General features: G+C 60.7%; 1 protein-coding gene across 3 annotated transcripts; it reads right to left on the bottom strand.

The window, feature by feature from the left end:
* Positions 1 to 1,776: 1,776 nt before the first annotated feature.
* Positions 1,777 to 53,083, bottom strand: ITGA2B (integrin subunit alpha 2b). 3 transcript variants are annotated; one of them, XM_030541013.1, is made up of 30 exons: positions 52,783 to 53,083; positions 50,489 to 50,619; positions 46,944 to 47,041; positions 46,139 to 46,304; positions 39,287 to 39,336; positions 38,510 to 38,555; positions 37,897 to 38,022; positions 37,235 to 37,282; positions 36,457 to 36,500; positions 36,039 to 36,098; positions 32,722 to 32,774; positions 31,609 to 31,820; positions 30,731 to 30,904; positions 30,149 to 30,194; positions 29,523 to 29,621; positions 29,330 to 29,385; positions 27,279 to 27,430; positions 26,324 to 26,449; positions 23,949 to 24,016; positions 23,489 to 23,636; positions 22,918 to 23,010; positions 22,584 to 22,663; positions 22,013 to 22,093; positions 21,587 to 21,692; positions 19,746 to 19,898; positions 18,643 to 18,771; positions 16,949 to 17,062; positions 15,212 to 15,313; positions 14,452 to 14,574; positions 1,777 to 2,830 (listed from the first exon to the last, which is right to left on the bottom strand). In XM_030541013.1, exons 1-30 carry the CDS (start codon positions 52,977 to 52,979, stop codon positions 2,735 to 2,737), a joined length of 3,177 nt encoding a protein of 1,058 aa, XP_030396873.1. In that variant the 5' UTR covers positions 52,980 to 53,083; the 3' UTR covers positions 1,777 to 2,734. The 3 variants fall into 3 exon arrangements, with proteins under 3 accessions (XP_030396873.1, XP_030396874.1, XP_030396875.1); XM_030541014.1 differs by lacking the exon at positions 36,039 to 36,098; XM_030541015.1 differs by lacking the exon at positions 30,731 to 30,904 and having other exon boundaries at positions 52,783 to 53,082.
* Positions 53,084 to 55,345: the final 2,262 nt, after the last annotated feature.

The following is a 55,345-nucleotide window of genomic DNA, read 5'->3' as shown; positions in this document are numbered from 1 at the left end:
TACAACACCGTCGGAGCCAGATTTTCATGTAACATGGGTGACCAGGGCGTGTGCAAGTGTGCAAGCAGCTCAGGTTAAGTGCAGCTGAAGCCTAGGCAGGCTGCAGCACCCCAGAGATCTTTGTTCTCCCACTGAATGACAGCTGATGCACCAGTAACTTTACTAGGTAGAAGTTTAGTGATCACATTAGGGCCATATCAGCCCCACTCCCAGCATTGGGCCAGCCACCCTCATCAGTCTCCTGATTGCTTGTATTGTTACTGACGAGTGTGCATGGACCTGCCTTTGCAGGCTCAGTCCTGGCCCAGCATTTGAAATAAATTGCCCTGAGTTTCAGAAGTACTGAGAACCCTGGAGTTCCCAGAGACATCGGGGGAACTGCAGGTGCTCAGCAGCTCTGAAAATCAGGCCCAGAATGACACTGACTCCTCTGCCCGGGGCTAGAGCTCTCTGAGGAAGGGGCGTCAGCAGCCACTGGCGTGGGGCAGAGTAAAGCCACTAGGAGGGTCATGACGGAGGCTGGAACTCTGACTCAGCTCACACCTGTGGGGAAGACAGGCCTTCACCCCCCCCCCCCCACCTGCATTGCACTGGCCAGCCCAGGAGCAAGCGCTGGGGGGAGCTGAAGCCCAGAACAGGGAAGTAACTTGCCTGACCTCATCCAGTGACTGGTGCCAGGGTGGAGAATAGAAGCCAGACCCTGACTCCCAGCTCTGTGCTCTGATCCCCAAAGCAGGCCTTTCCAGATCCGGGGGGAGGACTCTAGCCACGTGCAGGACACTCAAGGCCATTTATTTTCATTACAGATGTAGACTAAATAATGAAATTAAAAGCAGCAAAGAGTCCTGGGGCACCTTAGAGACTAACAGACGCATCGGAGCATGAGCTTTCGTGGGTGCATCCAACGAAGTGGGTATTCACCCATGAAAGCTCATGCTCCAATACGTCTGTTAGTCTCTAAGGTGCCACAGGACTCTGCTGCTTTTACAGATCCAGACTAACACGGACCCCCTCTGATAATGAAATTAATAAATTTTCAAGCCGAATGTGTATTAATTCTAATAACCAAGGCCACATTATGCAGTATTCATTTTTGAAAGTTTATAATAAGCGGTGCTCCGGGGGAGGGAGGGGAGCGCAACGTAGAAGTTTCACCTGGGCGCAAAATATCTTTGAACCAGCCCTGCCCCCTCCCCGATTTCTGGAGGGGCTGAGCACCGGGAGCTGTGACACCCCTCCCTAGGACACCTTTACACAAAGGCCAATGGTGAGTGTGCTGGCAGCAGTTGCCCCTTGGGCTAATGGCCCCTTGTGCCAGCTGTCTGGACTGGCGACGGGTTTACAGAGAAAGGAGACAAGTGCCCAGCCCCGTGGCAGCCCAGACCAGGCCTAGGGCTAATCCCCTCTCCTGCCACCAAATCCTCCCATGCCCCCCCCATCGCTAAGGGGCAGACCCAGCTGAGCTGACATGCAGCCCCCCCCCCATTTGAGCTCTTGCACATCCCGATTCAATCCCAGCATGCAGTGAGGCTGGAAAGCAATGCCTCCATCCCAGCATGCAATGGGAGGCAGCCTTCTTATTGCCTCTGTGTCAAAGGGCTGAGGAAAAGCTGCTGCTCCCCAGGGACACTGGCGCCACTGCCCTGCACGTGAGGGTCCTACCGCCGCCCCCCCCACTCCCCCACTCCCATCCAGGAGTAGCCCCCACTACTCCCACACCCCATGCACCACGATCACCTGCTCCCCCCGCATGTGGCCAGGAAAGGACACCCTGCACAGGCTTCTGGAAGCTCGTTTATTGCACAGCAGGAAGCAGCAGGAGGGAGGCTACAATTCCCTGCTCCCCTGGCCAGGAGCGGGGCCCATGATGCAGGAGCAGTGGGTGGCGAATGGGAGAGGCCCCCCCTCCGTCTCCCCAAAGGGTGCAGCTGGGGGCTTGGTGCTCTGCCCTGCACGGGTGGGGCCTCGGCAGCTGTTTGACCCCCACCCAGGGCTGATCAGCCTCTGCAAGGAGTGGAAATGGACGTGGTGCTAAGGAGAGGCAGCGCCAGCTGCCAGGGCACCCGGCTGCGTGGGGCTGGGCAGCAGGCTCTGGGGCCAACTGCTCTGCCACGGCTGGGGTGTTTCCCCCAGGGCAGATGGGCAGGGACCTCAGGGGGTTTCCAACTTCCTCTGAAGCCTTGGGGGTGGATCTGTCTCCTCATCAATTCCCTGCTCGGTCTCTCCTGGTCTCTGCCAGCTCTGGGCTCAGCACTGGGGGCCTGGGCTGCACTGGGGGCAGATGAGCTGATCCAACGGCCCCTTCTGTGCTGCTGTCTCAGCTCCCTCTTGAGTGCCAGGGGCAGGACTGAGATCCCAGCCAGGTGCAGCATTCCTGGGGCTGAGCTGTTGGGGTGGCGGGGGCGGAGGGGGAACTTTCCTCTCGCCAGCCCTGCCCGTGTCTGCTCTGGTACCAGGACACAGCCTGCCACAGGGTACGGCCCGGGCTCCTTGGCTGCCTGCTGCCCTCGGCTGGGAGGGGAGACTGCTGTGGGCTGGGGAGCTCCAGCTGGCGCGGGGCAGGGTGTGCACACTGCAGGCAGAGCAGGGGGGCAGGAGCTGCCTGTCCGTCTGGCTGGCATAGGCATCAGCTTTGTTTCTCCTTGCTGCTGAGGCACAGGCCCCAGGCATGGGCTGCACTTGCAGGAGGCAGGGACAGGAGCACAAAGAGGGGAGCAGTTTGGGAGGCGCCCCCCTACTGGCCCCTCCCTGTGCATGGCTCCCCCGTCTCTTCACTCATTAGCTCCTCCTGGTTGTCTATGGGCGGCCGGGTTCTCTTGAAAAACCCCATCTGTGAAAGAGGGAAACAGTTACCCCAGACCCCTGCCTAGGCCCCAGATCCCCCAACAACCCCAAACAGCCCAGCCCCCCAACATGACCCACTGTCCCTGAACAGCACCCCCCAACAACATCCCCCAAAAGGCCCTTCCAAATGACATGCCTCCCCCAACAAGCCCATCAGTCACGTCCCCCCCAACTCCCCCAAACACATCTCCAACAATGGCCCCCTGGCAGCAGCAGGCTCAGTGTGCATGAGATCAGGGACCCGGGAAATACGTTTCTCCAACTGCAGCCCGACAGCTGGAGGCCACATTTCCACTCTCCCAGAGGATGAAACGTCCTCTGATTGGCTGCCTTCACCACTGCCCTGCCTCCTGGGGAAGAGCAGCCAATCAGGGCTGTGGCAGGCAGAGCTCTCCTTCCCCTGTCCTGTGAGCATTGGGGACAGCAGGGTGCCTCTGCCCCTCCCCACACCCACCTGCAGCACCCGCCTGGAAAGGGGGGCCCACTGCAGCCCGCTGGCTGGGGCAGGGGATGTGGAGCCCCTGGGGCTGGGGGGCAGGCAGATGGGCCACTGCTTTCATTTCTGCAGTGACAGACCCTCCCCAATATGTCATCCAGACCCTTCTGAGCACCAAGCCAAACCCCCAGGGCCCCCTCCCCCGGCTGGGCCAGTCTCCCTGGGCCTAAGACCTGCAGGGCTAGAACCTAGGCTGGAAGCACTGCCAGGCAGCTGTACCAGCGTGGGCTCCATGGCCAACAACTTGCTGTCAATGAGGATTATGGGAAGTCCCGCCTCAAGAGCTTGACAGGCAGCAGCCTCATGGCTCCTGATTGGCTCCCCACCCTATATAAACCCAAGGGGCATTCCAGGAAGTGTCCAGGCAGCAGCACAGATCTTCTGTAGCTGCTCCAACACCCACCCCTGATCTTGAACTCTGGGCTTGGGCTTGGGCTTGGGCTTGGGCTTGGGCTTGGGCTTGGGCTTGGGCTTGGGCTTGGGCTTGGGCTTGGGCTTGGGCTTGGGCTTTGCCTCCTGACCCTGAAACCTGACTTGGACCCTGACCCTCAGTATCGACCCTGGCCTGGAACCCAACTATAAGCTGCTCTGCCCCTGGGGTCTGACTGCCCTCGTCGGGATCCTGACAGATTGCCTGGACCACCCTGGCCTGGGGTGAGGTGAACACATTGTGACCAGGGGCTGCTAACAGGGAGTTTCGCAAGGGAGTTTGGAAGGGGAGTGGGAAGGGGGCAAGGGCCCCTTGCTGTTTTATAAAACTATAAACTAAACTACATTCAAAACTTCTTGATTTAAACAAAACCCTCCATTAACTAGGAGACAATGCAGGGAGAAGCCCAGCTGCAGAGTGGGGGCTATCCAGTCTATTGCACTGAGTGTAGCATGTATGATTACCTGCCCTGTGGGCGGGTGGCGTATGTGTGCAGTCGGTGCAAGGAGCTCCTGGCCCTCAGAGACCACGTACGGACTTTGGAGGCCAGGGTGGCGGAACTGGAGGAGCTAAGAGAGGCAGAGAGGTATGCTGATGAGGCTTTCCGGGACACTGTAGAATTGTCCCACCTCCAGTCAGACAGCCCCTGCGCTGTTGAGGAGGATGAAAGACCCAGGGAAGCAGAACAGTCAATGGGAGCAGAGAGAAACCTTCCCATAGTGGGGACCCTCCTTCCAGATGGAGCTGGGATTGCCTCTCGCACTGTTACTTCTCCGGGGGAGGGAACTCCAGTTGCTAGGAAAAGGCAGGTGTTAGTAATGGGAGATTCGATCATTAGAAACATAGATAGCTGGGTTTGTGATGACAGGGAGAACCGTATGGTGACTTGCCTGCCTGGTGCGAAGGTTGCGGATCTCTCGAGGCATCTAGACAGACTTATGTGTAGTGCTGGGGAGGAGCCAGTGGTCGTGGTACATGTAGGTACCAATGACATAGGGAAGGGTAGGAGAGATGTCCTGGAGGCCAAATTTAATCTGCTAGGAAAGAGACTGAAATCCAGGACCTCTATGGTGGCATTTTCAGAAATGCTCCCAGTTCCACGCACAGGGCCAGGTAGGCAGGCAGAGCTTCAGAGTCTCAAAGTGTGAATGAGACGATGGGGTAGAGAGGAGGGGTTTAATTAGGGATGGGGGGAGCCTATACAGGAGAGATGGGCTTGTAGAATTGATAAATTGTTTTGAATTGTTCACTTTATTGATGTAAGCAGAGTCAAGATGAGCCCTACCCTGACATCTGGTGGTGAATTATGGGAAGTGTGGAAAGAATGTCAAGAAGTGTGAGATCTCAGATATTTGGATGGGCATACCCAGCAAGGCAGCCTGGGATGGTTATTTTGACAGCTCTGGGATCCCCAATTTCTTTGTTATTGGGGCAGGATAAATAAAGTGTTGCCACCTGATTATGTGAATGAGGAACTATGAGACTGCTTTATGACAGAGATGTCTCAATATAAATTAAATGACACTTGCTAGACAAGGGACATGGGTTCCAAAACCCAGTGACATGAGAGAGGTTGGGGATTGGTGTGTGTACTGGATGGTAGAAGCCCCTTTTGAGACCCTGGAACACCAATTGCACAGCCTCCTCTCTCCACTGTAAAATAATAGAGCTAATTTTGATTCCATTAGGAGTCCATCTAGAGATTGCTGAGCTGAATTCATGTTGGGCCAATGGTGCACCAACACCAGGGCTCCCCTACTAAGAGCTGAGATCACTGAGTGCTGTGTTAACCTGTGGGGGAGCCTGAAGACCTATCGTTAAGTGGCTGGCAGAGCGGAGCGGTTTGCAGCATGTTGGAGCAGCCCATGGAACAGGGAGTGGAGTGGAGCGGTTTGCGGGGACGGCTGGAGTGGCTGGCAGGTTGGCTGGAGGAGCGGCACAGCTAGTGTGGTGGAGCTGGTCGTGGTGAAGGCTGCAGCAGAACTCCATGGAGAGGCAAAGCAGTTGGCCCTGGCCCACGTAAGGTGCCCCTTAACACCCTCTGTGGACTCCCCCGCATTTCCACCCAGGCTGGGTGGGTAAAACTCTGCAGATAAACTCTTTAATTCTGGGGTAGCACTGACCAGGGACTTTTGGGTTGTTGGACTTTGGGGTGATTAGACTTAAGACCCTGAGGGGGAAAGGATATTGCCAAATGTACTTGGAGGTGGGTTTTTGTTTATGGTTTGTGTTATAATCCTGTTCGTGGTGTTTCTCCAATGGGATGCCGCATTGTTTCCTTTCTTTATTAAAAGGATTTTGCTACACTCAGACTCCGTGCTTGCGAGAGGGGAAGTATTGCCTCCTAGAGGCGCCCAGGAGGGTGTGGTATGTAAGTGTCCCAGGTCACTGGGTGGGGGCTCAAGCCGGTTATGCATTGTGTTATTGAAACGGAACCCCTGGATACTGAACCCGGCCCTTGTTGCTGCCAACTCAGAGGGGCAGAAGGGTTACATTAATGTAACTTCTGTTCACCATTCACTACACTTGCCTACATTGTAACTTCTGTTCACTGTTTGCCATATTGTAATTCAAACTCCATTTTAAAACACTCACTCCATTTTGTAAAAGCTTCCTCCAACCTTCATTTTTGCAAACCCTGCTGTAATCTTATTAGTTTAGTTTAGATGTGTGAATGAGGCATGTATGGATGATGGAATCAACCTCCAGCCCCAGCCTGTCCTGATGAAATAAAGTTCAAACACCAATGGCTGAAGATGCAGACAAGAGCCCTAACAAAGTAAGAAGTGTCCACCCTAAACAGAAAAGGTGCAATAGAAGGAAGATCCAAGCCAGATCCCAGGCTGAAATCACACCTGCAATTGACGGGTGATCAATCACCAAACCCAGAGGCAGCGTGACACAGCAAGATCTATAGACTCTGGATTCAGACTGAAGCCTACAAAAAGGATGGGTGAGATGGGAGACTTTGGAGGGTAACATTCTGCTGCCAACATGGAAGGACATTGGTGCAGGCCCAACAGAGACCCAGCTTGTCCTTGTGCCTGACTTTCCTGGCCAGTTACCGCCACAAGCTACGAACCCAAACTGCAAACTCAAGCCACGAACTCAAGCTATGTCCAGGACTGGTAACTATGCAGCAGCTGCAGAACATCTGGTGTGTGTGTGTGTGTGTGTGTGTGTATAGGTATAATGTGTGTGTATAAGGATTAAGATATTAGTTATTGGTCATAAATCAGATTATCATAATAAATGTGGCATCTTTGTCTTGCCCCCTGAAAAGATCCTATGTAGTTTTGTCTGTACAACAGGCTCCACCTAAACCAAAGTGGAACCAGACTGCTGGCATTAAACATTAAAAAGGTTGCAGAGCAGTTTTTAAACTAAGAGATGGGGGGTGAGGGGAGCCAACTGCTGCAGAGAAGCATGTGGATCAGACAGAGACTTCTCTTAGGGGAGAGTCTAATGATAGGGAATCTCCAGGTTATAGTCAGGAACAGAGGACGGAAGAGGATAATGTAAGGGCCAGATCAGATGAGAAACACTCACATAAAGAATCAGACACATCAGAAAATGGCAGACAAACAGTGACACGTTTTTAAAGTGCTTGTACACAAATGCTGAAGTCTAAATAATAAGCTGGGTGAACTAGAGTGCCTTGTGATAAAGGAGGATATTGATATAATAGGAATCACAGAAACCTGGTGGACTGAGAGCAATCATTCCGGGGTACAAAATATTTCAAAAGGACAGAACAGGTCGTGCAGTGGGGTGGGGAGTGGCACTATATGTGAAAGAAAATGTAGATTCAAATGAAGTAAAAATCTTAAGCGAATCCACATGTTCCATAGAATCTCTATGGATAGAAATTTCATGTTCTAATAAGAATATAACATTAGGTATCGATCATCTGACCAGGACAGCGATAGTGACAATGAAATGCTAAGGGAGATTAGAGAGACTATCATAAGAATGGCCGTACCGGGTCAGACCAAAGATCCATCTACCAACAGTGGCCAATGCCAGGTGCCACAGAGGGAGTGAACCTAACAGGCAATGATCAAGTGATCTCTCTCTCCTCCCATCCATCTCCATCCTCTGATGAACACAGGCTACGGACACCATTCTTTACCCATCCTGGCTAATAGCCATTAATGGACTAAGCCACCATGAATTTATCTGGTTCTCTTTTAAACGCTGTTATAGTCCTAGCCTTCACAACCTCCTCAGGCAAGGAGTTCCACAAGTTGACTGTGCACTGCGTGAAGAACTTCCTTTTATTTGTTTTAAACCTGATGCCCATTAATTTCATTTGGTGACCCCTAGTTCTTGTATTATGGGAATAAGTAAATAACTTTTCCTTATCCACTTTCTCCACATCATTCATGATTTTATCTACCTCTATCATATCCCCCCTCAGTCTCCTCTTTTCCAAGCTGAAGAGTCCTAGCCTCTTTAATCTTTCCTCATATGGGACCCTCTCCAAACTCTTAATCATTTTAGTTGCCCTTTTCTGAACCTTTTCTAGTGCCTGTATATCTTTTTTGAGATGAGGCGACCACATCTGTACACAGTATTCAAGATGTGGGCGTACCATCAATTTATATAAGGGCAATAAGATATGCTCTGTCTTATTCTCTATCCCATTTTTAATGATTCCTAACATCCTGTTTGCTTTTTTGACCACCTCTGCACACTGTGTGGATGTCTTCAGAGAACTATCCATGATGACTCCAAGATCTTTTTCCTGATTCGTTGTAACTAAATTAGCCCCCATCATATTGTATGTATAGTTGGGGTTATTTTTTCCAATGTGCATTACTTTACATCTATCCACATTAAATTTCATTTGCCATTTTGTTGCCCAATCACTTAGTTTTGTGAGATCTTTTTGAAGTTCTTCACAATCTGCTTTGGTCTTAACTATCTTGAGCAGTTTAGTATCATCTGCAAACTTTGCCACCTCACTGTTTACCCCTTTCGCCAGATCATTTATGAATAAATTGAATAGGATTGGTCCCAGGACTGACTCTTGGGGAACACCACTAGTTACCCCTCTCCATTCTGAGAATTTACCATTAATTCCTACCCTTTGTTCCCTGTCTTTTAACAGTTCTCAACCCATGAAAGGACCTTCCCTTTTATCCCATGACAGCTTAATTTACATAACTGCCTTTGGTGAGGGACCTTGTCAAAGGCTGTCTGGAAATCTAAGTACACTATGTCCACTGGATCCCCCTTGTCCACATGTTTGTTGACCCCTTCATAGAACTCTAATAGATTAGTAAGACACGATTTCCCTTTACAGAAACCATGTTGACTTTTGCCCAACAATTTATATTCTTTGTGTCTGACAATTTTATTCTTTACTATTGTTTCGACTAATTTGCATCATACAGTATGATGGGGGCTAATTTAGCTACAACTAATCAGGAAAAGGATCTTGGAGTCATCGTGGATAGTTCTCTGAAGACATCCTCACAGTGTGCAGAGGTAGTCAAAAAAGCAAACAGGATGTTAGGAATCATTAAAAAGGGGATAGAGAATAAGAAGGAGAATACATTATTGCCCTTTGTGACAGGGTCAGTCCAGATGGCTACAGGAGAGTGATCCTGTTGGTATCCAGGAAGTGGGCGGGCGTAGGCCCCACAGTCGCAGGAAATCCTGTCGGCCAACCTCCTCTCCCTGGTTTTGTAGATGGCTAGTTTGGCCAGGGCCAAGAGGAGGTTGATAAGCAGATCCCGCATCTTTGTGGGGCCACGGATGGGGAGTGCATAGATAAACAGGTGAGGGGAAAAGTGCAACCAAAAATGCAAAAAGAGATTCAAGAGGAGCCGGAACAGGGGCTGCAATCTGGCATACTCTAAATAAATGTGTGCTAGGGTCTCTGTCACGCCACAAAAAGGACAGGTGTTGGGAACAGGGGTAAACAGCACCAAGTACACGCCCGTGCTCATGGCCCCATGAAGGAGCTGCCAACTGACATCCCTGGCGGGCCTTGAGTATAAGCTGGAGTATAAGCTGCAGGAGAGTGATGGAAGGCAGATATATTAGCCCCAGGTTAAGTAGGTCCCCTTTCTCTGGGTAAGGTTCAGGGAAGGTTCCAGAACAATCAGGAACTTTCTGGAAACAATTAAGGCAGACAGGCTGATTAGAACACCTGCAGCCAATCAAGAAGCTGCTAGAATCAATTAAGGTAGGCTAATCAGGGCACCCGGGTTTAAAAAGGAGCTCACTTCAGTTTGTGGTGCGCATGCGAGGAGCTGGGAACAAGAGGCACAAGGAGCTGGGAGTGAGAGGCTGTGCTGCTGGAGGACTAAGGAGTACAAGCGTTATCAGACACCAGGAGGAAGGTCCTGTGGTGAGGAGAAAGAAGGTGTTTGGAGGAGGCCATGGGGAAGTAGCCCAGGGAGGTGTAGCTGTCACACAGCTGTTACAAGAGGCACTATAGACAGCTGCAAATCCATAGGGCCCTGGGCTGGAACCTGGAGTAGAAGGTGGGCCCAGACTCCCCCCCAAACCTCCCAACTTCTGATCCAATACAGGAAGAAATCTGAGGTTAGCAAAATCCACCAATAAGCGTAGGACCCACCAAGGTAGAGGAGGAACTTTGTCACACCTTATCTAAATCGATGGTACGCCCACATTTTGAATACTGCGTACAGATGTGGTCTCCTCATCTCAGGAAAGATATACTGGCATTAGAAAAGGTTCAGAGAAGGGCAACTAAAATGATTAGGGGTTTGGAACGGGTCCCATATGAGAAGAGATTAAAGAGGCTAGGACTTTTCAGCTTGGAAAAGCCCTGGAGATGCCCAAATGGGCTGATATCTTCCAGGAGCTCCCCACCCTTCAAGACAGAGTGTTGTAGCTCACGACAGAGAACCAGGCTCTGCACAGGCAGTGGGACAATGTGTTCAGTGGGGGGCTGAGAGCCATAGACCCAAACTGTAAACCCTGCATATGATGGAAACCACGTCCCAGGCACAGCAAGCATTCCCCACACCCTGAGCTCCAGGTCCACCTCTGTGTTGCAGAGAAGCTCACCGAATCCCACCACAGTGGGAACTGGTGGATTCCGAGGCAGTGGACAAAGCAGCCCATCCAGTTCAATCAAAGATGGTCCTCGACCTAGTGGGAACTATAGATGGCTCCCGTCATCAGGCCAGTGACACAGGTGACAGTACCTCTGGAAGTTGCCATTTGGGATCATCGGCCCTCCTCCAGTTTGGGACGATCTGCTCACCACACTTCCCATAATCCTTGGCATTTCATGGCTGTTGGCTCATGACCTGCACATTCTTTGGCGATTGCACCAAGTTAGCCTCTGCTCCTAGTTCTTCCAGCATGTCTGCCTGCATGTGTCATCTGACAAGCCCCAGAAACCAGACACACCCCGGCCTGGCCACAGGTCAGGTGGGACCAACACCAGAGTTGGCTTTGGCACTGTCCCCCAAGCACAGCGACTGCTGTGACATCTTCAAGAAGAACATCTCTGACACCGCACCGCAGCCTGGGATTATAACTGCTCCATTGAGCTGCACCCAGGGGCCAAGATGCCATTTGGCCATATCTACGTGATGTAGTAGCGCAGGTCAGCCAGCCCAGGTTCTGAACTCCAGGAGAACCCAGCCAAGGGTTTCATATGACCATCTACCTCTCCTGCCAGCGCCGTATTCTGTTTGTTAAAAAGAAAGGAACCGTGTGCCTATGTGTGGATTACCGGCCCTCAATCAGGTTACTCCTTCCACTCATCCCAGAACTACCGTCCTGTGTACAATCAACCCAAGTATTCAAGAAACTCAACCTACAGGTGGCTACAACCTGGTTCGGATCCACTGGGATGAGTGAAAGACTGCTTTTTGAACCCAGTACAGACACTACGAATAGCTGGTCATACCACTTGGCCTCACAAATGCCTCTGCAACATTGCAGCTCTTAGTGAACGAGGTCTTCCATGGCATTCGAGACTAGTACATCACAGTCCACCTAAATGAGATCCCCATCTTCTCTGAGGATCCTGGGCAACATACCCAGCATGTCCGGTTGGTCCTGGAACAGCTCTGCCAACACAGCCTGTATCCAAAGCTGGAAATCAGCAGCTTTGATCAGTGCTCTGTGAAGTTTCTGGGCTACATCTTGTCCCCCAAGGGCCTCCAAATGGACCCCAAGAAGGTGGGGCAGTATGAACCTGGGCACTCCCTCAAAACATCGAGGTGCCGCAACGCTTCCTGGATTTCACTAACTTTTATAGATGCTTCATCTCTGGGTTTTCAGGCGACATTGCACCAATGACAGTGCTTCTCTGCAAAAATACCACCTTCACCTGGGCTTTGGCGGCCGCACACAAGCATTCGACCGGCTCAAGATGACCTTTGCCAGTTCCCCAACACTGGTCCATCCCGACTAATCCTGACTGACGCCTCCAATATGGCAATTGGGGCCCTACTCTCTCAAAGACATGGTCCCCAGCAGCATCTCCACTCTTGTGCCTGCCATTCACGGATGCTCACTCTAGTCAAACAAAATTACAAAACTCCACATAAGTTGCTTCTAGCCATCCAAGCGACCTTCATAGAGTGGTGCCACTATCTGGAGGGTGCGCGGTACCCAGTACAGGGCTACACGGAACCTAAAAACTTGGAGTATCTCCACTGAGCCAAAGCATTGAACCAGAGGCAGCTTTGCTGGGCCCTGTTCTTCCCACACTTCAATTTCACCATCACGTACACCTGAAGACCCAGACCAAGACTGCCAATGCTTTGTCTCAAAGAGGGGATTATCTCACCATCCAGGAGTCCCCCATGTGGAGTCCCCACATGATTTCAAGCCCTGGAACTTCCTGGATGCCACAGTTCCCCAAGACCTCATGTCACTGATCCACTCAGCCACAGGGAAGGTGCCCCCTCACAAGGAACTCAAGACAGAAGACCAAGGCCAATACTAGGTCCAGGATGGCTTGCTCTCTGTCAAGGGCTGCTTGTATGTTCCACCCAGCCCCTCCAGTTTGAGGTACTGCAGCTCTGTCTTGACTCACCACTAGCAGGCCACCTGGAGCACCTCAAGACTCTCCGCTTGGCCGCCCATTCCTCTGGTGGTCCCAAGCGCGCACTACAGTTCACTTGACTCTTGATTGCTGTGAGACATGCACCCACACCAAGACGCTGCGCTTGAAACCCCTCGGCACCCTACTGCCTTCTGAGACCCCATCTGGACCCTGGTGGCCATTGCCCTGAACTTCACAGTTGAGCTCCTCATGTCTAAGGGGCACACTGTAGTTCTCACTCTGGTTGACCAGTTGACAAAAATGGCCCATGGCAACCCCATTGTGCACCTGCCCTCTGCAGAACAGACAGCCCAGCTGTCCTTTGCTGACTCATATCCTTTGCCTTCATGGGCTCCTGGAGAGCGGCACAAGTGATCGGGGTCCACAGTTTGTGTCGCGGTTTTGCTTGGGGTCTGCATTTGCACATCCACTGCCTCTCCCCACAAACCGACAGTCAGGCCACGTGAGGGAATCAACTGTTAGAACAATGTCTGTGCTGTTTCATGAATTTCCACAAGGACAAATGGTCGAGCCTCCTGTCCTGAGCAGTTTGCTTACTGCAATGCTGGCCACGTCTCCGCTGGGCAGAGTCCATTCTGTGCCAACTGTGGCTTCCACCCCCATTTCCACTCAGCCATACCCAACAACTCCATCAATCCAGCAGCCACTATCAGGGTGCAGTAGATCCAATGTGTCCCACCTGGACAAGGCCGAGGAGAACTAAAAGTGGTATGCTGATAGCTGGCGTCAGGAAGGCCCGGCATTCATCGCCGGGCAAAAAGTGTCACTCTCAGCCCTAAACCTCCACACCAGCATGTTGCAACTGGACCCTCGATCCCTCAAGCCACATTCCATCAGCTGGCCAATCAACCCAGCACATGGGATGCCCAGATCCCTCACAGGGCACCCAGGGTTTCATGTATCCTCACAGAAACCCTTTCGCTCACCAGGCTCTCCGGTGTGGGTCCAAGGACATGAAGACGATGCGGTCCATGAGATACTGGACTTCAAAAACAGACACATTTCTCTCTGGTGCCTCAAAGCCGGGTTGGGCTGTGACCCAGAAAAGCACTTCTGGGAGCTCACAGCCCAAGTCCATGCCCGCAACCTGCCTTCGCTGCTGCCACTCCCAGAAAATCCCGGCCAGCAGGGGGCACCCCATAAGGGGGGAGGGTACGTAAGACCCTGCAGATCTAGTACTGAGGGCTGCAGAGCTACCAGGCAGCCAGCATCTCCGGAGAACCAGCCTGCGTGCCACTGCCCACGACCTGCTGTGGACACTGACCATGGGCAGTCTTGCCTCAAGGGGTCTGAAAGGCAGCAGCCTCATGGCTCCTGATTGGCTCCCCGCCCTGTAGGAACCCAGCCTGGATCTCCTGTAGCTGCCACACCCCTCTCTGCTCCCGAACTCCTGGCTCTGGCCTTGCCTCCTGACACTTGACTCAGCCCCTGACACTTGGTATTGACCCTGGCCTGGAACCTGACTACGGACTTCTTGGCTACCCCCAGGTTCAGGTTTGGCCCTGATCCGCCCGTGTGGGGATCCTGATGCTGGGAGCCCCCCGGCCTTGGCTGGACTAATCTGCCCGGGAATGGCTCTGTTCTGGCAGCTAGCATGAGCCCTGGCAGCCTCACCTTCCACAGGGCGCAGATGAAGAGGGCCAGGAGCAGGAGCCCGGCCAGCACAGCCAGCACCACCCACCAGGTGGGGATCTCCTTCTCAGCATCCGGGCTCACCCGCACCACCTCCGTGTGTGCCTGGGGAGGGACAGCTGGGTCAGTGCCCCACCAAGGGGGGAGAGAGACGGGGTCTGGGGGAAGGGCTGACCCCTCACCTCAGGGTGGGAGCTGCAAGGGTGGTGCCCCACCAGCCCAAATGACCCCCGTTACCATGACAATAGGCTGCCCCCCACCCCCGGCCAGCTCAGCAGGGGGCTCAAGGTGTCTGTTCCCCACCTCAGACCTCACGCGCGGTCTGGTACCAGGCACCCCATGGTGCCGCCCTCTGGCCCAGGAAGCTGCAGCTGGTGCTGGACGTGGTGCTCTCGCCCACACCCTCTGTGCCAATCCGAGGTGCTGGCTGCACGCTCTGCCAGGGCACTGTGCCCTGGGTCTGCTCGGCTTGGCTCTCCCTACCCCATCACTGCCAGCACCCCCCAGGCAGCAGATTGTGCCCTGGCCAAGCTCCGGGGGGCTGTGACTCTCAGTCCCTGCTTCGGTCTCTTCCTGCCAGAAGCCAGGTCCTGAGCCAGGGCCACCATGCCAATCGGTATCGGGGGGCAGAGTATGGGGGCACCAGCAAGGCGCTGCAGGGCCAACAGAACCAGCCCCCCACAGAGCAAGGGGGCCACAGGTGGCTCCTCCCACTGGCCGTGGCCTCTCCCCAAGGACGTACCGTGGTGTGTCCGCTGGGCAGCACTTCGGGCTGGATGCGGTAGGGCATGGCGGAGACGTTGAACCAGGCCTGCGACTGGATGATGAACTGGTCATGGGGCCGCTGTGCGGGAGAGAGCCCCAGGGGGCAGCAGGAGTGGCTCAGCACTCACTGGCAGGGCAGTCGTGCTGGGGCCGTGCCCGGACCTGCAGTGACTGGCCGTGCCGGTGAGGGGCTGAATGCCCTGCATGGGCACTTTGGGCACTGGCAGGCAGGATCTGGGATGGGCTGATCCCAATGAGGGAGATGTGATGACACACTGGACTCCACCACCCCCCGGCCGGGCCCCACTGCCCTCTGCTCTTCTGTGGGGCCATGAGACCTCGAGGGAAGCAGGGCAGCTGGGCCTCTGCCCATCCAAAGGGAGATGACGGGGCATCTCCAAGCTCCGTCCCCTGGAGCTGCAGCCCAGTGTGTCCTGCTGTGCAGGGAGCCCGGACTCTTGGGTTCTATCCCCAGCTCAGTGACGGACTTGCTGTGTGAGCTTGGGCCAGTCACCCAATTCTGGTCCCTGGGGCCTGCAGTTGGAATGATGGGTGCTAGCGCTCCTGAAAATCCGGCCTGTCACTGCTCGATGACCCCGAGCCTCCAGCCTCCGCCCTAGGGCACCTGACAAAGCAGGTGTGTGCAGCACATCTGGCCCTGTGATGACCAGGAGACCAGAGCTCAGGATGCTGCACTGCCGGGGCGGGGCTCACGTTGTCAGCAGGCACCCTTCCCAAAGGGGTGGGAGGGATCCCAGATCACCCGCTCCCTGGGACAAACCACTCGGGGGTTGGAGCCCCACTCTGCTCACCTCCTCCATCTGGGGAGACCCCAGCACAGTTCAAGGGCTGCCCAAACCCACTCAAGTGGAACGCCACAGCCCGTACACACAGGGCCAAAGTCGATGTGCACTAATGCCCTGTGCAGTGCAGTGCAGCCCTGCTGTGCTCAGACAGCCTGCGCAGCCCTAGGGGGGATGGATGGGTGGGCAGGCGGGAGGGCAGGGGGACCTCACTCACCCCCATGGCAGGGGACAGATGGGCAGGCAGGGGGACTCCACTTGACCTGGGGAGGGGATGGGGAATGGATGAACGGACAAGGAGACCCCATTCACCCAGAGGGGACACATGGGTGGGCGGGGGGGGACCCCACTTGCCCCTAGGGGGAGGATGGATGGGTGGGCAGGGGGAACCCCAACACACCTCTGGGGGGGTGGCTGGGTGAGCAAGGGGACCCTGCTCACATCAGGGCTCTGAGCTCAGCACTAATTGAATTTTTGGGTTGGGAGCCAAACTGGAAAAAAAAAGGGGGGGAAGGAGGCTTTGCGTTGAAGGGAAGCTGAAGATTTGGGGGTTTCTGACCAAAATGAAAACCCCACATTTCATATGGGAAACACCAGCCCCAGGGGTTTCCAATCCCAAATCTCCTCCAGAGCTCCAGGCTCCCTGCTGCAGAGCCAGGGGCTGTCCAGCCTCCTGGGCTTTCCCTAGAGCTCCCCAGAGCAGGGAGCCTGCCAGCCCTGAGAGGTCTGGCCCCCGCCAGTGCTCCGGGGGCTGGAGGGCTCCCTGCACAGAGGTGTGGACCTGGGAATACCAGCAGGTTTCCAAGGGACTCTTGCCTTGGCCAGGTCAAATCTGTACCAGGGTCAACAAAACCTGTCAAGTCAGCAAACAGGTGAGTGGCTGGGAAAATTCTGACCGGCCGCGTCCCCACCTTCCAGACGCTCTGCATCCACAGGACGGAGTAGACAGTCACCATGGCCCGCTGGTCCCTCTCCAGCATCTCCACCTTGCACAGCACGGCCACACAGGACTGGCTGCTGCAGTTCTGCCACAAGACAGAGTGAGTCAGCCCTGCGCCCCCAGCCCCCTATGGCACCTGCAGGGTTTAGATCCAGAGACTGGGGGTGGGGGTTAATTTGTCCCCATGTGATGTAACTGACATAATCTGGGACCGTAGAAATTATTGTTGCAACCACTGTTATATATTTGCACCATATATGGTATTGTCATGTCAGGTGTCTGTGGAAAGGTTATGGTTTGCTGGTTGTGATGATGCTGTCTGGATGCATCATTTGTGTAGCTGAAGTTATGACTATTGGCTCTGTACTTGTACCTCAGTGTGTTTTGATTCTGAAGTAGCCTTAGTAAAGCATTTGGTCAACTTTGTGAGAAAGGAATTTGCAAGTTAAGTGCCCAATCAAGAAACACTTAACTGACAATAGACCTTGGGGGACTCAATCCACATAAGAAGTCTTCCTGGGGACTTTCAAGATAGCGTGTGGGCAATGGCTGCCGCCTGTAAAGCACTGAGTCATGCATGGACATGTGACTTGCCCATGTGACTCCAAACTCCATTTTGCTGTAATTTTCCGCAGTAAGAACAAAGAGATGTTCTTACTATAAAAGGCCTCATTGCCATCTCATCTTCAATCCTGCTTCTAACCTCTGGAGGGACTTTGCTATAAACTGAAGCTTTGAACAAAGGACTGAATGACCCATCCCAGCTGGGGATGTTCCAGAGACTTGATTTGAACCTGCAGTTTATTCTATCACTGCTACAAGCCTGAACCAAGATCTTTGCCATCACTGTACGTAATTAATTCCATTTAACCAATTCTAGCTCTCATCTATATCTTTTTCTTTTTATGAATAAACCTTTAGACTTTAGATCCTAAAGGACTGGCACCAGCGTGATTTGTGGGTAAGATCTGATTTGTAGATTGACCTGGGTCTGGGGCTTGGTCCTTTGGGATCGGGAGAACCTTTTTCTTTCACTGGGGTGTTGGTTTTCATAACCATTTGTCCCCATAACGAGTGGCACTGGTGGTGATACTGGGAAACTGGAGTGTCTAAGGGAATTGCTTGTGTGACTTGTGGTGTGTAGCCAGTGGGGTAAAATCACAGTCCTCTCTGGCTGGCTGGTTTGGTTTGCCTTGGGTTGTAAGTGCCCTGCTTGAAGCAATTTGTCCTGAATTGGCACTCACAGTTGGGTCCCACCAGAACTACCCAGCTCCAGAGCAGATGGGGGGCAGGGTGGGAGGGATGGAAGATGCCGGCCCAGCGGGTGTGTGGCCGCTCGGGGAGCAAACACGGAGCTGTCTCCCTTGACAGCGCAGTCCATACTGCCCACAGAGTCTGCCTGGTCTCCCAGCCATGCTCTGGCTGCAGGCCCTAAACTACTATCTGACCTAGAGCCCCCCCAGTAGGGGATCGCTCCCCACCCCCACTTTGCAGCCACCCTGTGTGTATAACAGGGAGGCTAAAGCCCACGAAGCCACACCCTGGGGACACTGCCTTCCCCTCACCAGGGGCTCTCTGCTCCCCAGATTGTCTCTGCACAGTGCTGGGCCTGGCCAGCACCTGCTGGGGCAGGGTCTCCCGGCAGACACCCCCCCTTCTCCTTACCACCAGGGTGGGCTCCCTGAGAGTGCCTGGGCCTGCCTCGGCCTTATCCGCCTCCCGTCGCTCCCGCCTGTGGACCAGCTGGTAGCTCATGTTGTGGCCAGGGGAGGCCGTTGGTTTCTGGCCCTCCAGCTGCAACAAGAGGGGACACGGCCTCATCTGCACATCCCAGTGCCATAGGGATGGGCCCTATGGACCAGCCTCCGTACCAAACCAGCTCCAAGATTTCTCAGTCCCCCTCGGCCTCTCCACACCAGCCCAGCACTCCCGGCAGCCTGGGCAGACCCCCCAGACGCTGCCCAGTGGAACCCATTCTTGGGGAGCTTTGATATTTGGAAATTTCCTTCAAACTGGAAATTGCAAACGAGTTCGCTTAGGAAACACCAGCCCTGGGTTTCCAGGCCAGACCCTGCTCCCAGGGCCCTGCAGCTCGGGACTGAAACTGATGGGAAAGGATCACAGCTGCTGGTCAGTGGTGAGCAGCAGGGAAAGTAACAAGACTCATGGCCATCTATTTCTGTCAGCAGCTGGCACGCGGACTGCCCCAGGGCTGGGGACCCCACGGCTTCCCCAAAGCTGCAGACCTTGCAAGCCTGGACTCCCAACTGACCCACCGGGAAACCGCCTACTTTCTGTGGAAATGCAACCTCCAACAAATCAGCATTTTCCAACTAAACTCTGCTTCCTCGGAAACCTCCGACTGGCTCCACTCAGGGCTCCCACCCTGCAGCTTGGTGGAGCTGGGCCGGCTCTGCTCCCAGTACAACTGCACATGGACAGTGCAGCCCCACAGGCTGGCAGCTGGCTGGGACAGCAGGACTGGAGCTGGTTTGCCTGCCGGCACCTGGGAAGATCCCACATCAGAGCCTGGCACTTCGACCACATGCTCCATCTCACCCTTCGCCCCCTCCCTTTGGGCCCCATGCAGCCTGCGCTGCCCCCAGCTCCCGTCCACTCTGGCTCAAGGAGGGACAGGTGCCTGGCAGCAGAGCTGGGATGGTGATGAGGGGCCTTTCTGCTAGGGCTGGAGCTGGCAGAGCCAGGGGCTCACGGCCTGGTAGCAGCTGCCCCACCCCCCTGCCGGTGCCGCAGATCCCCGCTCCTACCCCCAGAGGGTTGAGCCCCGTGGAGCTGGAGCAGTTGATCCTCCCCTCCGTGCTAAACTCCATCATGTACAGCAAGAAGTCGCCCTGGAACTGGTTCGGGAACTCCACTCGCAGCTCCGCTTGGCTCACGGTGCCAGGGCCCTGGTTGTGCAGCTTGGAGAGGAGAGGAGAGTAATGCTGGGGGGGGGGGTGCCGCGCCAGAGGGAGGCAGCGGGAGGAAGTGAGGAGACAGGAGTTGCGGGGTTGCCTCCTGGTTCTCTAACAGCTCGGTCCCTAACTATGGTGGGGACGTCTACACTGTAAACCAGCCCTGGCAGCGAGTCTCAGGCTCCCACTTGGGGGGGCTGCATGTAATCGCGCCTCATACAGACGCTGTCCCAGACCCCTAATCGTTTCCGTTGCCCTCTTCTGAACCGTGTCCAATTTCAGTATTTTTTTCAAGATGGGGCGACCACATCTGCATGCCGTGTTCCAGGTGTGGGCGTCCCATGGATTTCTATCGAGGCAATAGGACATAGATACCTAATAAGAGAATGGTGCAGGGTGGGGTCATTAACTTGTTAGCAAGGGGAACCAGCTTATCAGCTGGGGGCTGTTAACCGGGAGGAGGAAAAGCCCAGAGTCCCAGCGAGGTGACTCCTCCCTCCCCCCCTCACCTGAGCCTAGGAGGACGCTGACGCTTGGGAAAAGCCTGATGGGGCTGGGACATGACACTGGAAATAAAGTGCTGGGGTGGGGTGATGGGACTGGACATACAGGTGATGGGAGGAGGGCGGCTTGCAACAAGGCAGCCAGGGAGAGGGGGCGCACCTGGGCCAGCTCCCCAGCACTGGCAGTGCCAAATGGAGCGTGTGAGGGCAGTATGGAACAGAGTGCGTGTGGTGAGGTGTACCTGCGTGTGTACATACCAGTGCGGGTGCATGCACATGTGTGGGTGGACACGTGTTTGTGTGCCAGCATGTCTGGGTGTGGGTGTACCGGTGAATGTGTGGGTTCACTAGCATGTGTAGATGTACCAGCATGTGTGCATGCAGGGAGGGGAAGTGTACCAGCATCCACAGGGGTGTGTGTATACCAGTGCACATGTGTGGGGATCCACATGTGTCAGTGTAGAGTTGGTGGGCATGGGGTTACATGTGTGTGTGGATGTGTACCTGTGTGTGTCGGTGACTGTACCAGCACGTGTGCAGAGGGTGCCCAGGTGGGAGTGTACCAGCGTGTGTGTGTGGGGGGGTGCCCAGGTGGGAGCGTACCAGCACGTGTGTGTGTGGGGGGGTGCCCAGCTGGGAGCGTACAAGCACGTGTGCAGGGGGTGCCCAGGTGGGAGTGTACCAGCGCATGTGTGTATGGGGGGTGTGTGCAGAAGGCTGACATGTGGTCTCTGGGAGCTGTGCTGACCCCTGGTTGATCAGCCCCATTCTGAGCTGGCGCGGTGGGGCACAGGGGTGCCAGGGCCACCCTGCACAGGCCCAGCCTTGCCGTCAGCTCACCCGGGCCATGCATGTGCCTCCCCAGTGCTCGCTGCCTGGTGCAGCCCCCAGGCTCCCTGTGCCAACTGCAGCTCAGCCCCACCGCCCCCCGGCCCATGCATTCCCCCCAGGACAGGTGCTTGGAGAGCCTCCCAGCCAGAGGAGCCCGGCGCAGGGCCCTCCACCCCACGGTGCTCCCAAGCGACACCAGGCACCAGCTGGGGAGGGACAGAATTCACCCCGAGTCATGGCGGGGGGCTTTACTGTGAAACATCTGGCAGGAGGGGCAGGACTAGGGGGCCCATTGCCCGGCTCTGGGTGAGGGAAGGAGGCCAAGCCCGCCCTGTGGCCCCGTGCACTGTGGGGCTGTACCTGATAGACATGCTCCACCTTAGGCCCGTGGTCCTCCAGCCGGCGGCTGCCCTCCACCAGTTCCCAGCCTGCCACTGGCAGCACCACGGTGGCTGGCAGCGAATTCCTGTGGGAGCCAAGGCGAGCAGGCTGAGAGCTCCCACTTTCGAGTGCAGGATCAGCTGTGGGGTCCGGCTGGCCCCAGGCTCTGCAGGGCTCGCAGAGCACAGAGGGAGGCCACATGGTGCTAATCTCAGCCCTGCCAGAGGTGCAGTTGGAGGGCGCTAGGTGGCATTGAGCGGTGTGACTGAGCCAGTACCAGCCCAGGCAATCTCAGCCACGGCCACTGCCTGACCCCACCCCGCTCTGGATCCCAGCCGTGCCAGGGAACCCCCCCAAGGGCACCAGGCCTACTCTGCCCATCCCCCATGCCCACGGCCCCCTCACCCTCGCAGGTCCAGCAGTGCGGCGGCCTTGATGGGGATCTGCACCCGCTCCGTGTTGCTGTGGGGGCTGTGGCTATTCTTGCTGCAGCCAAAGGGGAAAAGCCAGGTCAGCCGCAGCGCCCGGCGGGGCCCTGCTGGGACAGAGCCGGGCAGAGGCAACTGGAATGAGGGGCTACAGCAGGAGATGGGGACTCCTGGATCCTATTCCTGGCCTGGGAGGGAACACAGGCTAGTGGCTAGAGCAGGGAACTGGGCCCCAGGACTCCTGGGTCCCATTCCTGCTTCCACTTCTGTGCAACCTGGGGCTGCCAGTTCCCAGAAAGGCTAATTTGGTAACATTCCCAAAGTGCTTTGAGATCCAAAGACAGGGCCAGCCGCGCCCTGGGCCTTCCCCACTGCTCTGGGCTGGGGCAGGCCGGCAGTGGGGCAGGAGCTGGGGGCCTGGGCTCTACCCCAGAGTGACTGATGGGTGGGGTGAAAGGAGCATCGCAGGCCGGCCAGCAGGGCCCGTGGGTGGCTCAGGAAGCCAGGCACTTGAGGCTGCTATGGTGGGGAGGGGGCATCTCCATCACCTCCACAGCTGCAGCTGGAACTCGATGGTGTCGCCGGCGTCCTCCAGGTTACTGATGCTCAGCGCCACATCCACAGCGATCTGCAGGGAGAGGGGAGCTGGTGTCTGCCCGGCCAGAGGGCATGGGCAGGGCTCCTCAGCCGGGGGGCATAGGCAAAACCCCATCCCAGCCCCGGGCACCACCATGCTGGGGTACCTCCATCACCAACGGACAGTGAGAAGCGCCCAGGAGCTGGCGAGCGTGGGCGTGTCCTGCAGGGGCCTATAACCCACGGGAAGGGCAGCTCAGAGGCACCAGTGATGGGTGGTGCATGGCGGGGAGGAAAGGCCCCTACCTTGGTCCCACTCTTCATGGGGTTCCCCAGCTCGCAGATCACCACACGTGTCTCGTTCTCCTTCTTGAGGTTACAGATCAGCTTCTCCAGCCCCTACGGCCAGGGTACAGAGGCAGGGGGTTACCACGGGGGCAGCAGGGAGTGGCTGGGAGCAGGAGGCTGAGGACTTTCACCGAGGGGGGAGGTGGGGGCTGGATGGGGCCCAGACACACCCGCATGGGAGCTCCCCATCCCAGACCCGCTCTGAACCAAAGTGAGTGCAGCATTCACTGCAGGATAACAACCTCCCACTGCAGCCAGCTAAGGGAGTGACCCCGTGGCAGAGGGCAAGGCTGTAGGTCCAGAGTTCAAACCCCGTTGACAGCGCAGGGCAGACGATGCAATGTCAGAGCCATGGAGACCACAGAGGGACTGTGACTGCAACTGCAGCAGGGTGTCACCTGGCACCCCTTGGAGAGCTCTGGGGTGGTCCTCTTCCACCTGCTGGGGGAGGGGACCCCTTTACCCAGTGATTCCCTGCAGTGGGGGAAAGGTGCCAGCACCGCAGTGCCCTCTGGGAGCCCACCCGTACCTGGACGTTGCTGGTGGCTTTCTGATAGTGGGCGTCGCGTGGCAGCTGCAGACGCAGCTCGGCCTCGAAGGCGCCTTCACCCGCGTTGGTGGCGTCAGCCAGGATATGAACCACGTTCTCAGCCCCAATGAACAGCTGGGCCACAGGCCTGAGAGATGGAAGGAAGGAGCCTGAGCCCTGGCCTGACCAGAGGAATCCAGGGCTTGGCCAATAGGAGCCACCTACACTGTGTGTCGGCCAGTGGAAGCTGACTGAAAGTGGACCACAGCCAATGGGGAACAAGCCCTTGCAAGCCCTAGGGATCAGCAGGTCAGCTCGGTCCATCAGTCCTGTGTCTTGCCACCACCAGCCGAATCCCCCATGCACTAAATGCTGCAGCACGGCAGGGAAGGAAATTCCTTCCTGACCCCTAGCCCAGCAGCCTGAGGATGGACCTGGCTTCAGCTCAGCTGGTGCTTACGTGTGGGCGGCAAGCCGCAGCTCTGGGACGCAGACATTGTCCTCACCGCAGTCCAGCACGATTCTTGTCTGGGGGCAAGCAGAACACAAAGCAAGAGCAGTTCTTCAGCCTCACAGCCAGTGACGCCACGGGGACCAGCCCTGGCACCGCTCTGCCCCAGAGAGCCCAGCGGGAAGAGGAAAGGCTGAGGCCAGGGCAGGACTGAGGGGCACCAGCAGAGCTGGGGGAAAGTCTAGGACTGGAATAGCAGGGGCCTGTGGGTCATGGTTATGGGGCACTGGCAGAGCTGCGGGGTGGGGGGAGAGCCCACGACTGGGCTGGCAGAAGCTGCAGGCTGGGATTGAGGGGCACTGGCAGATCTGTGGGGCAGGGGAAGCCCAGGGCTGGGATATATGGGGGCTGCGGGTAAAGGTTGAGGGGCACCAGCAGAGCTGTGGCGAGAGTCCCAGGCGGGGACAGCAGGGGCTGCGGGTTGGGATCATGGGGGGAGCCGAGGGCTGGGATAGTCAGGGGCTACGGCTCGGGGTTGAGGGGGGAGCCGAGGGCTGGGATAGTCAGGGGCTGCGGGTCGGGATCATGGGGGGAGCCAAGGGCTGGGATAGTCAGGGGCTGCGGGTCAGGATCATGGGGGGAGCCGAGGGCTGGGATAGTCAGGGGCTGCAGGTCGGGATCCTGGGGGGAGCCAAGGGCTGGGATAGTCAGGGGCTGCGGGTCGGGGTTGAGGGGGAAGCCGAGGGCTGGGATAGTCAGGGGCTGCGGGTCGGGGTTGAGGGGGGTGCCGAGGGCTGGGATAGTTAGAGGCTGCGGGTCGGGATCATGGGGGGAGCCAAGGGCTGGGATAGTCAGGGGCTGCGGGTCGGGGTTGAGGGGGAAGCCGAGGGCTGGGATAGTCAGGGGCTGCGGGTGGGGTTGAGGGGGAGCTGAGGGCTGGGATAGTCAGGGGCTGCGGGTCGGGATCATGGGGGGAGCCGAGGGCTGGGATAGTCAGGGGCTGCGGGTCGGGATCATGGGGGGAGCCGAGGGCTGGGATAGTCAGGGGCTGCGGGTCGGGGTCATGGGGGGAGCCGAGGGCTGGGATAGTCAGGGGCTGCGGCTCGGGGTTGAGGGGGGAGCCAAGGGCTGGGATAGTCAGGGGCTGTGGGTCGGGATCATGGGGGGAGCCGAGGGCTGGGATAGTCAGGGGCTGCGGCTCGGGGTTGAGGGGGGAGCCGAGGGCTGGGATAGTCAGGGGCTGCGGGTCGGGATCATGGGGGGAGCCGAGGGCTGGGATAGTCAGGGGCTGCGGGTCGGGGTTGAAGGGGAAGCCGAGGGCTGGGATAGTCAGGGGCTGCGGGTCGGGGTTGAGGGGGGAGCCGAGGGCTGGGATAGTCAGGGGCTGCGGGTCGGGATCATGGGGGGAGCCGAGGGCTGGGATAGTCAGGGGTTGCGGCTCGGGGTTGAGGGGGGAGCCGAGGGCTGGGATAGTCAGGGGCTGCGGGTCGGGATCATGGGGGGAGCCGAGGGCTGGGATAGTCAGGGGCTGCGGGTCGGGATCATGGGGGGAGCCGAGGGCTGGGATAGTCAGGGGCTGCGGGTCGGGGTCATGGGGGGAGCCGAGGGCTGGGATAGTCAGGGGCTGCGGCTCGGGGTTGAGGGGGGAGCCGAGGGCTGGGATAGTCAGGGGCTGTGGGTCGGGATCATGGGGGGAGCCGAGGGCTGGGATAGTCAGGGGCTGCGGGTCGGGGTTGAGGGGGAAGCCGAGGGCTGGGATAGTCAGGGGCTGCGGCTCGGGATCATGGGGGGAGCCGAGGGCTGGGATAGTCAGGGGCTGCGGGTCGGGATCATGGGGGGAGCCAACGGCTGGGATAGTCAGGGGTTGCGGGTTGGGATCATTGGGGGGAGCCAAGGGCTGGGATAGTCAGGGGCTGCGGGTCGGGATCATGGGGGGAGCCGAGGGCTGGGATAGTCAGGGGCTGCGGCTCGGGGTTGAGGGGGGAGCCGAGGGCTGGGATAGTCAGGGGCTGCAGGTCGGGATCATGGGGGGAGCCGAGGGCTGGGATAGTCAGGGGCTGCGGGTCGGGATCATGGGGGGAGCCGAGGGCTGGGATAGTCAGGGGCTGCGGGTCGGGGTTGAGGGGGAAGCCGAGGGCTGGGATAGTCAGGGGTTGCGGGTCGGGATCATGGGGGGAGCTGAGGGCTGGGATAGTCAGGGGCTGCGGGTCGGGATCATGGGGGGAGCCAACGGCTGGGATAGTCAGGGGTTGCGGGTTGGGATCATTGGGGGGAGCCGAGGGCTGGGATAGTCAGGGGCTGCGGCTCGGGATCATGGGGGGAGCCGAGGGCTGGGATAGTCAGGGGCTGCGGGTCGGGGTTGAGGGGGCATTGGTCTGGCACACCTGCTCCTGAACCACCGTCTGTCCATAGAGCACCGGTCCCAGCTCCTCGGTGCCTGGCCCAGCTGCCAGGGTCAGCGCTAGGCTCACAACGATGGGGCTCAGCTTGTCCTTAAAATCAGCCTCGTCCTGGGGTGGAGGGCAGAGGAGATTGATGAGGCAGGGCTGGGTGCCCCCCACCCCCTGCAGGTCTCAACCCAGGCACACTGTGAACCCTTCCTGCTAGGACCAAGGGTGGCTGACCTGGCCCAGCCTGAGCCCTGGCCCCCTGACCCCATGGGACAGAGACGTGACCAAAGGGGAATTTTTGGTAATATTTCTGTCCCCCCATGTGCCTCGGTTTCACCTGTAGGCTTGGAGTGCCTGGGGGGAGCAGGTGTATGATGCTGTCAGAGCAGACAGACGTAGGGGGTGTCACCCCACCCAGCTGGAGCAAAGAGTCGCTAAGGAGCTGGTTGAAACTGACCCGGATCTGCACGGGGGTCAGAGCGCCAGTGCCTGTGGCCGTGGGGCAGAGCCCAGGCTGGGGCTGGAGCTGAAGGGGCCAGGTGTGCAGGTGACAGCTGGAGCCCACCAAGTGGTCACTGCTGGTGCCATGCTCTGGGACAACCCACCCAGCCAAGGCTTTAACCCCGGCTCTGTGCTTGGCCCTGGGGTGTCCCAGGCGGGGCCTAGGCGACCAATCAGCCTGATGGGCCTGTAACCCCCAGCTGGGGCGCGCTGGCCACGTCGCTGCCAGAAGCCCGGCTCAGCCAGACCCGCAGGCACAACTCAGGGCTGCAGGAGGATGGGCCCAGGGGCTCAGTGGCCAAGGCCGAGCGGGACCAGGGGCTGACACCTAAAGGGGGGTTGTGTGAGCACTGGGGTGCGGCCCTGAGAGGTGGCTTGGCCAGGAGCCACCCTGGGGTGCCCGCAGGGACCTGACTATGGAGCAGCCCCTGCCCTGAGCCCCCCATACCCGCAGGTAGGCTGTGACATTCTGGCAATATTGTGGCACCTCCCTTGATAGCTGCAGCTCCAGGCTCCAGCCTGCCTGGTGCGTCTGCAGCTCCCAGACCCTTCGCCCCGACTTGGGCTTCAGCCGGTCCAGCTGCAGGTCGGCGGCCAGCCCTGGGGAGCAGAGGGTCAGCTGGGGAGGGGAAGCCGCAGTGCCCCTCATCACCAAACTGCCAGTCCCCATGCTGCCCTCTAGATCACATCCCTGGCACCCACGCCACCGCCCCTGGCTCTGGCCCCCTGGCGATGCCCATGCCAACCCATGGCCCCAGCTCCCATGCCACCATCCCCGGTGCACATGCTGCCCCTCGGACCCCAGCCCTGCCGCCCTCCTGGCTATACTGCAGTGACGCTGCACTCCACGGTTTATGGAAATATGCTTCATGCAAAGGGCCCCTTGTACGGCCTCATGACAAAGGTTATAACCTCCTGAGCGTGCTCAGCCCATTTCTGTGAATGGATCACTTCATATTTCTAGCTTCAGATACAAGAATGTTACTCTGAGGCTGTAGTGTAACTATGCAAAGTGAGGTCGTTGATGGTGGTTTGGAATCTCGATGGCTCCCATTGACTCGGACAACTGGCTGTAAATGGTTTCGTTACCTTCACATCTTCCCGTGGGCCAGCCCAGGGGGAACGGAGACTCGGGGGCTCACAGGACATGTGACCATGTCACTGGATAATAAAATCCATCTTAAATCTGGTACTTTTTCATTGGGAGGCGGGGGGACCCAGGGAGGCCAAAGATTCCTGCCTTGTGCCAAAGCTATAAAAGGGGGTCGAACAGAACAAGGAGGCTGCCAGTCATGAGAAAACCCCTAGTTACCACCTGAGCTGGAACTAACAAGGACTGTCCCAGGGGAAAGGATCGGGCCCAGACCAAGGAGGAGTCTTGTCTGTGAAAGAAGCTCATTGGCACATCTCTGAGGGGGAGATTTACCTGTACTCAGTTTCTTAATGTATTAGGCTGAGACTTGGGTGTTTGGTTTTATTTTGCTTGGTGACTTACTTTGTTCTGTCTGTTATTACTTGGAACCACTTAAATCCTCCTGTCTGTATTTAATAAAATTACATTTGCTTATTAATAAACCCAGAGTAAGTGATTCATACTTGGGGAGCAAACAGCTGGGCATCTCTCTTGCTCAGTGTTAGAGGGGGGACAATTGATGAGTTTACCCTGTACAGAGTACAATGGATTTATTCAGGGAACTGGGTGTCTGGGTGCTGGAGACAAGTAACTGCAGAGCAGTTGTTGGTTACAGGCTGCAGCTTTGGGGGCGTGGATCAGACCCTGGGTCTGGCTTGCAGCACGCTGGCATGTCTGGCTCAATGAGACAAGGCACTGGAGGCCCAGGCTGGCAGGGAAAACGGGCTCTGGTAATTTCAGCACGTCAGGTGACAGTCCCAAGGGGATCTCTGTGACCGAACCCGTCACAATGGCCCCCTGGCTATACCGCCCCCGGCCTCCATCCCCACCCTGGCCTCCATCCCCACCACCCCCCTGGCTCCTGGCCATGCTGCCCCTGGCCTCCATCCCCACCACTCCCCTGGCTCCTGGCTATACCGCCCCCAGCCTCCATCCCCACCACCCCCCTGGCTCCTGGCCATGCTGCCCCTGGCCTCCATCCCCACCACCCCCTGGCTCCTGGCCATGCTGCCCCTGGCCTCCATCCCCACCACTCCCCTGGCTCAAGGCCATGCTGCCCCTGGCCCGCAGCCACGCTGCCCCCTGGCTCCTGGCCATGCTCTCCCCCAGCCTCCAGCCCCGCCACCCCATGGCTCCTGGTCACACTGACCCCCAGCCCCACTGCTCTCCTGGCTATGCCACCCCCTGCCTCCCAGCCCTGCCGCCACCTCACTCCTGGCCACGCTTCCCCCCCCCCTGGCCCTAGCCCCGCCTCCCCCCTGGTTTCTGGCCATGCCACTCCCTGGCCCCTGGCCTCCCTGCCCTCACAGCCCCAGTCCCATCGCTCCCTGGCTCCTGGCCACACTGGCCCTCACACTGGCACTCACTTATTCTCTCCGGGAGGCTCTTTCCCTTGATGCCCGTGCACAGCTGGATGGGGAAGCTGCGGGGGGACGACACAGGCTGGTGAGGGCTTTGCCTGGCATTTGTGAGGGGAAGGAGCCAGCAGCTCCTGGTCCCCTAGACGCCCCCCTCCAGCCCTGCACCCACCCAGAACACCCCCCTGTCCCCTTTGCTCACCAGCTGACAGGGGTCCTGTCGACAGTGCAGGTCTTCTCCTCAGGGTTCAGCACATCTGGCACTAACAGCTGGCTACTGGCCACCACCACAGGCTGGGCCCTGTGGGCACCATCACCCCAGTTAAACCCAGGGGAGTGGCACTGGCTCTGTAATATCAGGGCTGGCAGGCAGGGAGGGGGCAACGCCATCCCTGGGGCAAGCAAGAGGGACGCCTGGGATCAGAGCTGGGCCCAGCCCAGCCGCGAGGAGCAACCACCCCAGGGCCAGAAGTCTGACCAGCCGGAGAAGCTCTGTGGGCCGGCAGCAGCAGCAGGCTGTTATCCCCAGGGCAAGAGCGGCTGGCAGGGAGGAGGGGCTGGGTCTGTACCAGCCGCCTCCCCCACAGCTGGGAACCCAGGCACTGGGGGAGGTGTTATGCAATGGGGTGCTGCTGCTTGGTGCCAGGGCAGGGTCTGTGCTGGGCACCACGCTACTGACCCCTCCCAGACCCAACCAGGGCTCCAGGCCCTGATCCTGGGGGCAGCAGCCCCTACTGACTTCAGTTCTGCTGGCTCTGGGTGCAGCTCGTGTGCACAGGGCCCCTGGGTACTCATCCACCCCCTGCCCAGCCAGCCCCAGGCACTCACCTGTACACGGCCACCTTGCTGGCGCCGAACGCCCCAACCAGCACATCTGGGGACACAAGCCAAGGGTCACAGCGGACTTCACGGGGCAGACACAGGATCCTGCTAGCTCAGCTGTGTGGCAAAGCTGCCAGCAGGAGCCGGGGTGGGGAGTCCAGGGCTCCAGCCAGCCAGGGGGGCACCTGCCTACAGGGCCCAGAGAGCCGCACCCTGCTAGGAAGCGGTGTTCAGCATTTCTCAGGGGACAGCACCCAACACGGGGTGACCCAGGAGGAGCAGGCAGTGGCCGACACGGGACGGGAGCCCAGTGGGCAGCACCAGGCATGGGAGGGGAGTCCAGGGGGCAGTGCCAGCCATGGGAGGGGGGAGCCCAGGGGTCAGCACCAAGCATGGGAGGGGGAAGGGGAGCAGAGGCCAGCACAGGAATGGGGTTCTGGGGGGAGTGGAGGCTGAGCCCTCTTCCTCACACACATCTCCCTCCCCAAAGGGTCCGGGCCACAGGCCCTGCCCAGCTCCAGGCTTGTGACCCTGGTGCACCGGGGGTGACACTGGCCAGGGCTGGGGGGGCTGGGAGAGTGGCCGTACCCGGGTACCCGTTGGCGTCGATGTCGGTAGCGCCGCGCACGGAGAAGCCGAAGGCGGCATGGTCAGGGAAGGGGCTTTCCAGGACCTGCGAGGCCGGTGTGCGGAGCCCCTCGCTGCACCCCCTGAAGATGAGCACACAGCCGCTCCTGGCGAACGGAGCCCCCACTGCCACGTCTGAGGGGACAGGACAGCAGGGCCCACGAGCCGGGCCCTGGCCAGAGCAGCTGAGCCCCGAGCACAGCTGCCTCAGGCACCAGTCACTCCTCATCCCCGGGGGCAGGATCCCAGCCACTGAGGCAGTGACGGGCCCCAGATGTTACACACTGACTAGAAGGGGACCCAGGGCTCGGAGTGTCGTGTCTAGGGGGCGGAGTGGGGGCTGGGAGCCAGGATTCTATCCCCGGCTTTGGAAGAGGAGTTGGGACTAGTGGTTAGAGTTGAGGGGGGGGGGGGCTGAGAGTCAGGACTGTTTCTGGCTCTACTACTGTGTGCGGCTATGAGTGACTTGCCACTTTGCCTCAGTTTCCCCAGCTATAGCAGGACTCAGCTCTTCCACCCCGCGAGCACTTTGAGACCTGGGGCTTGGCCATCCCAGGTCTGCCTCCCAGCCTGCAGTGACTGTCCCGCGCAGGCTGCTGGGTCATTGCCCTGCTCCCTGCCACCGGGCACTCCCCCACCACGGGGCACATCTCCCCAGGGCATCCCGCCGGCTCCCAGCACCAGCTTCCCTGGGCTCAGTCTGGTGTGATCAGCACTCCAGGTGCCCTGCCCCAGACCCAGACAGTCTCATATCCCGTGGGGGGGTCTCTGGGCACCCAAAGCCCCCTGCCCTGAGCACTAGCAGACTGACGCCCGGGGCCGCAGTGGCTGGGTGTTACCGACGTAGCCGTCCTGGTCCAGGTCCCCCACAGGAGCGATCGCTGTGCCGAAGCGGCCGAAGACCTCGGTTCCGGTCATGGTCTGCGCAGGGTGCCTGTAGGGGTGGGGGCCCCGGCGCTGCAGGTACAGGTAGACGCGCCCCACCTCGTAGAGCTTGCGGTCGGAGCGGGACTCCATGTACAGCGGCGCCCCCACCAAGATGTCGTCCTTCCTGGTGGCAAAGGGGGCAGATGACGGGGGGGGATTCTGGGCTCCCCTCCCCGCCAGGCCACGGGGGCCAACGGAACGAAAGGAGGATCCCACAGCCTGGGTGTGTAGCCAGCTGGGATGGGAGCAGCCCCGTCCCCCCCCGCAGGAGGAACGCATTGGGCCACTGCAGCTAACACTAGTCGGTGCCCCACGGCTGATGCTCCTGGACACGGACATACTCTGAGCTCTGTCTGTCCATCCGTCTGTCCCCAGGCCCCTCAGGGCCCAGACTCCCCCCGGGCTGACACGGGCCTTGTGCTGCGGGCTGGGGTTACCCCCTCGGCTCTGCCCACTCCTGCCCCTGCCCCTGCTCGCCTGGTGCCAGGCTCTGCCAGCCGCAGTGCAGGCTGGTGGGCACCAGATGGCAGCAGAAGCTAACATGGGGGGATGAGGGGGGACAAACCAGGCTGGCTGGGGAGCCCAGAGCACAGGCCCAGCTGGGGACCTGGGGCATCGCGGGCCAGGAGGATGAGCAGCACCTGCGGGGACCCAGCCCCCTCCTCAGCCCCATGGATTCACCAGCTGCACAATCCACACCCAGCATGTCAGTGGCGCCTGGGCAGAGGGCACCCTGGGAGCTCTTAGCCGTGCCCCCCAGCCCTTGGCGCTGGAGAGGGCTCTAGCCCCACAGGGCTGTGCCATGGGCATGGGCAAAGCGGAGCACGGAGGCTCCTGGAGGTGATGGAGCCCAGCAGCTCCGGCACCCCCCAGTGTGGGCCCGTGTCTCCCTTGTCCTGCCAGTGCCCAGGATGGGAGGCCTGAGTAAGGAGGCCTCGCCGCCCCCCCAGGCAGTGGTTGGGGGCAGACAGGGGTACTTGGGCTCAGTGCCCAGGCTGCCAAGCCAGCGGCAGCCTCCTCCTTACCCATCGCCATTCACATCAGCAACAGCCACCGTGTGACCAAAGTACGACGCCACCTGGAAGACATAGGGGGTGGGGGACTGAGGGCAGAGGCCGGGCTGGGCTGGCCAATGCCTGTCAACCCCAACCCGCAGCCCCCTGCTCACCCAGCACTGGGGTCCCACCCAGCTCTGCCAGTGCCCCTCACTACTGACCCACAGCCCCCTTCTATCCCAGCCCTGGGCTCCCCCGAGCTCTGCCAGTGTCCCTCACTCCCGACCTGCAGCCTCCTGTTCACCCAGCACTGGGGTCCCCCCCAGCTCTGCCAGTGCCCCTCACTCCCGACCTGCAGCCCCCTGCTCACCCAACCCTGGGCTCCCCCCAGCTCTGCCAGTGCCCTTCACTCCCGACCTGCAGCCCCCTGTTCACCCAACCCTGGGCTCCCCCCCAGCTCTGCCAGTGCCCTTCACTCCCGACCTGCAGCCCCCTGTTCACCCAGCACTGGGGTCCCACCCAGCTCTGCCAGTGCCCCTCACTACTGACCCACAGCCCCCTTCTATCCCAGCCCTGGGCTCCCCCCCAGCTCTGCCAGAGCCCTTCACTCCTGACCTGCAGCCCCCTGTTCACCAAGCCCTGGGCTCCCCCCAGCTCTGCCAGTGCCCCTCACTCCCGACCTGCAGCCCCCTGCTCACCCAGCCCTGGGCTCCCCCCCAGCTCTGCCAGTGCCCCTCACTCCCGACCTGCAGCCCCCTTTTCACCCAGCCCTGGGCTCCCCCCCAGCTCTGCCAGTGCCCCTCACTCCCGACCTGCAGCCCCCTGTTCACCCAGCCCTGGGGTCCCACCCAGCTCTGCCAGTGCCCCTCACTCCCGACCTGCAGCCCCCTGTTCACCCAGCACTGGGCTCCCCCCAGCTCTGCCAGTGCCCCTCACTCCCGACCTGCAGCCCCCTGTTCACCCAGCACTGGGGTCCCCCCCAGCTCTGCCAGTGCCCCTCACTACTGACCCACAGCCCCCTTCTATCCCAGCCCTGGGCTCCCCCCCAGCTCTGCCAGTGCCCCTCACTCCCGACCCGCAGCCCCATGTTCACCCAGCACTGGGGTCCCCCCCAGCTCTGCCAGTGCCCTTCACTCCCGACCTGCAGCCCCCTGTTCACCCAGCACTGGGGTCCCCCCCAGCTCTGCCAGTGCCCCTCACTACTGACCCACAGCCCCCTTCTATCCCAGCCCTGGGCTCCCCCCAGCTCTGCCAGTGCCCCTCACTCCCGACCTGCAGCCCCCTGTTCACCCAGCACTGGGGTCCCCCCCAGCTCTGCCAGTGCCCCTCACTACTGACCCACAGCCCCCTTCTATCCCAGCCCTGGGCTCCCCCCCAGCTCTGCCAGTGCCCCTCACTCCCGACCCGCAGCCCCCTGTTCACCCAGCCCTGGGCTCCCCCCAGTTCTGCCAGTGCCCTTCACTCCCGACCTGCAGCTCCCTGTTCACCCAGCCCTGGGCTCCCCCCAGCTCTGCCAGTGCCCCTCACTCCTGACCTGCAGCCCCCTGTTCACCCAGACCTGGGCTCCCCCCAGTTCTGCCAGTGCCCTTCACTCCCGACCTGCAGCTCCCTGTTCACCCAGCCCTGGGCTCCCCCCAGCTCTGCCAGTGCCCCTCACTCCCGACCTGCAGCCCCCTGTTCACCCAGCCCTGGGATCCCACCCAGCTCTGCCAGTGCCCCTCACTACTGACCCACAGCCCCCTTCTATCCCAGCCCTGGGCTCCCCCCCAGCTCTGCCAGTGCCCTTCACTCCCGACCTGCAGCCCCCTGTTCACCCAGCACTGGGGTCCCCCCCAGCTCTGCCAGTGCCCCTCACTCCCGACCTGCAGCCCCTGTTCACCCAGCCCTGGGCTCCCCCCCAGCTCTGCCAGTGCCCCTCACTCCCGACCTGCAGCCCCCTGTTCACCCAGCACTGGGCTCCCCCCCAGCTCTGCCAGTGCCCCTCACTCCCGACCTGCAGCCCCCTGCTCACCCAGCCCTGGGGTCCCCCCCAGCTCTGCCAGTGCCCTTCACTCCCGACCTGCAGCCCCCTGTTCACCCAGCCCTGGGCTCCCCCCCAGCTCTGCCAGTGCCCCTCACTACTGACCCACAGCCCCCTTCTATCCCAGCCCTGGCCTCCCCCCCAGCTCTGCCAGTGCCCTTCACTCCCGACCTGCAGCCCCCTGCTCACCCAGCCCTGGGGTCCCCCCCAGCTCTGCCAGTGCCCTTCACTCCCGACCTGCAGCCCCCTGCTCACCCAGCCCTGGGGTCCCCCCCAGCTCTGCCAGAGCTCTGCCAGTGCCCCTCACTCCCGACCTGCAGCCCCCTGCTCACCCAGCACTGGGGTCCCCCCCAGCTCTGCCAGTGCCCCTCACTCCCGACCTGCAGCCCCCTGCTCACCCAGCACTGGGCTTCCCCCCAGCTCTGCCAGTGCCCCTCACTCCCGACCTGCAGCCCCCTGTTCACCCAGCCCTGGGATCCCACCCAGCTCTGCCAGTGCCCCTCACTACTGACCCACAGCCCCCTTCTATCCCAGCCCTGGCCTCCCCCCCAGCTCTGCCAGTGCCCTTCACTCCCGACCTGCAGCCCCCTGCTCACCCAGCCCTGGGGTCCCCCCCAGCTCTGCCAGTGCCCCTCACTCCTGACCTGCAGCCCCCTGTTCACCCAGCACTGGGGTCCCCCCCAGCTCTGCCAGTGCCCCTCACTCCCGACCTGCAGCCCCCTGTTCACCCAGCCCTGGGCTCCCCCCTAGCTCTGCCAGTGCCCCTCACTCCCGACCTGCAGCCCCCTGTTCACCCAGCACTGGGCTCCCCCCCAGCTCTGCAAGTGCCCCTCACTCCCGACCTGCAGCCCCCTGCTCACCCAGCCCTGGGGTCCCCCCCAGCTCTGCCAGTGCCCTTCACTCCCGACCTGCAGCCCCCTGTTCACCCAGCCCTGGGCTCCCCCCCAGCTCTGCCAGTGCCCCTCACTCCCGACCTGCAGCCCCCTGCTCACCCAGCACTGGGGTCCCCCCCGGCTCTGCCAGTGCCCCTCACTCCCGACCTGCAGCCCCCTGCTCACCCAGCACTGGGCTTCCCCCCAGCTCTGCCAGTGCCCCTCACTCCCAACCTGCAGCCCCCTGCTAACCTACCCTGGGCCTCTCTTGCTCAGAGACTGGTAACTAAGGCCAAACTTTTCGAAGCGGCCACTGCTTTGGGAGCCCAAGAGTTTGTGGAGCCCAGTGGGAGACGCCTGGGCTGGGAGTGGGGCCCTTTGACACTGGCTCTCCCTTGGCTGGGGCAGGACAGTGGAAAGTGAAGTGATGGGGGCTGGGGGAGGGAGGCAGGTACCTGCTCACTCTGGATGCTCTGTACCAGCACCAGAGACTTCCTAGCACTGAAGATCTCGACCTGCCATGGGGAGAAACAAATCAGGCAGGAGGGAGATGGGGGCTGCTCCCCTCCCGCCAGGCGCTGGGGAGATGTGGGCTGCTCCTGCCGTGTCTCCCTGGGGCCTGTTCCTGGGAGGAGGAGGCGGCAGCCCAGCACAGGGGGTGGCACACTGAGGTGCTTGGTGTGGAGGGGTCTCTGGGAGCCCCACAGTTGCAGGGAGGAACCTGCTGCCGCCCCCCCACCCCCACCCCACAACCTGGAGTACATGGTGCCACCTGCAGGGCAGGGAGGGAATTACATGCATGAGAGCAGGGCCCTGAGCAGCCCATGGCACCTCTGCTCCCCCAGCCGCCCCATGGTGCCCCCCAATACTCACCTCCCCCCAGGTCGTTCTCTTGTTGGGGACGCCCACGATGTACTCTGTGAAGGAAACACAAGAGTCCCCGCGACCCCGGGGGCAGAGGGTGCTGAGCCGCTGGCCCGGGCTGCCCAAAGCAAAGGCAAAGCCCCGCACCCCCCCGGGCCCCAGGGAGGGACCTGAAGGGGTCAGACTGGGGGCAGAGGGCACAAGAACAGGTGCTGCCCCTCCCTGGGAAGCGTTGGCACTGGCTGGCTCTGCCAGACCCTCACCCTGTGCGGCTGGGGCTCTGCCAGGCTCTGGGGGCATCGCACAGACGGCACCTGCCTGGATGGCCCCTGCCCGTGCAGCGAGCAGAGCAGCAGCCAGCCAGGTGCAAGGGGTGCTCTGGGCAGGAGGGTAGAATCGGATATAGCCCCAGGACTGTGTCCATCTGGGGGGGACAATGGGCAAGCAGGTGGGCAGGTCTGGCAGGCAGGGACTCTGGGGCGAGGGAGCCCGGGGGGGCAGGGGATTTGGGTGTGGGGGGAGCCTGGGGGGGCATGGACTTCCTGGCTGCAAGCCATTGCTGAGGGCAGAGGCCCCATTTGCCCAGGGGTGGCAGCTGGCGAGGAGCCCCTCACCCTTCCTGCTCCCAGCCCTGTGCCCCGGGGACAGGCATGGGTGGGGGGGATCACCATGGGCACGGCCAGGGTGGGCGAGCCAAGTCTGCTCTGTGCCCAGTTGGCAGCCCCAGAGCACTGTGCAGCTTCAGGTGTTTGGGGGGCACCACACAAGCCAAGGGCAGATCCCCTACCTGGTGTGACGGGGTCCCCATCGAACTCCCCCACGGCCACCGAGTACCCTGCAGAGAGAGGGAGCAGGGTTCACCCTTTGAACGCCCCTGCCCGCCGCACATGCCCAGGGCAGAACGACCGGCACCCAGGGGAAGGAGATGCCAGTGGTAGGGGCGGGGGAGGCAGGAGCCAGGACCCCTGGGCTCTCACCCCAGCTCTGGAGGGGAGCGGGGTCTAATTGGAGAATCTCACGGCTGGAAGGGACCTCAGGAGGTATCTAGTCCCACCCCCTGCTCAGAGCAGGCCCAATTCCCAGACAGATTTTTGCCCCAGGTCCCTGAGTGGCCCCTGAAGGATTGAACTGACACCCCTGCGTTTAGCAGGCCAATGCTCAAAGCACTGAACTACCCCTCCCCCTGTTAGCGGGGGGGGTCACCATGGGCACGGCTGGGGTGGGCAAGCTTGCTGCCCCTGGAGCCCGGTTGGCAGTGAGGCAGAGCAGGACTGGGGGCTGGGAGCCAGGACTCCTGGGTTCTCTCCCCAGCTCTGGAGGGAAGTGGGGTCTGGTGCTTAGACCGGGGGCAGTGTGGACCCTGCCAGTGCCCTGCTGGCACCAGGGACAGTCAGTCTCTCCCGGGCCCAGCCACGAGGTGGGCAGGTGGCTGGGAGAGGCTGCGCTCACCTCTGTAGGCGTCATCGTACTCAGCGTACATGTCCTCCGTGACCTGCTCCGGGGCCACAGACCAGAGCAGGGCGCTGCCTGGGACGTGGGACACGACTGCTGACAGATTGACCGAGTAGATCAGCCCTGGGGGAACAGCCAGGCCGCCCGTGAGTCAGGCAGGGGCTAGGGAGAGTGAGAGAAGGAGGGGCCCCTGCCCAGCATGGCCATCCTGCACCCCCACCCCACAGCATCCCCTTCGCCAGCCTCACGCTAGCTCCTGGGGGTCCCCACGAGGAGGCAGGGGCTGCTTGGCATTTTCCATGTGCCGTGGGCAGGTCCCTGCCTGAGGGGGATGCTCCAAGCTCGAGGGGTTCTAGCTACAGCCCCGGGGGCAGCTTCTGCCAGCCACGATGGGACACCACGGACGGGTTGGGCAGGGTCCGTCCAGCCCCCTGGGCACAGGCAGGCACAGTGCCCCCAGCACAGCGGAGGGGGGAGCCCTGGGGGCGGTTCTGTCAGCGTTGCCATGGCTCCACTGGAAGTGTTGTAGGCGATGGCAGCCATGCCAGGGGGCACTGGGCTCCTCCTCCCCCCACAGTCCCCAGAGCCCCCCAGGAACCAGAGCCCTTACCCGAAAAGTAGTATCCTCCCGGGGCACCCAGCACCAGCCTGCCAGCCTGCAAGGGAACAGGACAGGCCTGAGTGAGTGCCCCACCCGCAGACACCCCCAGGGGCACGCACACACCCCCACGGACAGGCCCAATGGGCACGCACAGCCCCCTCAATAGGCACCCCCATGGGCACATGCGCACACACCCCATGGGCACATGCGCACACCCCCCCACGGGCACCCTCCATGGGCACATGCGCACCCCCCCCCACTGGTACCCTCCATGGGCACATGCGCACACACCCCCACGGACACCGCCCATGGGCACATGCGCACACAACCTCACGGGCACCATCCATGGGCACATGCGCACACACCCCCACGGACACCCCCCATGGGCACATGCGCACACAACCCCACGGGCACCCCCATGGGCACATGCACGCACCCCCCCATGGGTACTCCCCATGGGCACATGCGCACACAACCCCACGGGCACCCCCCATGGGCACATGTGCACATAACCCCAGGGGCAACCCTATGGGCACATGCACCCCCCCACGGGCACTCCCCATGGGCACATGCACCCCCCCCACAAGCACCCCATGGGCACATGCACACACAACCCCATGGGCACCGCCCATGGGCGCATGCACCCCCCTATGGGCACCCCCATGGGCACATGCGCACACACCTCCATGGGCACACACACTCATAGGCACGTTTCCATGGGCACTCCCCCAAGACTCCCACCACCATGGACATCTGCAGACCTGGGCGCCTCCGGGCCGTACTCACGTGGGTGATGGTGGCACTGAAGCCCACCTCGCAGTACCGCTTGTCGTTGGCTGTGGAGAGGGGCACAAAGCCGCGTTAGTGCCATGCTCCTGGGGCAGGGGGAGCTGGAGGATGTTGGGGGGTTGCCCCTGAGGAGTTTGGCTGTGATCTTTGCTCAGCAGAGCCAGGCTTCCAGGCTGGGCCAGGAACCCACTCAGCTGCCCTGGGCAGCGGGATGCCAGGTGGCACAGGGAGCTGGCACCTCTGGTGTCCATCATGGGTCAGCACCCCACAGCCAGCCTCCTCGGCAGAGAGTGAGCTGCTGGGCCCACGGGGCAGCTAGACACCTGGGTTTGGCCTTCCCGGGGTGAATCTAGGGCCCAAAGGCGTTGGCAGAGATCTCTCTTCGTGGGGCCCCTCAGCTGAGTGTGCTGTGGGCACGGAGGGACTGGGAGTGAGGCCTGAAATGGACAACAATGAACGCAGGGGAGGGGAGTGAGGGGCTCCCCGGATGCCCTCAGTGCCCCTCTACCCCAGGATCCAGCCACTGCTCCTCATGGGGTCTCTGGCGAGCTCCCTGGCCTCAGCGCCACAAGGGGAGTTGTGCCCAGTGAGCGCTGAGAGTGATAGGCTGACCTTAGGCACTCTGTGCCTCAGTTTCCCCATCTGTATAACAGAGTGGGGGCTACTTCTCTGCAAAGAGGCTGAAGGCTCAGCTGGGAAGGTTGATGCTGACCCAAGCCATGCGATGGGGGAAGCTGGTGGGAGGGGCATGGGCACCTGGGCATGAGAGTGAAGGATGGGGGGGCTCCTCCCAGCTGGGGGGCTCTGAGTGTCGGCTCGAGAGGAGCATCAGCATTGGCCTTTGGCCTGCCCCCCCCAGGGCTGAGCAGTGGGGGGGACTGGCACCGAGGGTGGCAGGGAACTGGCATGGCTGTAAGCGGATGGAGGGGCGTCCGAGCCAGATGCCCCCCCCGGCCCTGCTCCACGTGCTCAGCCCGGAAGCTGCTGTTCCTGCCCCGTGGGGAGGTCAGGGGGGGCTGATGGCAGGGGTCCCCCCCGAGTTCCACTAAGGCAGATGACGGGACGGGGGGTGTCTGTGCTGCTGCCTCTCGGGCTCAGGGGGCTTGGAAATGGCAGAGATGCTTAATGACTTCTTTGTTTCGGTCTTCACTGAGCAGTCTGAAGGAATGTCTAGTATAGTGAATGCTTACGGGAAGAGGGTAGGTTTAGAAGAGAAAATAAGGAAAGAGCAAGTAAAAAATCACTTAGAAAAGTTAGATGCCTGCAAGTCACCAGGGCCTGATGAAATGCATCCTAGAATACTCAAGGAGTTAATAGAAGAGGTATCTGAGCCTCTAGCTATTATCTTTGGGAAATCATGGGAGATGGGGGAGATTCCAGAAGACTGGAAGGGGGCAAATATAGTGCCCATCTATAAAAAGGGAAATAAAAACAACCCAGGAAACTACAGACCAGTTAGTTTAACTTCTGTGCCAGGGAAGATAATGGAGCAGGTAATCAAAGAAATCATCTGCAAACACTTGGAAGGTGGTAAGGTGATAGGGAATAGCCAGCATGGATTTGTAAAGAACAAATCGTGTCAAACTAATCTGATAACGTTCTTTGATAGGATAACGAGCCTTGTGGATAAGGGAGAAGCGGTGGATGTGATATACCTAGACTTTAGTAAGGCATTTGATACGGTCTCGCATGATATTCTTATAGATAAACTAGGAAAGTACAATTTAGATGGGGCTACTATAAGGTGGGTGCATAACTGGCTGGATAACCGTACTCAGAGAGTAGTTGTTAATGGCTCCCAATCCTGCTGGAAAGGTATAACAAGTGGCGTTCCGCAGGGGTCTGTTTTTGGGACCGGCTCTGTTCAATATCTTCATCAACGATTTAGATGTTGGCATAGAAAGTACGCTTATTAAGTTTGCAGATGATACCAAACTGGGAGGGATTGCAACTGCTTTGGAGGACAGGGTCAAAATTCAAAATGATCTGGACAAATTGGAGAAATGGTCTGAGGTAAACTGGATGAAATTCAATAAAGATAAATGCAAAGTGCTCCACTTAGGAAGGAACAATCAGTTTCACACATACAGAATGGGAAGAGACTGTCTAGGAAGGAGTATGGCAGAAAGAGATCTAGGGGTCATAGTGGACCACAAGCTTAATATGAGTCAACAGTGTGTGATACTGTTGCAAAAAAAAGCAAACGTGATTCTGGGATGCATTAACAGGTGTGTTGTAAACAAGATACGAGAAGTCATTCTTCCGCTTTACTCTGCGCTGGTTAGGCCTCAACTGGAGTATTGTGTCCAGTTCTGGGCACCGCATTTCAAGAAAGATGTGGAGAAATTGGAGAGGGTCCAGAGAAGAGCAACAAGAATGATTAAAGGTCTTGAGAACATGACCTATGAAGGAAGGCTGAAAGAATTGGGTTTGTTTAGTTTGGAAAAGAGAAGACTGAGAGGGGACATGATATCAGTTTTCAGGTATCTAAAAGGGTGTCATCAGGAGGAGGGAGAAAACTTGTTCACCTTAGCCTCCAATGACAGAACAAGAAGCAATGGGCTTAAACTGCAGCAAGGGAGATTTAGGTTGGACATTAGGAAAAAGTTCCTAACTGTCAGGGTGGTTAAACACTGGAATAGATTGCCTAGGGAAGTTGTGGAATCTCCATCTCTGGAGATATTTAAGAGTAGGTTAGATAAATGTCTATCAGGGATGGTCTAGACTGTATTTGGTCCTGCCATGAGGGCAGGGGACTGGACTCGATGACCTCTCGAGGTCCCTTCCAGTCCTAGAGTCTATGAGTCTATGAGTCTATGGGCCCTCACCCCAACCCCTGCCCCCTCCTGCACCCCAATCCCTGCACCCCCTTCACTCCTAAACCCTGCGCCTCCCCCCTGAGCCCCTAACCCCTGCACTGTGCATGGGCCCTCACCCCAACCCCTGCCCCGTCCTGGAGCCCAATCCCTGCACCCCCTTAACTGCTACTCCCTGCACCTCCTCCCTGAGCCCCTAACTCCTGCATGGTGCATGGGCCCTCACCCCACCCCTGCCCCCTCCTGTGCCCCAATCCCTGCACCCCCTGCGCCTCCCTCCTGAGCCGCTAACCCTGCACTGTGTATGTGCCCTCACCCCAACCCCTGCCCCCTCCTGCGCCCCAATCCCTGCACCCCCTGCACCTCCCCCCTGACCTCCTAACCCCTACACTGTGCCTGCGCCCTCACCCCAACCCCTGCCCCCTCCTGTGCCCCAATCTCTGCACCCCCTGAGCCTCCCCCCTGACCTCCTAACCCCTATACTGTGCCTGCGCCCACACCCCAACCCCTGCCCCCTCCTGCACCCCAATCCCTGCACCCCCTTCACTGCTACCCCCTGTGCCTCCCCCCTGAGCCCCTAACCCCTGCACTGTGCCTGTGCCCTCAGCCAACCCCTGCCCCCTCCTGTGCCCCAATCCCTGCACCCCTTGCACCTCCCCCCTGAGCCCCTAACCCCTGCACTGTGCCTGCGCCCTCACCCAACCCCTGCCCCCTCCTGTGCCCCAATCCCTGCACCCCTTGCACCTCCCCCCTGAGCCCCTAACCCCTGCACTGTGCCTGCGCCCTCACCCCAACCCCTGCCCCCTCCTGCACCCCAATCCCTGCACCCCCTGCACCTCCCCCCTGAGCCCATAACCCCTGCACTGTGCATGGGTCCTCACCCCAACCCCTGCCCCCTCCTGCACCCCAATCACTGCACCCCTTCACTGCTACCCCCTGCGCCTCCCCCCTGAGCCCCTAACCCCTGCACTGTGCCTGCGCCCTCAGCCCAACCCCTGCCCCCTCCTGTGCCCCATCCCTGCACCCCCTTCACTGCTACCATCTGCACCTCCCTCCTGAGCCCCTAACCCCTGCACTGTGCATGGGCCCTCACCCCAACCCCTGCCCCCTCCTGTGCCCCAATCCCTGCACCCCTGCACCTCCCCCCTGAGCCCCTAACCCCTGCACTGTGCCTGCGCCCTCACCCCAACCCCTGCCCCTTCCTGTGCCCCAATCCCTGCACCCCCTGTACCTCCCCCCTGAGCCCCTAGCCCCTGCACTGTGCATGGGCCCTCATCCCTACCCCTGCCCCCTCCTGCACCCCAATCCCTGCACCCCCTTCACTTCTACCATCTGCGCCTCCCTCCTGAGCCCCTAACCCCTGCACTGTGCCATTTCCAAGTCTCCCGTTACTGTTTCCCCTCCTCATTGAGCAGTGGGCCTACCCTGTCCTTAGTCTTCCTCTTGCTTCTAATGTATTGATAAAAAGTCTTCTTGTTTCCCTTTATTCCCATAGCTAGTTTGAGTTCATTTTGTGCCTTTGCTTTTCTAATCTTGCCTCTGCATTCCTGTGTTATTTGCCTATATTCGTCCTTTGTAATCTGACCTAGTTTCCATTTTTTATATGACGCCTTTTTATTTTGTAGGTCACGCAAGATCTCAAGGGTAAGCCAAGGTGGTCTTTTGCCACATTTTCTATCTTTCCTAACCATCGGAATAACAGTGCAGGGATTAGGGGCTCAGGAGGGAGGCGCAGAGGGTAGCAGTGAAGGGGGTGCAGGGATGGGGTACAGGAGGGGGCAGGGGTTGGGGTGAGGGCGCAGGCACAGTGCAGGGGTTAGGGGCTCAGGGGGGAGGCGCAGGGGGTAGGAGTGAAGGGGGTGTAGGGATGGGGCACAGGAGGGGGCAGGGGTTGGGGTGAGGGTGCAGGCACAGTGCAGGGGTTAGGGGCTCGGGGGGAGGTGCAGGGAGTGCAGGGATTGGGGCACAGGAGGGGGCAGGGGTTGGGGTGAGGGCCCATGCACAGTGCAGGGGTTAGGGGCTCAGGAGGGAGGCGCAGGGGGTAGGAGTGAAGGGGGTGCAGGGACTGGGGCACAGGAAGGGGCAGAGGCTGAACGTGAAGGGGGTGCAGGGATTGGGGCACAGGAAGGGGCAGAGGCTGAACGTGAAGGGGGTGCAGGGATTGGGGCACAGGAAGGGGCAGAGGCTGAACGTGAAGGGGGTGCAGGGATTGGGGCACAGGAAGGGGCAGAGGCTGAACGTGAAGGGGGTGCAGGGATTGGGGCACAGGAAGGGGCAGAGGCTGAACGTGAAGGGGGTGCAGGGATTGGGGCACAGGAGGGGGCAGGGGTTGGGGTGAGGGCGCAGGTACAGTGCAGGGGTTAGGGGCTCAGGAGGGAGGCGCAGGGGGTAGGAGTGAAGGGGGTGCAGGGACTGGGGCACAGGAAGGGGCAGAGGCTGAACGTGAAGGGGGTGCAGGGATTGGGGCACAGGAAGGGGCAGAGGCTGAACGTGAAGGGGTGCAGGGATTGGGGCACAGGAAGGGGCAGAGACTGAACGTGAAAGGGGTGCAGGGATTGGGGCACAGGAAGGGGCAGAGGCTGAACGTGAAGGGGGTGCAGGGATTGGGGCACAGGAAGGGGCAGAGGCTGAACGTGAAAGGGGTGCAGGGATTGGGGCACAGGAAGAGGCAGAGGCTGAACGTGAAGGGGGTGCAGGGATTGGGGCACAGGAAGGAGCAGAGGCTGAACGTGAAGGGGGTGCAGGGATTGGGGCACAGGAAGAGGCAGAGGCTGAACGTGAAGGGGTGTAGGGATTGGGGTGCAGGAGCAGAAGCAGGCGGGGCAAAGGGGGCACAGTGCGCGGGTTGGGGGAAGGGAGGGTGGGGATCTGGGGAGCTCATGGGGGCCAGGGGCAATGGGGGAATGCCACATCCACAGGGAATGGAAGTTCGCCCAGGGAGCCATTTCCCCTCAGGCCGGGGGGGCCTGGAGCTGGCGTGGCTGTGGAGGAGGGGACATCGGGGGCAGGGAATCAGCGTGGCTGCAGGGGGAGGGTGCAGGGAACCAGAGAGGGGGTGTCAGGGGCGGGGAGCGGGCATGGCTGCAGGGGAGTGAAGCGTTGGGGGCAGGGAACCGGCGTGGCTGCGGGGGTGGGGGGGAGGGAACCAGCATGGCTGTGGAGGAGGGGGGCATTGGGGGCGGGGACCCGGCATGGCCATGGAGGAGGGGGACGTTAAGGGGCCGGCATGGCCGTTGGGGAGGGGGCGTTGGGGGGCCGGCATGGCCGTGGAGGAGGGGGGCATTGGGAGCGGGGAGCCGGCATGGCCAATGGGGAGGGGGGCTTTGGGGGCAGAGAGCCAGCATGGCAGTGGAGGAGGGGGGCATTGGGGGGCTGGCATGGCCGTTGGGGAGGGCGGCATTGGGGGGCCGGCATGGCTGTTGGGGAGGGGGGTATTGGGGGGCCAGTATGGCCATTGGGGAGGGGGGCATTGGGAGGCCGGCATGACCGTAGAGGAGGGGGGCGTTGGGGGCGGGGAGCTGGCATGACCGTAGAGGAGGGGGGCGTTGGGGGGCCGGCATGGCCGTTGGGGAGGGGGGTGTTGGGGGCGGGGAGCCAGCATGGCCGTTGGGGAGGGGGATGTTGGGGGGCCAGCATGGCCGTTGGGGAGGGGGGCGTTGGGGCGGGGAGCCGGCATGGCCATTGGGGAGGGGGGCGTTGGGGCGGGGAGCCGGCATGGCCGTTGGGGAGGGGGGCGTTGGGGGGCCGGCATGGCTGATGGGGAGGGGGCGTTGGGGCAGGGAGCCGGCATGGCCGTTGGGGAGGGGGGCGTTGGGGAGCCGGCATGGCCGTTGGGGAGGGGGGCGTTGGGGGGTCGGCATGGCTGTTGGGGAGGGGGATATTGGGGTGCCAGTATGGCCGTTGGGGAGGGGGGCGTTGGGGAGCCGGCATGGCCGTTGGGGAGGCGGGTGTTGGAGCAGGGAGCCGGCATGGCCGTTGGGGAGGGGGGCGTTGGGGGGCCAGCATGGCCATTGGGGAGGGGGGTGTTGCTCACCGTACTTCCTCTGCCGGTACGTGGCCTCCATGTGCTGGCAGCGGCAGGGCGTGTATTCGGCGAAGCGGCTCAGGCCCTCGGTGGCCACGAAGCAGGTCCCCCCGGGTGTCTGGGTGGCCTGGGCCTCGCCCTTGAAGGCATTCCAGTGCTGCAGGGGGGCGCAGGCCTGGCAGGGTGACCGGACACTCAGCGCCACCCACTGCCGCCGGGGCCCCAGCCCGCCTGCCCCTCGCCCGGCCTGGCCCAGCTCCCCACTGCGCACCCTGGAACCTCCCGTCTCTGGGCTGAGCTCCCCCTGCCGCCCCACACCATCCAACCCACAACAATCCACCACAGCCAATATCTCCATCTCGTCTCCCCGAGGGCAGGACAGACCCGGGACGGAAATGCATCTGCTTCTGGGGCAGAGCATAGCAGCAGGTTAACAGGACACAGTGACTGAGAGAACCAGGAGAAGAACTGAACCCCTCTGCTCCAGGGAGCCATGGGCAGCCAAGGCCCCAGCTGAGCACCTCATCTCAGCGCCTCCCCTCCTGTCTGTCTGGGACAGGGTCTCTCCCTGCCCTCCGGGACACCCCCAGGGGTCTCCCGCCCAGCTTGACCCTGCATAGCTCCCCGAGGCGGCCAGTCGCCAGGCGGTTGCCAGGATGCACTCTGTGCCTCAGTTTCCCCCTCTGAGGGCTCAGCAGGGAAGGTTGGAGCTGACTCAAGCCACGTGATGGGGGAAGCTGGTGGGAGGGGCATGGGCACCTGGGCCTAGGGGGGAGGGATGGGGTCTCTGAGAGTCGGGGCCCGGGGCACCCACCACAATGTTTCCGCCCCAGCTGCTCACGGACGCCCCGAACCACTGGTGAGACTTGTACGTCCTCAGCTGGAGGAATCCCTCGGTCTCGGCCTGGTCCCCTGGGGGCACGGGCAGGTCAGCGCAGGCAAGGGAAAAACCCGGGATCCCCCCAGAGGCTCCCCAACCTGCCCATCTGCCCCCACCTCACCCCGCCATCCGCAATCCGCCAAACCCCCAACCCCCACCTCACTCCGGGGTCCCTACCCCCCGATCCACAATCCGCCGAACCCCCCCAACCCCCACCTCACCCTGGGGTCCCTCCCTCTCCCTGATCCACAATCCGCCCCACCCACCCCCACCTCACCTCAGGGTCTCTACCCCCCCCAATCCACAACCCACCGAACCCCCACAACCCCGACTTCACCCCAGGGTACCTCCCAGATCCGCAATCCGCCAACCCCCCCCAAGCCCCACCTCACTCCGGGGTCCCTCCCCTTCCCTGATCCACAACCCACCAAACCCCCAACCCCACCTTCCCCTGGGGTCCCTCCCCCTCCCCGATCCGCAATCTGCCCCACCCACCCCCACTTCACCCCAGGGTCCCTATCCCCCCGATTCACAATCCAGAACACACCAAACCCCCAACCCCCACCTCACCCCAGGGTCCCTCCGCCTCCCTGATCCGCAATCCCCTGAACCCCCACCTCACCCCGGGGTCCCGCCTGCTCCCCGATCCACAATCCGCCGAACCCCCCCAACCCCTACCTCACCTCAGGGTCCCTCCCCCTCCCCGATCCACAACCCGCCGAACCCCCAACCCCCACCTCACCCCAGGGTCCCTCCGCCTCCCTGATCTGCAATCTCCTGAACTCCCACCTCACCCCGGGGTCCCTCCCCCTCCCCGATTCACAACCCGCCAAACCCCCAACCCCCACCTCACCCCAGGGTCCCTCCACCTCCCTGATCCGCAATCCCCTGCACCCCCACCTCACCCCGGGGTCCCTCAACCTCCCTGATCTGCAATCCCCTGAACCCCCACCTCACCCCAGGGTCCCTCCCCCTCTCCCTCTCCAATCCACAATCCACCGAACCCCCCCAACCCTCACTTTACCCCGGGGTCCTTCCTCCTCCCTGATCTGCAATCTGCCAAACCCCTCCAACCCTCACCTCACCCAGGGGTCCCTCCGCCTCCCTGATCCACAATCCGCCCCACCCACCCCCACCTCACCCTGGGGCCCCTAGCCCCCCGATCCACCACCCACCAACCCCCCCTAACCCCAACCTCACCCCGGGGTCCCTACCCCCCGATCCACAATCTGCCAACCCCCCCCAACCCGCACCTCACCCCGGGGTCCCTACCCCCCGATCCACAATCCGCTGAACCCCCCCAACCCCCACCTCACCCCGGGGTCCCTACCCCCCAATCCAGAACTCCCCAACCCCCACCTCACCCCAGGGTCCCTACGCCTCCCCAATCCACAATCCACTGAGCCCCCTCAACCCCCACCTCACCCCGGGGTCCCTACCCCCCGATCCACAACCGACCAAACCCCCACCTCACCCCGGGGTACCTCCCTGATCCACAATCCACCCCACCCACCTCCACCTCACCCCGGGGTCCCTCCACCTCCCCGATCCGCAATGCGCCCCACCCACCCCCACCTCACCCCGGGGTCCCTCCCCCTCCTTGATCCACAATCCGCTGACCCCCCAACCCCCACCTCACCCCAGAGTCCCTACCCCCCGATCCAAAACCCACCTCAACCTACCTGCACCCAGCCAGTCCCCACCTCACCCCAGGGTCCCTCCCCTTTCCCCTCCCTGATCCACCATCTGCCCCACCCACCCCTACTTCACCCCGGGGTCCCTACCCCCCAATCCAAAACCCACCTCACCCACCCTGCCCCCACCTCATCCCGGGGTCCCTACACCCCTAATCCACAACGCATCAAATGCCCTCTAACTTCCACCACACCCCAGAGTCACTACCCTCCTAATCCAAAACCCACCTCACCCCCCCATCCCCACATCACCCCAAGGTCCCTCCCTGATCCACAATCCGCTCCACCCACCCCCACCTCACCCCAAGTTCCCTACCCCCTGATCCAAAACCCACCTCACCCACCCTGCCCCCACCTCACTCTGGGATCCCTACTCCCCTGGGACCCAGAACCTGCCCCTCCCACCCCCCACGTCACCCTGGAGTTCCCTACCCTTCTGATCCACAACCTACCCCCTGTCCACAACCCACCCCACCCATCCCCACCTCACCCCGAGGTCCCTACCCCCCGATCCAAAACCCACCTCACCCACCCTGCCCTCACCTCACTCTGGGATCCCTACTCCCCTGGGACCCAGAACCTGCCCCTCCCACCCCCCACATCACCCTGGAGTTCCCTACCCTTCTGATCCACAACCTACCCCCCTGTCCACAACCCACCCCACCCACTCCCACCTCACCCCAAGTTCCCTACCCCCTGATCCAAAACCCACCTCACCCACCCTGCCCCCACCTCACTCTGGGATCCCTACTCCCCTGGGACCCAGAACCTGCCCCTCCCACCCCCCACATCACCCTGGAGTTCCCTACCCTTCTGATCTACAACCTACCCCCTGTCCACAACCCACTCCACCCACTCCCACCTCACCCCGAGGTCCCTACCCCCCGATCCAAAACCCACCTCACCCACCCTGCCCTCACCTCACTCTGGGATCCCTACTCCCCTGGGACCCAGAACCTGCCCCTCCCACCCCCCACGTCACCCTGGAGTTCCCTACCCTTCTGATCCATAACCTACCCCCTATCCACAACCCACCCCACCCATCCCCACCTCACCCCGAGGTCCCTACCCCCCGATCCAAAACCCACCTCACCCACCCTGCCCTCACCTCACTCTGGGATCCCTACTCCCCTGGGACCCAGAACCTGCCCCTCCCACCCCCCACGTCACCCTGGAGTTCCCTACCCTTCTGATCCACAACCTACCCCCTATCCACAACCCACTCCACCCACTCCCACCTCACCCCGAGGTCCCTACCCCCCGATCCAAAACCCACCTCACCCACCCTGCCCTCACCTCACTCTGGGATCCCTACTCCCCTGGGACCCAGAACCTGCCCCTCCCACCCCCCACGTCACCCTGGAGTTCCCTACCCTTCTGATCCATAACCTACCCCCTATCCACAACCCACCCCACCCATCCCCACCTCACCCCGAGGTCCCTACCCCCCGATCCAAAACCCACCTCACCCACCCTGCCCTCACCTCACTCTGGGATCCCTACTCCCCTGGGACCCAGAACCTGCCCCTCCCACCCCCCACGTCACCCTGGAGTTCCCTACCCTTCTGATCTACAACCTACCCCCCTGTCCACAACCCACCCCACCCACTCCCACCTCACCCCAGAGTCCCTACCCCCCCGATCCAAAACCCACCCCACCCAGCCCGCACCCACATCATCCCGGGGTCCCTACTCACCCCTGCCAGCCCCACCTGCCCCCAGCCTCCCTCTGCTCCACAGTAGCTAACCCCAAGCTGCCCCCTCAGCTGGCTCTGGCTCACTCACCTTTGGGATCAAACTCTATGATGCTGCAGCGGGTCCCGCCGGGTGCCCAGGGGCACAAGTACACGGCTCCGGCCTCCACCACGCCAGGCTGCGAGGTGTTGGCCTGGGGTGCACCCACCACCACACTCATGCTATGGGCACAGGGGGAGGCTGTCAGGGCAGGGCCCCTGGTGCGGGTGGGAGCACACTGGGCTCCGGGGGCCTGGATGGAGGGTGGCTTTGGGGTGCCAGCTGGCACAGCTCCTCATCCTGCAGCTCTCCCCCCACCTAGATCCCAGCACCTTCGGTCTGAGCCCCATGGAGCCCTGTTGCCCCCCCCCCAATGCAATGCAGCCCCCTCTGGGATGGGACTTGGCTGCTGTTTGACAGAGCAATGCAGCGCCACCCGGTGGTTGGGACAGGAAGAGGCATTGGCAATGGGGCCCAGGCCCAGCTCCTCAGAGGGGCTGAGCCAGCCAGGAGTCAGGGGCCTGATCCACTGGGTCTGTGTCTGCAGCAGCATCTGGGCAATGCCCATGGGTGCCTGGCACAGATGCTGCAGGGGCCCCACCTGTCTGCCCCCTGCCCAGGAGTGTGACATTGGGGTAGGAGGGAGAGCACAGCTGCCTGCCCACTCTGAGCCTGGTGCCCCCCAGGGACAGCCGTTCCTATGGACCCCCCCTCCCCCGGGCACAGGGTCAGCCCACTGCTTCACCCCACTGCAGCCCCAGTGCCGTCCTCGCCTGCCCTCCCCCACAGCACCTCCAAGAAAGGGGGCTGGGCCATCCCCTTAGCAGCCCCATGGTGGATGGAGCCAGGAGCCCTGGCTTTGCCTGGAGCCCGGCCTCGTGGTGCCGGCTGAGGGCCCCAGAGGGCTGGTGGGGCCAAGCCATTTGTAGTGTCACCCCTTGGATTGTCCCTTCTGCCCCGTCACCCCCTCATGGCGTGGGCGGAGCCCCAGAGCCAGGCCGGCTTCTGTCACCGCCCAGGAGTCTCCTTGGCCCCTTGTAGGACGTGACCCTCCGAGCTGCTTCCCCCGATCTCCCCATCGGCCCATGGCTGGGAACAGCCCCAGGGACACCTGACACCTCCCAGGGTGCTGGGCCACTGAGCAAACTGCCCCGGGGTCCCTGCTCTGCTCAGGCCGGGCCACTGCTCTGAGCCCAGCGAGCCCTTGTCAGCAGTGTGCATGGCAGGGGGCTTAGGGTTAGACACACGTACGCACACACACAACACATAGGGCCGGCTGTAGGCACCAGCCCTCCAAGCGTGTGCTTGGGGCGACACTTTCTAAGGGGTGGCAACCCCTCCTTTTTTTTTTTTTTGCTTGGAGTGGCAAAAATCCTCTCGCCCTGTCAGCACAAGCCAAGATCTGTGCCCCCTGCCCAGCCCGGCAGCGCCCTGCACAGCCCACTCGGGTGGGGAAATGCCGCGCCGCCCTGGGGAGACTCAGAGCAGCATCGGCAGCAGGACCCTTCCTCTCTCCCTGCATTCCAGGCCCCGCTTCCCTCCCTACCCGGCTCCTCACATGCTCTGGGAGCCCCTTTCGCAGCCGCCACAGCCCGCGCTTGGCTCCAGGGCCCAGGCTGCGGCAGCGAGAGGGGCTCCCCGAGTGTGTGAGGAGCCGGGGGCAGCCAAAAATTTTTTGCTTGGGGCTGCAAAAAACCTAGAGCTGGCCCTGACAACACATGTGTGCACACATGTGCATCACACCCCATGTGTGTGCACACATCACATGCACACATATGCACATGTGCACGCAAACACACACAGAGGCAGCAGCGCTGCTGGGCCACACTGTAGGAGAATTTCATAGCCCTGAAAGGCAGGAGAAACCTCTGGGGGAAAGGGAGGCAGCCTGTGGGGGCTGGTCTGTGCACTTGCAGTTTGCCAGCTTGCTGGGGAAGGCTGGAGCATGGGGGAGGCGGAGGGGGAGTGTGGCCATGATCCTGGGGTCAGAGCACTGGGGCCAGGGAGCAGGAGGGAGGGGAGGGGAGAGATAGATTGAACTAGTTTTCCCCTTAGACCTGCTTCCCGGGGATCTTACTGGCCAGCTCCCTGAGTTTGCTAAAGTGCCCTCTTGAAATCCATTGTCTGTATTGTGCTGTTTGCCCTCCCACCAGACTCTGACGGGAACTAGGCACATCGGCACCTCACCTGCCTTCCACCTTCAGACTCACCCACGTCACACTCGAACCCAGGACAGCCTCTGCCCCGGTCACTTCTCCCTGTTTTGAACTAAAAACTTGTCTCCAATCCAATCCACCCCACCTCCACCCCCATGTTCACTCCCCACTCAACCCCCCATCACCTACCCGCCCTTACTGCCCTGGAAGAAGTCCATGGCGAAGCCGAAGTAGCTGTGGCTGGGCCCAGTGTAGATGGTGGGACGGTCCGAGTGCAAGTTGAAAGCCTGCGCCGGCCACGGCCCTGGGGGAGCCAGCAGCACCTGGACCCAGCACCAGAGCCAGAGGGGAGACAGCGGCAGCCACGGTCTCTGGGCTCCAGCCATCGTCCTGGCGTCCCTCCTCCTCTGCCTCACGGGGATCGAACGCTCCAGGCAGGCCACTGCGAACAGCCCAGCCTGGCTGACGCGGTTCCGTCCCGTCAGACCCGGCCACCAGCAAGTCCTTATCAGAGGGGATGCAGCCGCTTCTAGTGGGGCCTGGGCTCAGCTGGCGCTGCCCAGAGGGGCTGCGGAGAGCTCCTGCTGAGAGGGTGTGACGAACTGGGAAAGTTCTTAATGTTTTCTCTGAATACTGTGTTGGTGCCTCAGTGTCCCCATGACAGTTCTTAAGTATCTGGCAGAGCAAGGGCCAGTGCACCTAAATGCCTGACACTCTGTCTCCTAGCAACTGATGGCCTGGGCCCCTCCTCTGCAAAGGTGCCAGCTGAAGGTGTTGGAGACAAAGGGATCAGGTGACCTCCTGGCCCGGGAAAGGGGCTGAGGAGAGAGGAGGGGCTGGGAGGGGTGGTTAGTCTGGAGCTGGCTGAGGGCAGACGTGGGGGTCTGGCTCACTGACCCCCAGAATGGACCCGGCCGAGGGGTCCGGTTCTCTGTACCTACAAGCTCTGTTTTAGACCCTGTTCCTGTCATCGAATAAACCTGTTTTACTGGCTGGCTAAGAGTCACGTCTGACTGCAAAGTGGGGGTGCAGGACCCGGTGGCTTCCCCAGGAGCCCGCTGGGGTGGACTCGCTGTGGGAAGCGCACGGAGGGGCAGAGGATGCTGAATGCTCCAAGGAGAGACCCAGGAGGTGAAGACGTGTGAGCTTCTTGCCCTGATCAAGTCTGCTCCAAGGGAGAGGAGGCTCCCCAGAGTCCTGCCTGGCTTGGTGGGGAGCAGTTCCAGAGCATCGCCCGGGGACTCCGTGACAACTGGTGGCAGCGGCGGGATGTACTGCACCCCGTGAATGGCACTGCTTGCAGTAAGTGACTGGGGAGCAGTAAAACAAAGGAGGGATAATGAGGACCAGGTGTGCTGAAGGCTCAGAGAGGGACGGTTTCAGGGGGCAGTTAACCTCTGGGAGTGTGTGACCAGCAAGAAGGACTGTTGGAGTAACGGGGTCCCCCTGAGGACTGCAGCGAGCGGTCTGAGGGGCGGAGGAGCTTGCCGCTCGACCTTGGGAGAGAGAAGGATTTTGCAGTAGCAGGGTTCCCCGGGGGATTGCAGGAGCAGTCCCAGGGGTGGAGGAGTCTGCAGCTCGACCCTGGCAAAGAGGTGGTGACCACGAGAAGGGCTGGCACACCAGGGGTTCTTCCTGGAAACCATGGGGGAGCCAAGAGCACACAGGCCTGTGAGTCCAGAGCCACTTGGGAACGGTGACGTGATGGCCTATCACCATCTCCTTAAGAAGGACATTGTGATCCTGTGCACAAAGAGAGGGTTACGCATGGGGAAATTCACCAAGGCACAGTTAATCGTGCAGTTGGAGGAGAAGCACCGCTCTGAGGAGCAGATTCCTGGCCCAGATGGGGCTACAAGAGGATCTGAGAGCAGCTGGAGCATCAGCCAGGCATCCCCAGGAGTCTGGTCCCCAATCAGATGAGGGTCTTCACGATTGGGTTCCCCATCAGGAGATTGGAGACGGATGGGATGGGAGCAGAGCCCGAGAGAGCGAGAGGACCATGAGAGAAAGGAAGAGCCTGAGGAAAAGCTGCAGGAGAAGTAGCAGCAGCTTGGACTGGCAATAGTGGAGCAGAGAGACATAGGGGGCTGCCCAGGGGTCAGTGGGGAGACACGCCTGCGGGGGCGAGACCCTGGGACAGAGAGAACTGTGGTGGTGCAGCTGCAGATGGTGAGGGGCTGTGGGACCTGGGTGAAGGTCCCCAGGGTGAAGCCCCTCGCCCTGCCTATGGCCTGGATCCCTGTGCAGACCCAGGAGGGGTCGGGCTGACTGGTCGTTGGGGTTCTCTAGGATATCGGCTGGGAGGCCCTGTTGGGGGGTGACTGTGTCTCTTTGGGACAGGATTCAGGCCCTGCTCCTGTATACGGCCGAGGGTTTGAATTCAAATCCAGGGAACCAATTGGCTAGGATGGAAATGGTCAGTGACAATGCAAATGACCTGACTGGCAGGGGGGAGGGGCTGCTGGGCTCAGGATACCTGCCTACCTGTAACCAGCCCCCTGGGGCTGAGTGGGAGGGAGAGATGCTCCCCGCTCCCCTGCACACCGGAGAGGGGGCTCACGCTGTCTCTGATGCTGTGACCAAAGCAAGGAGCTCGCTGCCTGCCCCCACTGGGACAGCAAGGGCAGCGCTGAGCACGAGGGGAGCTGAGACCCCAGCTGAGTGGGGGGACATCCAGGCAAGGCAGGTCAGCTGCCAAACAGCTTTGCCTGGTCCAGACATGCTGCTGGGAAGTGATTACATGGCAGGG

The sequence above is a fragment of the Gopherus evgoodei genome, chromosome 23 (assembly GCF_007399415.2).
Source record: "Gopherus evgoodei ecotype Sinaloan lineage chromosome 23, rGopEvg1_v1.p, whole genome shotgun sequence".
Classification (NCBI taxonomy): domain Eukaryota; kingdom Metazoa; phylum Chordata; order Testudines; family Testudinidae; genus Gopherus; species Gopherus evgoodei.
This window is presented reverse-complemented; position numbering and strand designations above follow the sequence as displayed.

Bases quoted from the DNA above. Each gene is read 5' to 3' on its own strand.
- ITGA2B (XM_030541013.1), bottom strand. From the start codon at position 52,979: ATGGCTGGAGCCCAGAGACCGTGGCTGCCGCTGTCTCCCCTCTGGCTC. The intron at 39,337-46,138 runs GTGAGCAACACC...CCCTCTCCACAG, and splicing joins GTACCGGCAGAGGAAGTACG to CCAACGACAAGCGGTACTGC. The intron at 23,011-23,488 runs GTACGGGTGGGC...CCCTGGCCGTAG, and splicing joins AAGCCACCAGCAACGTCCAG to GGGCTGGAGAAGCTGATCTG.